The sequence below is a fragment of the Hylaeus anthracinus genome, unplaced genomic scaffold (assembly GCF_026225885.1).
Source record: "Hylaeus anthracinus isolate JK02 unplaced genomic scaffold, UHH_iyHylAnth1.0_haploid 0, whole genome shotgun sequence".
NCBI lineage: Eukaryota > Metazoa > Arthropoda > Insecta > Hymenoptera > Colletidae > Hylaeus > Hylaeus anthracinus.
In genome coordinates this window covers 19,557,621-19,629,709 of record NW_026533254.1, presented here as the reverse complement: position 1 = coordinate 19,629,709, position 72,089 = coordinate 19,557,621, and the positions used below count along the sequence as shown (strand labels likewise).

Here is a 72,089-nt window from a genome sequence, read left to right as displayed (position 1 = left end):
AAAATTAGCGTCTAACTGCCTGTCACTGCCTATTCAACGTGGTTCAACGATAATGTGCAACGGAAAGCAGTTTGAAATTTACAAATTGACTCCGCAACAAATGTTACCAGATATAACCCTCGTTTGTTTTTTAGGCATGCGCTTTGGAAAACAGTGATGTATAGAGCCAGAAATGGAGGCATTAGCTCCGTTGAACAGAAATCCTAATATTCCTACCATGAAGACTGTATAAGGAGTGTTAATTGTGTAGTGTAGAAGTGTTATCAAAATCCCAAGCTATGAATATTTCTACCACTCGCGGCGCATCATATCCGTTCGGATCATATCATAACGGATTTTCATATCAGTTTTCTAGTAACTTTCGTAGAGAGTTGAATCTCCTTATACAGTCTTCATGATTCCTACTATAAGTATCATGCGATGAATTTTAAATTACGATCAATACTACGAGCATTCTGGAAAAATTTTTGTCGAACATTTTAAAGTGTTCTGTAAAAAAGAAATCAGAATTATCTAATGCTAACCATGTCAAAATTCTTATACAATATGTATTGATATAAAAATAAATGACATATATACGTATAATTTGTTCATTAAAAAATGTAATTTTTATCTTATTTTTTAAAATTAATTTTATAAAGCGCCATCTATGATACCAGTTAAATGTAACTAGATTGAGATAAGCAATTTGCCGCCATTTCGTAATAAATACTACAGAATTAAAATACATTAAATTAAGAGTGTTTAACAAGGCTTTAGATGTAAATAGCAGTTTAATAGTCGATATAGAAGGCGTAAGAAAAAGAGTAGTGATAAGTGAACAAAAGTGAGGTTATCTAGCATAAGTTTTTAAATAAAGGACAAGAACAGTATAAAGTAATAAATCCAATAAAAAGAAATAAAATTTTGGTCTAGAAAATTGTTGTGGATAAAAATAATCTTAGCAATCTGACACTCTACCCATGCTTTATTATTAATATATATTAAAATAAATATTATGTACATGTTAACAGACATAAATATATTTTATTTGAACTGTATTGAATGTATTAAGTTCAGGAGAAAAGTAATTTTTTATTGCGAAAATGTAACAGTATTTTCTGTTATAAAAATATCATCAAGTAAAAATAAATTAAACAATATATTTTATGTTTAATATTGAAATTAAATGTTGAATACACAAGATTAATTTATTTATTTGTTAATCTCGTTTACCTGATTTAATACATACAAATTTACATTTCTTCTTACAACTCTATTTGGTAACATCTTTATTTTTATTAATGATTTAACGATTAATATGCATAAAGGGTATACCGCGAAATATCGTATTAATCTAAACTTAAACAACTATTAACATGATCTACCAAAGATTCCATATTTCTGAATGTGCAATCACATTTCGGACACGAAAACGATGATATCACCGGAGGTACTAAGTGATCTTTACTGGACTGAAAATAAAATTTTCATAATGAACAGACATTTAGATGCTTTGTTGCATATTTATAAATTATGAAACCAATAATGAAATTGTACCAGATCCATATGACGACTCAGTTTTTTGATTTCTTCATATAATTTGTTACTATACTCTATTTGATTCTGTAAATCTGTATTTAATTTATCTTTTTCTAGCATTAATGACTCCTTGATTTTTCTTTCCTGTTTAAAATCTTCTTCATAAAGCAGTAACTGTTTCCGTAACAAATTGCGATTTTCCATCTGCATTACAAATAAGAAAATTATATCTACATCAGACAGTGTATATGTATGTATAAATCAGTACTTACATATTGTCTTGTTTCTTTGTATAGTTCTTTTAAATTAGATTCTTGCCTCGTTATAGTTTCATGCAATATACCTATTTCAGTAACTAGTTCATTGTACATCCCTTCAAATTCGTTCTTTTTCGCGTCTAAGCTTTCTTTGTAATGACTTTCGCACAATTTACTCTGGTGATCGAGTGACGATTTTTCTGCTTGTAAACTTAACCTTTCTTGTTGTAATAAATCCATCGCATTATTTAAGTTTTTGTATTCCATTTCGAAATTTCTTTTTTGATTGCTAAATAACCTTTTTTCTTCTTCAAGCCTTTCTCTCTCTTTAATAAGTGATATCCTTCCTTCTTCTAGTAATTGTTTTTCTTCAGTGTTTTGTCCTTTTGTTTCTGTAACTTTCTCAGTAGATTCGGATGTCATATTAGTTTGTGTTTCATTTTCTTCAGTTTTCTTTCCCAACAATGTTTTCAATTCGTATAGAATTGAATTACAATCCAATAAAGCATTTTGGAATTCACTTTGTACCATAATTGAATTTTCTTTCTCTTTGATAAATTTCTGTCGTTCTTTAATTAACTTATCATAACAATCAGTTAGTTGATTTTTATAATGATGGAATTCTGTGCTGTCGGGTAGCCAACTATATTCAAGATCTGTGACTTCTGTATCGGATTTATGTAACGATTTAGCATTTTCTAGTGTTCCAACAAAATTTTTTAAATGGTTTTCTATAAGGGTACAATGATTACTTTGTTTATCAAAGCAAGTTGTTAATTCTTGTAACTTTTTTTTATAATGTTGTATCTTTTGATTATATTGTTGGTTATATTTTTTGGGATTCACAGGACTTTTAATACAAAATTGTATAGGAGCTGTAGCCTAAAAGTATTTTTACAATTATATACTCTAATACATTTTCTTATAAAAATACATTTTCTTATTCTTATCCAAATACTTACATGTTGTAATTTATGTTCAAATAGGGCAACTGATTCTTTTAAAGATTTAATTTCTTTATCTTTTATTAGACATTTATCACATTCTGCACAATTATTTATACCTTCAGAAGAACTAGAAGTACCATAAATAAGGGATTTATCAAAATAATTTGAATCTAGCGACTTTGACATTGCAGCCGACATTTCTAACTTTTTTAAACTCAGCCTTTGCTCTTGTATCGTACAAGTTGCTTGTTTCAATTGAGAACTCATTAAACTCGACATACTAAGTAAATTCTCAACATCAGAAGATAACTTTTTACATTCAAGTTTAGAAGTATTTAACTCATCTGTTAATGAAGTTACTTGTTCCTGAAGTTCAGTTTCAGGAATACATGTCCTTGTTTCCATTTCATTCATTTTTAAAAACTGTAAGTTTTGTTCGTTTCTCTTACTATTATTATAGCATATCTCATATTCGGTTTCTGTATTAATCTGTCCAGTGGAAAGCTTCATTTTTAATTCCGAATTTTCCTTTTTCAGGTGATTTATTAATTCCCTCATATCAGAAAACTTTTTCTTATTATTCTGATGTACTCTCATGATTTCTTCTTGCCAACTGGCTAAGGTATTAAATTGTTGTTTCATAGCGATATTATTTTGTTTCAATGTTTCCTTGAGCTTCTCATTCTCTTGCAATAATTCATTTAGTTTCGTCTCTATCTGGGAATCTGTAGATTCCCATGATGCCAGCATAGAATTGACATCCTACATAGAGAATTTATTGTTAGGCAATAAATTTAAAAAATTTGAAATATTCATTTCTAGTTAAATAATAGATACATACAAGTGACATGCCTTTTTGTTGTATATCAACATATGATGCAAGCGACGAAGCTTGAATGGAATCTAATGAATCTTTGCCTAGCACCACAAAGGACAATGCGTCGCTTTCATCAACGACATTGTAATTTGTTAATGGAGAATGCGAGCATAGAGAAATATCATTGTCTAATATAAATCTAGCCTTTCCATTGTTGGTAGTAAAACCAAGACTCTGTAAATGAGTCTCTGGTTCAAGAGATAATTTCGAATGAATGCTCGATGATTTCTTCGAATCTTCATCTCCTTTGGGTGATATTGTATCCTGTTTGGACTCCATGGCTGAAATATGTTCCTGGTTAATTTGATCTTTGCATTCGAACACCTTGCGTTTATTTGGTCCATTAAAACAAATTGAGATACATTATACCAGTATATGAGAAAAATAAATAAACTCTAAAATTGTTACACGTTTAATGACGTTTATCATTTTTCATTTCAATGAAATTTGGACTTACCAAAATCATTATCCAATAAACCATACAAAAGTCAAGGAAAAATGACAGTTGACCAAATTTCACTTTCAATGTTCTTATAACATGACTGCAAGAATAATGATGGCAGTATGCACTATGATGCACTATCATTCGCAATTATGAGATGAATGAATTAGGACGAGTGGATCGTGAATGAACGATTACAGGAATGCATGTGTGGGGAGTTTGGTAGGATGATGATATTGATAGTTGGCTGTCAGCTGTTATGTGTAACAATGCAAATATACGTAATGGACATAACGTGGAATACTATACAAATAGTAATGTGGAATAACGTTATACATTACCAAATGCAGTTGCTGCATTTAAGTTTCGATAATTGACTTTTAGATTGATATGCACTAATTGTGAAAACCCTAGAATGCACTGGAATGCCTTGAAAGCGCATCAGAAAATGTCAAATGTTTTCTTACCGAATGAGACAACTAGAGGGCCTCAAAATTGAGATGCGTGAAATTTGTTCTCGGCAGTGATTGGCGAGTCATAAGTCATAAATCTGGAGCGTGGTAACTGCTCCCTCTACCTAGAGACCCTCTAATCAGAGTCACGAAATGACGTCAAAGTTAGGTCGGGTTCCGCCATTTTCTACCTAATGGCGCAAAATTCAATTTGAAACGCACAAAGTGTTACATTGTTTGTATGCTGAAGTCTGAATCATTTTTTCGGAGAATAAGACAAAAGCCACGTAAATAATATAATTTTCTTTTTATTTCTTAGATATTGTGCATGGATTTCGTGACTTTGATTAAAGAGTTTCTACCTGTAGCGCTACATCAGCGACATCTATCGGGACGTTTCAAGTGCAAGGGATTACAAATTAGCGCCAACTTTTCGAATGACGCAAAATCAGATCTGGGCTAGTTGAAATGAAAATAAGAAACAACTATTTGGAATTATTTACTTCGTACCGTTATTTTCAATAGATTTATTTGAAAATAAAAATACTATCAACTCATTTGAAATAATATTTAAAAGAATATGGAACAAAAGTAATTTATTTTAAGAAATCTTTACAATTTGCTTTAAGCGATACTCGTTCTCCAAAAACTTCATCCGTAAGACCTTTCAATAAATATTGCGACAAAAGAAAATGATTAGATTATTCCAAACAATGTGTATAAAATTATAAAATAAAATAACGTATCATTTGAAATAACAGTTGAAATAATATTATTATTTGAAATAAGGTTATTTTAAAAATACTCATATCTGGTCAATACGATACATCGACGTGGTTGAATACTTCCATCGATGATTGGTGCAAGTACAAACACATATACTCCACTTGCGGCATGTCCTCCTGTTTATGGGCAGACGCGTGGAGGACGATGAAAGTGCTTTTGACGCGAGAAACGTGCATAATCGACACGTAGGAGAAGAAAGACATCAGAGGACGATTCGGTAAGAACCGATATTCGGTTTTCCGTGTGAAAACGACATTCTGATAGAGACGGAATTCCATCTTTTCTAAGAGAGATCATTCTGGTGTCTCGCAGACCGGTACTAGCCATGAACACCGCCGCACCGCTCGAAGACACCAGAATACGCACCTGTCCCTGGATCCTCCAACCTGAGCTGCCAATCCGGGCATCTGCTAAAAAAAACTGCCAATCTACTCGAAAATCCGGGACTACTGCACCAGGCGGCCAGGAGGCGACTCAAGGTGAATCCCCGACCGAAATCCCGCTGATTCCCTCGGGATTCGTCGTGTTCGTAGAACACCCTCGACGAGGAAGGTAATACTGAAATGCGCGCCTGTTTCACAGGATAACAAGCCTAGCGGAGGTTCGTCGCGAGCCACCCCCTTTGTTGGTTTCGCCAATCGATTTTCAAGTTTTAAATCAAAATGTCCTAAGACGTCGAGAAATAATAGTTCAGGGATTGAACATTTTCTCAATTATATACTTTGTTAGTCTACAAATTATGCGAAACGGTCTGAAATTGTGGTCTGTGAGGTTCTAGAAGGTTCCGTAAGAAAAAAGGATGTCTACTGTATAGGGTGGTGTCCCGCACAAAATCAAAGTCGACCGGTAATTAAGTGTTGAGATTATCGATTGAGGTAATGTTAAAGAATTCAACATTAAACGACCGATAAAATCGTTTCTTTTTAGATGTTTGACTCGGGCCACTTTCGTAATCAGCCACACGCAATTTAGGTGACTAGTACCTAAACCCTCCACTGTGTGTTTTCGAGGATGTCTTCGAAGGAAGAAAAGGAATAGGCGGTAACATACCAGGAGTCCAGGGGTTGCGAAGGTATCCGAGGAAAAGCGGGTGGCAGAGCGCAGGCTTCGCCAGACCACAAAGGTTTTGATGGGGATGACGGTACGGGGGTGGTAGGCGAAGAGTGGATGGCAGATTGTGGAGGGTGGCTCGTGATACATGTCACAGGATGGGAGACCGTAATGCAATCGTTGTATCTTCAGCACAGCTTGACTATGTTTCACCTATGATCATTTTAAATGTCAATTCGCAGCCCCACTGAGTTGACACCCTACGTTTACCACCTCCTCTTTTATGATATCGCTAATCGTCTGCCACAATTCTGGTATTAATGTCAACGCTTTCTATAGTAATAATTTACGGCATATATTAATAATCCATTGAAAGTAGCGAGTGTCCATATATTTATGAACAAGGGTGTATCTAATCAAAGAGCGATCAAGTGAAAAAGTTCTGTTAAAATCCTTTCGATGCGACTACGTATAAAATTTCGTTCTTTCTCTATTCTTTACTCGAAATTTTGATCTAGATCGATAAGAACGTTGGCCGTTCTTTGACGCAGGATTCATGGAGGTCAGGTTTCTTTCGTATGGAACACTCTTAACTTTTGCTGGGCCGAGTGTAAAGTCCAGAATATCCTTACTCGCGATACATTCTAATACCGGCATAACATTCTACATTCGGGGAAACTTTATGTGGTCCACAGACGCACCGATACGAGCACATCGACATAACAACACCTAGGCGCAACTCCAGGGCGATTGTATTCGTATCGGAGGGCGTTCTACTAAACTACCAGCTTTTACGACTTACGTGCCACGCTCCACACTTTACGTTTACGTTCTATACGTAACGTTATGACCTCGTAACTCCGTCCAAGCGTGTTGATTGAACCGTCGAAATTTCCAGGTTCGAGATATCGACGATCTAAGGGAGAAGCCAGAGCCGTTTGGCCAGTCCATAGATAGGAAGAAACAATGCCGGGGAAGAATAATCGAGAGAGCTGGAAAAATTAGTGAGAAATTTGCGTGAATATTAAATTCAGTACACTTATTCGAAATGAACCTGAATCTTCATTGAATATTTTACATCTAGACATCTTTAACAATATCAATTTCAAATTCAATAAATTGATAAATGATCAATTTTGTTGTCTGCTATACACGACAAAAATGAGAATGTACACACGTATTAAATGCAAGTGAGATAACGGAACACTTTTACCAAGCAGAGTAGTCGTCTAGTTGACGTTTACTTGTACCCGACGAAACAATAGCGAAACATTTTGAAGTGGTTTGAACGTTGTGGCATTACATTGTCTCACTTTACGAGTTCGTGCTCGAATCTCTGTGTAGCTTACATCCCTCTGCCACTTTCATCCCTTTCGACTCTATAAACTAGCTCCCTTGAAATTACTCCATTTTCCTGAAGGTGGTTACCAGGTTTCGCGATGCAGTTCGCCTTGTATATCCAATTACTATTAAACTCTCGATGAATATTAATGTTACACACCTGCGTTTCTTGGAGAACAATTGCTTTCTTTACCGTGCCACCCCCCATCATGGAGGCATCGCTGCGATTTTGATGTAATGTTGTTTCTCCTCGAATGCAAATAAACGATCCAACGACAAAGGAATGTCAGATTCTTGGTAACAAAAGATAGTATACGGGGTGCCCCAGAATTAATGTAACAACCGGAAATGCGAAGTAGTCGAGACGATTTTTAACCACAATTTCCTTCGAAATCTGAAACAATCGACTATGTTCTCGCGATTACAAACGGTTCGAAAGTGAAACTGAGAAAAACAATTGGCAAATATTCCATCTGCCTTTATAATAAAATCATTTTCTATAATACACGAGCAACGTTAAATATTTTAGTTTATAAAAGAAAAGCGAATCGAGACGTAGATAACGGTGTTGCATCGATGGAAAATCAAGAAACACCCAGTGGATGTTTACACGCATATGGACTCGGAGGCAGGCAAGACAATAGAAGTAACGGGGTGGTTTTTGAAATGAGCGATGAAAGAAACGGGGGTAGAGAGTAAGGCAGACGAGGGGTTGTGGAAAGACAAAGGAAGAAGGGTACCAGCAGCGAAGTAAAATAGCAATAAGAGAAATAGGAGGAAAGAAACGGCGCGGCGGGGGAGATTGAGGAAGGGCGAGATTCGGGGAATAAGAAAAGAATTCAGGAAGAGGTAAGAGGGTACGATATAGCAGGGGATCCCCTAGGGCGTATTGCAGCCGCGAAGGTACGTACAGCGAAACAAAAGATACAAAAGTTTGAGAATGTGTAACTCACACGTGGTCAGGTGGCACGAGCATGTGCGTGTTCACGAGCAAGGGAGGTTGCTATGGGTGGAAAATAGAGACGCCCGTAAGATGGATATAAAGTTTCTGGCTAATATGGAGAGGAAGGTAAACGAGGAACAAAGAAAGTTATATTTCGTTTACGATGATGAAATCACTCGAATTGATTTGAATCGATAGTCGATAGTTTACTATAAAGAATTTTCGAAAAGGAGCTTTAAAGGCACCATAACTCCTGAAACTCAATTCAATAGCAGTTGGCAGACTTAAAAATTAGTTCAAGTGTAGATTAAAAAGCAAATCAGACTAGGAGTGTTTATTCAGCAAGTTTAAATGGACTGTTTCTTTGTCTGCCAGTGAACGTGTTAAATTTGTTGTCCGAGTCTGGAAAAACATGAATCGTAATCATACGTACTTTCCTTTGAAACGAAGGAACGAGGTATATCGCACATCCTCTCTGCTTTATTAGGAAACAAAATGCTAAAGCACCTTCCGGAAAAATCCTTTGGACGCGATTGCATTCGTGCGAGGAGACTGCTCTACTCGCAAGCCCGAAAATGTTGTGTTCGGGAAGGGTACATTAACCCCGAGGATGTCCACGTGATCATCCTCTCGGCCGTCGAGCTACAGTTCAAGGAGACACCCTTAAAGGGTCAAAAGTTCGTTCTCTTTGCGTGCACTCTGTATGACATCTTCGAGGGTTGCCTGTGCTCCTGTCGCCTGGCAACGCTGGTTGTTCGACCGGAGGACGATGAAGAGAGATGAAAAAAAAAAAAAAGAAAAAAATGGAACGAGGGACGATCTTACCTCTTGCACGCTTTCCCCCTCGCCGTTACCCCTTGGTCGCTCTCTTTTCCCGATGGTGGCTTTATTTCTACGCACTACTCGACTCATCGCCAAGCGCTAGGCGCCACCTTAATTGGGCCGAGCAATCGTCGAGTTTCCCTCCTCCCTTTGAAGGGTGCCAGGCTTGTATCCTGACAAACCAACCCTCTGTCTTTGAGACACCCTCGTGCTTCTTTCGTGGAAGGCCCCTCCTTCCTCCTTTGAGTCTCCAGCGACTTTCAGAAGACTCTGGAGTGCTCGAAAGGGGATGAACTTTAATATCTGCCCGCCGGCGTCGTTTCGGAGTCGTTGATATTCGTTTCTTAACTGTAGCTTCGACGCGTGACCACGAATACTTTTAATTAACGTGATCGAATCGAATGTTTCAACTTTCAACAACCTATCGAGGAATCTGTTACGCCTACCTATCTCTACCAATCTACCTGGAATCTAACGACACGTTGGCACCGTTTGGGAACCGTTTTGCTCTCCTGATCCTTCGAGACTAGGACGCGATTAGAACTCTTAAAGGAAGGACATTGCCCTCAAGGGCTGTAGCTACTTTCGCTCCAAACCGTGTATGTTTATGTATTCATGGCAAATGTAGGAGAATGTACATATGATAAATGCAAAAGTATTCCATAAGCATCCGGAGTATAATCGCTATATATTTCGAGAATTTTAGTCGAATCAGTGGAATCGTTTGTCTTATGCGTCTTCCGTTGTTATTTATTCCAAAACCCTCGATCGTAATTCTTTCATTCTGTCAACGAGTAGAACACGTTTCCAAAGCGTGTGACCACCTGTTTCAGAAACACCTTGTATGCACGAAGCGCGAATCAGAATTGCGAGCTAAAAAGTAGTCAAGAAAGTAAAGCGAAGAGGGAGACAGGTGGGGGGGGGGGAGAAGGGACAGGAAAACGCCGAGGAGGTTGCCGCTGGGATCAATGAGCAGGTGCATCTCTCTCCCAGCACGGACAAAGGACCCGAAATCCTTTCTTGATATTTCGTAAGACAGTAGCGTCGCTAGGGTTAGTGTCGCCCAGTGCGCTAACTCGTGGAATCGTCGTAAACATCCATTCACACAAAACCGTACGGTACCCTTGTCTAAATCACAATTTTTCTTTCTTGGCCTTAACTCCCTCCCCTCCCCACCCCCCCACCCCCCGCAGGGCTCAGAAACTGAAATGTTTAAAAAAGTATTTTCTTTTTTTTTGCATGGTAACACTAGACCCGAAATCTACCGTCTGAGTAGGTTCGGGGTAGTTTTTAGTGGGGGCAGCAATATCGAATACCGTTAACGTAGCTGGAAATTCTCCGAACATGTGTTTATACGATCGATCAAATTCTATAAGTGTAACTGCACTTGTAGCATAATCGATACGTTCTGCATACACCCATCGATAAACTACGTAGTAAATGGAAGATTAGCTTTGTCACTCATTTGCCAATTATTTCATTGCTAAGTTAATCAATACGACCCATTTAGATAACACGAGTCACTCTGGCTTCTGGAAATGACAAGATACTATATTTTCAGAATGTTGAGTTACTCGATTAATAATATATTTTTCGTATTCTAAATATTAACCATTGAGACATGTGCGACCGTGTAAAGTAGTCACTGGTATGCATCGAGATTCCCTTTCTTTTAGCTTTGCTTTTCAAACTTGGCTTATAAAATACTAATAAATATCGTGTGCGATGTTAGGCTCGTTTCGTCCTACGGGTATTACCGTGTGACAATTTCACATTTTCAATGAACATGCTAAAAAATATCCGTTTCTGCAGAATCATCTGTATGGGAGGAAGGCCGTTTCTTTCAGAGCTTTCCTCTTGAGGTCATTTAATGGCGTTCTTCCATCGATCTTGCCGGAAGGTTCACCCCCGCAAAAGCGATTGAATAACTTCCAGTGTAGTTGAGTTTTACTCCGCGTCGTTATACCGTTCAGGAAAGAGAGGTCGCGCAAATCCTTGCTCTCCTTCGGCCTCTAAAAATTTTATGCGCTTCCGTCTACTCTTGAGATCAGCGCAGGTAAATGGACTTTGGCGCGTTAAAGAACCTTTACGATCGAACGGGCCGCGTTTCATGTATACCTTTAATTATCGGCAACGTTCGTGTTATCTCTTTGATCGACGATGGACCCTTTGGGGGAAAGAAATCTTTTGTTTGCTCGAAACAAAGGTACCAAGTGACTTTGCAAACGTGCAACTCCATTTGTGAGATACAAAGCGTTGCCCTGAATTACACCTTTGTTTAAACAAAGTTCTAAACTCCATTTCGCCACGGGCCCCATGAAGGAACAACCTCTGACTACGCGCGTGCACAACCATAAGTATCCCCCGTGCGCATAAATCAACACACGCTCGTCTTTATAGCGCGTTGAATCCGGATCGGGCCCGAGCGGGTCGCAGCTTGCGTCGGAGATGGCGATAAAGGCCGTTATTAACGGGGAGAAACGTGGAAACGAGACAGAAAGAATCGAAGAGGTTCGCCTCTGATTTCGGACACCTAACCCAGACCACACCTTGCGCATTCGTTGCTGAGAGGCCCACGGAAAGGGTGGCCCCTTGTCCACCGGGATACTCTGGAAAGTTTCTGGCAGATGGCCAACAGATGTGTATCGTCTTGCCCTGATTCCAGCTCCAGACGAACTCGCCCGTGAAAGGTTGGTTCGCAGTGCAACGGTCTAGTCGCCTCGCGATCCTTATCCAACGTATCCTTGGGTACATCACCGACGCGACGCCGCGCCGCGCCGCGCCGCGGGATGAGTATCCATCGTGCACGTGATGATACCTCTCCGTCGATGATACTTTTGATTAAAGGCACCACCACGAGCTACGAAATCCAGGCATAAATCCAGAATGAAGATCTCAGCTAGGAAACGAGCTCCAACAGCCTGTTATCGAATGTACCTCTGGCATCTCGGAGGCAAAGTCGGATCCTTTTCAGGATTTAAAAAGCCAAATTTTTGTTCTTTTTATTAATGACAGTAATTAGAACGATAGAAAACTGAACGTCCACGTACGTGGCCAGAGAAGGGCGCGAAGAGGTTAATTAGAAATCTAGCCTCGCCAATTTTCAATCAATCGACTTGAATCTCTGTTTACGCAATCATTATACGTTTTTCTAGCGAGATACGTAGGAACCTTTTGTTGTACTAATATTTGTATTTTTTATGCAATTCCAATGACGAATACGAAGTATATGAAAGAATTGAAGAATGATAGCCAGAAAGACAACGCGACAAGGGATAAGTAGATAAGAAGATGGCGGATCCAAGATGTATCTAGTCCTCGTTCTCATAGTGTTGTGTCAACGTACACATAATTCCCAACAGAGGTGCGTCGCTTTCGGCCGATACAGATAATGCCATTGGTGCACGTTCACGTTTCGTTTACTCGGATTCTCGTGGCTCCGTGTAGGTCTCGCAGTTGCAGCGAGTTTATCGCGAGGCCAACTGGCGTGCTTCCATAAATTACGCTCGTAAAAACTCTGCAGGTTTCCCCCGACGAGCTTAAAGCTACTGCAGCAGCGTAGAGGTAACTCTGAACGGGAGAATTGGAATTAGGTCCTTCGATGTACGCACAGGTTCATTCGACCGGAAGTGAACCCGAACGCCTCTGGTTGCCACCAGTGTGCGGGGAGATTGCCTAAACCGAATCATCTTCGGCATTTCCTTCGTCCTCTACATCTCGAATTACTTTTCACTGTTGGGTAGAGGGTGGATTTTAACCAAAAGGAACTTTAAATTATATTATTTCAGTTGTACAATAAAATTTCGTGGCATTTATGACAAACTTTCCACCCCTGTAATAAGAAATCGTACAACAGTGAAATCTAATTTTAAAAATGTACCTGTAAGAATATATGACTTCGGTATTGCAATCTTTAACAAGTAATACAAACGAAATTGCAAAACGGAGCTTCGTTTGAACCTGTCACGGTGTTGTTCCCTCTCGATCTTATGAAAAATGAAAGAATAGGTTCCTGTACGGATTTTGGATGTTTACGTTGTATCAGAATGAGCCACGCGACTTTTCCGTGAAATTCTCGCAAGATGAGACATGCAAGAGCATAAAGAACACCGTGGATGGTGCAGCGTTGGTCCGCGTCAATGTCCTTTTGAACGCCTACGCCGACAAACGAACAGGAATTTTCTAAACGGTGGCTACGTGTCGACAAAGTGCACGCACTTCGTCGAGCACCGCTGCCGTGACGAACACGTCGTTTGAGATACTTGATCGTTATTTCACCCTAGTGCAGCACGCACAACGAAGGGTAATTGCGCGGATCTGTCGCAGGGGTTGGACGCTACGTAAGCGGTGCACTGAACTTGGTGCACCGAGCATATCAACTGATAGAACCCTCGGAAGATCTTTTATCTTGATCGAAGAGTGACAAACGCTTCGTACAGTGCGTCGAAAATGTCAACTTGTTCACTTTCAAAGGGAACGAGTCGTAGGTCGGTATCGAAATGGAAAAAGTCTCTTTGACGAACGATAAATGATCGAGAGTAATCGATCGCTCTTAGGCGAGATACAAGTTACTCGGTTGCGTTTCTATGGCGCGGCAATCGGACAGATTAATCAGCGGAACGAAAGCTGCATTGCATGCCCGGCCGAAATGCAAATTCGGCCACGGCAAATTAAATTAACCACAGCGACGGCGCCAGTCGTGCAATCCCGTCGCAAAAACGTCAGTCGTCGTAATGCTCGAAACATGTTGTCAGAGGCAATTAAACGTCAAAACGATGAACTATAGGATCAGATTTCAGCCGTCTATTCCTGGCGTATCTACGGGCACTATTTTAATTAATACGTTACAAAACGTCTATAAGTCTACAAGTTTCCTTTTAACACTCTGAAAGAAATTGCATTAATAAATGAAGTAGTCTCAAGACTTTGAAAGAAATTAAATGACTAAATTAAAGGCCGTTAAGCCTTTGAAAGAAATGGTTCCGAGACGTGTTTCCATTTTTGTACTCGCCCTGAGAAACAATTTTCTGTTAAAACATTTCTCTTGTACCTACCATCAACGCTGTTGGAGGCATAGTGGTATTACAATGTCGAAAACAGTCTTGTACGTTTATTCAGTGCGTAAGTAATATTCGTTTCTTGTTGTTACTATAAAAGTTTATCATTCGATATTACTACTTATAACTTGTCAAAGTTAAAAATATCTGCCGCTGTCACTTGCAAACGCTTTAATTAATGTTTCAATGTAATTAGTATTTAATTTGTTTGCGATGGTCAATTGAAGAGATGGAGCAGTACGGGAATTGTCATCGAGACGATTGACATTCTATTCTCATTTTGTTTTCTCAACCTTACGTGATCGTCTTAGCAAGACCGTTTCAGAGAAACAAAAGCAAGTATTCGTGTGACGTTATTCACGGTCTCGTAATAGAACTGCAACACAATTTTGCTCGACGTCATTATTCATCGCCGTTACAAACAACTCAGACGTCGACCAGACGGAATGGCTACCATTTGTTTAGAAGTTTAACGTTGATACGCAATCAATCTCGAAACCTTGCGTTTGGATTTTCGTGTATAACGTAATCGAAGAAGCCAATGAACCGACAAATAATAATACAATTAATAAACAATGATAAACCAGAATCCGTTGGAATGTAGCCACGTCGTCGGAATACCAGATGAAATGAAACGAATGCAGAGGAATGTTCTAATAAAATTAGATACGTACGGAACCAGTAGAGCTATAGTTGAAAATATTATCAGAGTATCAGTAAGGATGTAGAATTAAAGAAAAATTAAACATTAAAAATGATGTGAATTGGAAGTGACGACATTCCGAATAGAATGCACGAACAACAACAAGTAGCACGAGTCTGACTCGTGGTCCGTATACATACATTTCCAATAGAATTGTCCCTTTCTCGACTAATAGCTGACTGCTCGAGTGGCTCCGCTACAATTCCGATCTATTACGAATTTCATCGATGAATTACCTTGGTCAAGCCACGCTTGACGAATTCCACGGATGCCGTAGGAGGCTTCTCGCGTGTGCCAGATCCCGCGTCTGTCGTCGTCTAGTTCGCCAGCACACAGTTAACTCGGACGTGTGTGCGGTGAATAGAGCGCCAGACGATTGGCACCACAAGGAATCCCCGCGTATGTACACCTGAACAGAACCCAGGCTGAGACCTATTGCGTAATATCCCGACGAACGGCCGTCGACGCAGTCTGTAATACTATTTCCGTGACGTTCCGGTTGCGGGGACTCGGCTTCATTCGGCTCGGCCTCCGACCAAGTGGACGATTGAACAAGTGCGGTTGCTCGCTGACGAAATATGTTGTATATCGTTGTTGCTAGAGCTTGTTCGTCTGATCGGGTCCTTTCAAATTCAAATATCCCTAAACAAACACTTTCGTGCACACAGCGACACAAGGCGCGTTCCAATTGAGGGCTGTGCTGCAATAAGGAGGCAGCTTCGTTTTTTTTACGGTTTTGAGAACAAGACAAAACTCTGTCCTTTATTCGAATCTTAATACCGACATTGTTTTCGAATCTTGTGCTATATCGCTGTGCTATTGTTTATTGTAAACAACTTTTTAGTACGTGTTTACGCTGGAATCCCTGGTTAGGCGCAGTTAGCCTACTCTGAACGGCACCACGCCATCGTTCGATACAAGTCGAGCTCTGATTCACGATTCCACGGTGAACGGAAGGCTATGGCATCTCGCGAGATATAATAGCATCGCGTAACCACGGGAATTATGCAAATTTCGATACAGTTAATCGGAGACGAGATCACGATCGGTCTGACGCGATGCACTTCCGCGCTACACTGGGTGGAGTCGCGTCATTTCCAAGAAGTATACAGATTTATCTGTACGCGGAGACGGGCATCCAAGTTTCTGGAATCGTTTTACATAAAACTGACGACGTTACCAACCTGACAACCTGAGATAAGAAACTTGTTACTCGATGGTTTGCGTCATCTATAAAACGGAATTGATTTTACGTCTTGTAAAATGACTATACTTAATCTCGATGGTAATTACTGGACATTTTCTAGCGATTTTGTTGATATGATTGTCGACAGTTTAGTGGAAATGCTGTGTTCTTCATTTTTTGCCAAGCTAAAGGACTTTCGAAAATGGACCTTTAAAATTTTGTTTCTTCAATAAAACACAAATATTTTGGAGTATATTTGATTCGAATAATTTGTATAATATACTAACATATAATATAAAAAGACTCGAATTTGTGTTCTTTTTATTATTGAAAGTACTTGAACGTCCACATATGTGACCGAGAGCGTGAAGAGATTAAACGTTGAAACACGATTGACTTCTAACTGTTAGACAATCGCTCAATGGCATTTTCATCTGAAATGTATGCCGGTACCTTTCTCTACGATATACAGAGTGTGCATGAATAACTTGCACAGTCCTTAAAGAGAAATATATCGGGGGAATATATATGTACATTAAAATATAAGTCCAAGCAAAGTAAAGATCAAAATCCAAGAGAAAATCCGAGTAAAGTAGCTATTATTCTTCATGTGTCCTAAAATTAATAGAAAATTTCGTTTGAAATTACTATGATTCTTTTGAACCTTCGAACACAGGAATTTTGCACGCAACCCATTATTTAAAATTTATTCGACGTCGACACTCCGAGTGTCTCGACCTGCGAGGCTGAGCGGTTTTATGCCGAAGAAATTTGTCACAAGTTTAACATAGGAAATGTGGTCGATTAACGCCTTCGGGAATATTTGCGAGTTATTTTCAACGCGATTAGACGGATAAGGGTCCATCGAGTGGTTTAAATCAGTCAGAAAGGAAGGAGAACAGGTTCTCGAATTAATGTTTACTATGTCGTTGGTGAACTGTGCGTTCTATTTAAATCATGTCACGCAAAGTTATCCAGTCACTACCTTGTCTGGAATGCATCGAGGTTGTTTTCTCTTTCTCCGGCTGTGGAAAAATCATTTAAAATTGTTCGCTCGCGTTGCTTTATTTATCGAACAGATCTGCATGGTGCATGCAATAACGCGACATGTTGTAACCACGGTTGGGAATGTTTAAAAAAAAAAAGGGAAAACTACACTAAGCCGTTGTATATCGCGTTTAACCTGACACGGAAACTTGGAGGAAATAAAAAAATTTGAAGTAGTCGTTCGAGAGAAATCCATATGCACGCGTTATCGTTTCCAGTTCATTTGGGTCCTGCGTTTTAAATTTCTTTAAAAAATTTCTTATAGATTAAAAAAAAGAAGTAAAAATTGACGCTTTAGACTGAAATAACCCCTCGAGTGCGTTTTCTACTATTCTCGTTCCAGCACGAGTTAATCCGCGAAAAATGCAACAATGTAGCCGGAACTTTCGTTTATGGCCACGCTTTCGACGCAGGCCGCCCGATTTGCTGTATAATTTGGTGAATGGAATCGCCGCGATAGCGATCGCCACGGTACCGAAACCATCATTTTTCCCCCTGACGCATGGGGCTCGCATTAATTCACCGTTGTCCAATCGCCTGAATCGGAGAACACCTGCCCCCGACATCCTTACCGCGACGCACCACTTCTACCGGGCCGCGTCTAATTGTAACTACAGAAATCATAATTTGCGGGTAGAACCGGCGCGAGCGCTTGCCATTTATAAATTACAGGCCTCGCGGACGTGGTCCCGCGTAGCATGCTCACCGGAGTCGGTTCTAAGTACCCGAAACGCGTGTCGAAGCCCGTAACTCGCCAATCCGTAGCTCGACATGGGATTTATAACGCGTTGGCAGCAGCCTATCGATGAAGAATGGAGCCTTTCCCTCGGAACAGCAAAAGTGCAATTTCTCAAACGGATAGCAGCTCTTTAACTGTTTCGAGTTAGAACGTTTAAAAACTATCCAACCTTTTGCTTAGCTTTACTATTTTCTTTAAAGTACGCTACAAGTACAACAAGTGAAATTAGAAATGTATACGGGGTGTCCCAAAAGTTGTTGCACTTGTTCGCGTACAAGCGCGGCCGCCAGCGCGTAGCCTTCGCTACCGCGGCCGCTCCAACGGTCTACGCGCGCTCTGATTGGTCGGGGTTTTCGCTTAATATCTCCTTAACGAAGCCTCATCCGACATTTTTGCAAAGGAAATTGTTGTTCAGAATCGTCTCAGCTACCCCCCATTTCCGGCTCCTCTTCAACTTTTGGGACACCCTGTATGTTACGGTGAATATGATAAACTGGAGATTATGCGCGGGGAATAAATTGAAAAGGAACGTCTACGAAAAATCGTTCCTCCCTTCCATTTGTCCCTTTTACGATCTCGGAGGCACGAACATGGCAATGATTAATCGATAACTCTGTAGGTCGATTAAAATAGATCCCGAGGACAGGATTTCTGGGCGATGCGTGAGCGGAATCGCGATTTGGAAGGCCGCCAAAATTTACTGGTTTCAAGCTGCGTGAGCAACAAAAGGCCTTGTGCATCGGCGAAACGCATCAGGGAGGATCGAAATAGGCAATTTGAGGCGGCTAAGAGTTTGGAAAACCCGCCATCTGTTGCAATTAATCAACGCTCAGCCTTTCTCATTTTCTACCGAAATCTTTCTTCTCTATTTTTAACGTAGGGAGTTGATGCAATAGTCTGCTGCATTTGGACAAAATATTCATTAAACACTTTCCTACAATTTCTACTATTTCACTTGTCAACATTTTCCCATTACATAAAATGGTCCAACTTTGGGAACGTGTCTTTTTTGGTATTACTAGACTTGATTATAAATTCTCGTAGCTTTCTTGAAGCGTAAATCCTTCGTGTTTGCAGTGGTGTCACTAGCAAAATTTGTTAGACTCCGAGTGCAAAGGTTTAAATTTATCGTACACGAAGAATGCAGCCTATGGCGAATCCGCGAAGCAATATGGCGGCCAGCTATTGCCAAAAGGTTCCCTGCACCCTGGGATAACGCAACACGCGATATAAGCGATTCGAACGACCATTGGCCAACGTATGGTTGGCAACCCATCCAGAGTCGATTTTTACTTCAAATGCGTTCACAGTTCGCATCTGGACGCTTCTGATGTAAATTCGCGGGGGCGTGAGAGCGAACACGCGGAGTGAAATTATTCATTTTAATGGCGAAAATATGTGTCGGCATCGACGTGTTTTTTCGGTTCAGTCCAAGACGAGTTTGAACAGTTTATAAGAAAATTGATAGCAAGGTAGAATCGAGGGGTGTGTATCAATTAGAAGGCAGCTCCATTTTTTCAAATTTTTCGGAAACTAAAAGAAACGTTCTAAAATTCAGATTTATTAACTGTTCTTTGTAATTATGAAACTACGTCGTTACAGATTGCAAATTTCATTTCTGATTTGCCGTGGCGCCATGTTTCTATTCTAACCCAGTACTTTTTTCACGTGCAGCTAGATTTCCAAGATAATCGCGCCAGTCACTTTATAAGGTTCACTCTCGGCTCGAGTACACGTAGCGTAGGCGTGCACGCTTCGCTAATGATTTTAACTTTAGCCGTACCTACCGTTTCGTAGAAACGAAACGTTTAACCGAGTGCGTAGATTGCAGTGACGCACCAGCGATTGCACGTTTGTCATTCTGCCAAAAATCCGTCGTCCTTTCGCGCGGCAAAAGTTACGCACAGATTTCCGGCGTGGTTGTATGAACATAAATCACAACCGAAGCGAGCAATCGTGCCAAGCCAAGGTGCAACAAACGGAGTTTCATCGAGTTAGTGACGCGAATCGTAGAAACGAAGAATTCAGACGTTGGATGACGAGCACAATGTTACGTTCGAGTTGAAGTACCTGAATGGTTAATTACTTAAATGACAGAAATATTAAAAAAATATGAATAAACACATAGAAATTCAGACTTTCTATTCATAGAAGATACTTGGACCAATCGAAAATAAACCATTGGCTAAGAAGAAGCCAAGAGACGTTAAAAGTTGCGCGTTAAAAGGTGCCGTGCTGTGACACTATAATTGCACGTGTACCTCGGTAGAAAAACGTGTTTACAGCTTGACAAGACTGTTCCTGTCGTACACAGGTTTTTGTATAGCAACCAGATGAATGGAAAATGATTGTTATGTTAGTAGACAGCTTTCGCGAAGTGGGAACTAGTATAATCAACCGTTTTAGAAACAATAGTACTCGTTCTAACGTGTATTCGATCGTTTACATCTGGCTGAGTGCTCGTATTTCTATTGTTTATTGTTACGCGTAGTGCTTTTGGAAGTTCTTCGTTGCGATCGATCGAGGTAGAAATAGGTACAAATAAAATGTTGGTAATTTAATCTTTCATAACTCTCGAAACAAAATTTTAACCTCGTAGAAATTTTTACGAGTGTTAGCCTGGCAACCAACGCGTTAATATTAAATACATTTTACATACTGCACCAAGTACGATAATAGCTGTTTGATACTCGTCATTCTCGCTAGCTTTCAATTACTTCTACAGAACTTGGTAATTTGCAATTAAACAATAATTACGAAGCGTAAAGACATGATGTAATGCAAGCGCGGTGAACGTGAACAATCACAGCAGAATGTGAAAGATGCGAAATTGCGGGAATTAACTTTCCGACGTGTGATGGCACCTTTTCCTGGAAACTTATTACAATGCATTCGAGACTGCTGTCACCCGATGACCGTTAAATCCAGTTAATTCCTTTTCCTTCTCATTGTATGGTAATTTCATTTATTTCATCGCGATACTTATTCCTACTCGAAAGAGACTCTGATTTTCAGAAAAATAATTATTATTTAAACCTACGAAATACTTGATAGAAATGTGGTTTGAATAATTTAATTGAAATCAAACTAAAGATCCTCAGGTTGTCGACCCCTGACCTATATCAATGTCTATCATCCTGAAGAGGGTCCACAATCAACGGAGGAACGTAAATGTCTTTGAATATTTCTTGAATATTTTATATTCTCTGCGGTATCTAATAAACTTATGTAAAAAATACCTTATATCGATCGCTATATAACAGAGAGGAAAGATACAATCTATAAAAGAAAAAAAAAAGGAAAAAAAAAATACCACAGGTAACATTTCTCTGATTAATACATCTCTAAGTTATTGATATATTAAAGAAACGATAAATAATCATTTGTGAAAGTGAATGACAAGAATCTAATAATCTCGTCCGAATGCAATATCTTCTTCTTATGGTTTGGCATTTCGTCGTAGTGCTCAAATAATTTCCAATCACCAGACTCTGCATATGTTTATGCAAAATCACATTTTCACAGATACAGAAAAATGAATTCCATTTGTCATAAATGCATCAACGTCCGCAATTTACCAATTACTCTGCTCTCCCAGCGAGCAGTAATTGAAATGACGCGAATATCTTTAGAACGAAGACGATTCTAACTTGTAACGTATAGTAAACGGAGTTCCCCAATGACGCGAGTAGCAAAATGCGACGTAGACGAAACACGACTATGAATCATTGCCGTCGACATCGTGTGGCTGACAAAGCTGACCGTGACGAGAGCCATATGCGTCCTTAGCCCTCTCAGCGAGAGTCCCAAGCGATAGCTAGCGGACCTAAACTGTAAACTCGCGCGGTTGTCGGGCATTGGGTGGAAATGTTTGGAAAACGTTTGAAAGGATGGCCAGGAGACCCAACGCGTGCTGCTAAAGAATAAAAACTTTGTCCTTGTAGGGTCTGAACACAGAGGGGAGGTAGTGAAGTACCTTCTGGCAAGAGGACAGTCTGACGACTGCGAGGAACCGCTTTGTACTTATTCCAGAACCTTTGAACGCGATATACGTCCGTCGAAAATAATTTCCTGGTCGTGTTCGTTTAGTTATTGAGTGTGCATACCGTGCAATTGGCTACAACACCCATTACACTTGCATAACAATTTTCATACGGAAGCAAAGAGTCAGCGGTCAGTGTTTCTACGGTATTTCAAGTTTAATAGTGTATCGATTCGGAAAGTGAATTATTATTTATGAAATGCGTGATATTGAATCTTAAGAAGTGAGTTTGCACTTCTTCTAGTCAAGTTCTTCCGTGACGTTGTCGATAATAGAATATTAGTGATTATGTACGCGAAGGAGTTAAACATGTATCATCGTCGAGCGCCTCGGGTGTGTATCGACGAGAAGTGCGCCACGAAGGAGAAGAATGAAGGATAATTATATTTCACCGGCAAAACTCATTGGGACCGAATGTAAATACTAGCTATTACGTAATACGATACATTCTCAAACCGTATCGCACTCCATTAGTTCAGTTTTTATCTCAATGTATACACCTTTACGACACTTACGACCTTCAATGAATAATTAACGTATACAGCAAAATTATTAGTATACAAATTTTGTTGCTAAATTCTATATTGGATGTGTATTTACCAACATTTAATAATATTAGATAGTTCGAGTGTCATATTCAATCGTACAGTGGAACTATGGGATCCTTTACACATTTTTATATTTGCTTGATATTTTAAAAATGTTATTCTGTAATTAGGTATAGTATGTACTGGTCGATTTATTTATCACAAGTCTTCAAGAGGTCCTCGGTAGTATAGTGGTCAGTATCCCCGCCTGTCACGCGGGAGACCGGGGTTCGATTCCCCGCCGGGGAGGATTATTTTTTATTACCACATGATTTATTTTTTGTTCCTTTTCGTACCGTCCACCTTTTCTATTTTACTCCAAAATACTCTATGTTACTCCAATACACAGCTGCTCCATCATATAATCTTTTAGTATGATTATAATTGTACATTACAACAATATCGTGCATAAGATTACATTTCTGAGTTTCAAGTTTCGTATCTCTCCTTCTATATTTATACATCTTATCTCGATATTTCTTCTCCCTATCTCATTTATTACCTCAAAACGATTGTATAATATACATATAGTATTTTATTCATATGCAATTTTTCTACAGAAAATTCAACGAATCGTTCGGTATAATCTCAGTATCCCAGTGACATCTTTTCTTTATTATCCTTTCGTACGTCGGGGTGTATAGTATCGACGTTACATCAGGATCTAGAAATTGTAGCAATCATGATTTCGTCCATCTTTTATTCTTGTGACTCGCTTCGTCCAGAATTTGTAGGCGTCGAAACGATGGAACGAGTGGAAGTCGTAGAAAGTTTACAACTTGCAGGCCTGTAAAATGTCTTAAGTGGAACTTGGATTGGGACTATTGTGTCGTATTTTCACCGGATGTCGCTTCGAGGACCACCAAGGGTTTGAAGAACATTTGCCAGTGACCCAAGTTAGACCTCGCGTCGAATTGCACCTCGACGATAGACATAGTATACCCGAACTCGTGCAATTAAACCCTACTGCGGTCTGAGAGTGAATGCTCGTTTCAAATTAATGGCACTTCTCCAATTACGGGTTCGGATAGATTAATAATCTATAAGCGTAGCGATTATTAAAATTACTTTTCAGTTACATTTTCTTATTTCTTTATTGTAGAGCAAAAAGTTTATAAGATAAGATATACTTCCATTTCGATTTCAAGTATTTATCTGAGTTTGCGTAAACTTCCATAGGCTACCCATATACGTATTTTAATAACACGTCCGACACGTAAACGTTTAATAATTAATACAAAAAATATCATAAAAAAGGGCTTCTATTGAGTCTGTCGTAGTGTTGTTCCCCCTTAAAGGACTGTAATAAATTTAAAATTGCGGTACGCAAACAGTCATCGGGTGATAGATCTATTCTACACATTGTCTGTGCCCGTATGCACGTGATCCATCGATAGCTATGATCGATCAAATGGAAAACTTACTTCCGGAGGTGCTGTTCTTTATATACGCTTCGAAGAAAGGAAGCGGATCGTCAACTATGCTCTCCTTCTTCATCAACGGGACTTTATCCTTCCTAGCGTGTAATAAGGTGCGAATAGTAAACAGTTGATCAGAAATAATTTTGTTCTCGGAAGATGATAAAAAATTGATGGAATAGTGGGTTTGAGAAACACTGCGTTAGAGGGTTTGATGTCATGCATTACTCATTGCGAGCGCAGTAGGTGAAACAAGTTCGGCGGAGATACGCGTTGTCATAAACGCTAGATAGACGCTGATGTCATAAATGCAAAGCGGGGAGGGGTGTTCCGTGCGCGAGTATGCGTTTCCTCCTTATTATCCTTGAGGTTTCAGGGAACTGAACCTATTCGTTCATGTTTCTTTCAAACACTCCCTCCCGATCATTTCCAGCGGCCTGAACCAGGCTCCCTCATAAACTCTTCGTTGCAAAAAAGTTAGCAAAATGACTGTCGAGATCGAAACAATGCACCCTTACGCCCCTATCATGGAACTCAATTACCGGCAAATTGGCATGCGACAAGATGTCCAAGGCGTTTCATCGATATGCTTTCCAAAACACTTTGAGAGAGGTTGGATAAGTAACAGATTGGTTCTAGGAGACACGAGGACTCCGCTGGTGCGCCTTTGATCGCGAACACGTTTGCCAGGTGAGGAAGGGTAGCAAAGAGGATATTTCTCGGAGATCGCGGAGTTCCAGGAATGTTTCGGCTTCCTCGTATCCTCGACAGTTCGATCCAGCCTTTGCAAATCTTTCTCTTTCTCCATGGTCACCAATCCGCTTCTCTCCTCTCTTCTCCTTGATTCACTTCCACGAAACTTTCATAATGCCACGGGTAGCGTGTTACTGGAAGTTTCAATCGGGAAAGATTGCGGTGTAAAAGCATTCCTTCGCGACTCGTGTATTTTCTATGAAAGTACATGGATCCTTCGAAACGTCGGCGTCGTAGTTGCGGCAGAAGCATCCTTTACGCGGTCAAATGTAGGAAGGCAAGACTATTCGGAGGAGGACTTCCGGATAATGGAATCCTGACTAAAGACGGGCAAAATTTTATTGCAATAATGGCCAACGAGTAAAACGCACAGGGAAAATATCTTTTCCGCATCTTGACGATGTATTTATCGTAACTTTGGTATATCTCTTTAAAATAATGCTCCTCCCGGCAGTGTACAGCGTGCGAGAAAAACAGTTAAATCGAGATGTTTCGTTTATGAAACGAATTAATATCGGAAAAGCAAGTGTCCTATTCGAAAATTCTCTCGAAAATGAATCGTGTCCAATTGAAGAATTCGACGGTGAAGAAGTCCTATTCGACTTATCTTAATTAATCAACGTAAACAACGATAAAAAGCCGGGTCTCGATAATTGCACGCACTCGAGTTCGGTGACATGCAATAAACGAAACGTGGTAAGATTCGATTCCAGGAGTCGCTCTCAGCTTATGCTAGGCTAGACAGACAGACGAAAGCGATGAAGAATGATAGCAAGTGAAAAAGCAAACCTTCCAGCTGTCCGCGCATGCGGCTAATGAGTCATGTTCGCGATCTATAAAAACTGAAATTTTTATCAGTTTTATCTTATCTCGGCGAGAGGGGCTTTATTAGGTTGTCGAGACCTTCCTGATAAAAATGAGTCCAAACGCGGTCTCAATCGTACTATTTTGAATCAGGCAGTAGTGTGTACTACGTCGGTTCTCAATCTCTCTTCGCTATACTCGCAAAAGTATATTTAAGAAAAAACGTTGGTGTATTTTTTGGCGGTATGCAGAGGCTAATTACTATTATTTTTGTAAAATATAATTCCACGAATAATTAATAATCGACTATTCTTATCTTTTTTTTGTTTTTTTTTTCTTTTTAGAAAAGTTGGAGCGTTTCTGCACGATTTCAAGTCGCGCAGTTGTTCTTCGCTCTGTTGAAGATAAAAGTATTTGTGCCCAGGCGGAAGAGTAAGGTTTACGAAAATATAATTGATTAATGCCCTGCTCCGTTATTTAAAGATCCCCCGAAACTTCTCGTCAACGAGGGGAAACCGTGTAAGTTTTAAAATAGGTCTGAAAAAATATTTCGGTGGTCAGTTGACGCTAAATAAACGACGATTAACGTCAGCTGAAAACGTGCCAGGTCCTTTCGTGCGTTTCTGAAATCAACGACGCGGTATTCCCTGCCACTTATCCTTATTTTCGGAACGTGCCATCCTGCTGAGTTCGCATGTATTTACAAAACCGATGCCGACTTGCCTTCTTTCGTCAGTCATAGCCGAAGAAGACGCGCCAAAACCGTACAACTGCAGAGTACACATTCTAGAGACACCGAAAACGAGGGTTTCCGTGTTAACATGCTCCTTTTCAAAACTCTCAAACACGCGGTTTCGTCGCAATATTTGCCAACTTTACTCTCGATTCTTTCAAATATTTGGATTGGAGTACGGACGATAAAAAAAAGAAGCACAAGAAGTCCATCGAGTCCTTATCTATTTCGATAGTTGACAATGACATGGGAGGAAATTATAACATATAGAATTCATTCATGAATTGCGAGAGTAGGTAGAATCGAATGGGTAGCTGGAAAAAGATGCGACAGAGTGAGACTAGTAATTTCCATGTTTCATGAATTTTGACGATGCAAGAAACAACTATTCCATTCCTTTACATTGCCAGGACGATGTAAACCCTCGAGTTCCATCTCTGATCCTTAACCTCGCAGTGGAAATGTTTAGCGTGTTCTCGCGAAACGTGCGCGTAAAAAGACACGGGGTCGTTTCGTGCAGCTAGGTAAAAGAGAACTCGTTCGTGGAAACCGAAGCCAAGGGCGGGAAAGGTGATTTTGAAGGAACGGGATGATCGGTTCCAAGAAACGCCCGGCGAATTCGGTTGAGCGCCAGGGCGCGAGCGTAGGAGCCGTGTAGAAAAAAGAAAAAGAAATGGGCCACCGCTCCAAATTTGTAAGTCCCGCTTCCGGGGCGGCTGTGCCGACCGCTCCCAAAATAAGGCTCGTAACAATCAGGGAATTCCACTCCCACGCTCTCCCGGCGCTGAGATGCCGCGAGAGGTTATGGCACGCCGCCAGGCTGACTTGAAAATTGCGAAGAACGCGTCTCTTCTTTCGTTATCTTGGCCCTCTTTCGCTGACGTCTCGGAAAGCTCTTTTCCGAAGCTCCTCCGAACGGTGTCTCCTGCCTGATTGCATCTCCACATTTTGCCACTGGTCTTTGTCTGCTTATGGAGGAACAATATTGCGACAGGCCCAAAAAAGCCCTTTTTTACGACTTACTTCCAACGATGTTCTACTCCCTTCTTCCAACTACGTACGTAGCCTTCACCTGATGTTCCTTGAACGCAGTTGAGAATCAACCTTTACACCGCCTCCTTCGTATCGCATAGTTGCCTGCGCCATCGATAAGGAGTTTACCGTACTTGGAAAATGTTCGTAACAGAACCGTTATGGGAAAAGTTGTACGTTTCTGGCGACAGTGTAGCGTACACCTACGCGCGTACGCGCTATCATACTCCTCTGATACTTGTTAGGAAAAACGAACTGCTAGCGAACTGGCAGTTGCAACGATCGAATGAACGAACAGCTAACGGTTCGATAGCAATCATGCCCGCTGCAGCACTCGACTATTCCAAGTCGCAACGACGGTAGAGGCAGGAAATGATAGCACGACAACCTTCGTGTGATCTCTCACCGGGAAGTAACGACATTCCTGAGCAAGCTGTCACTAAACGGATCCATGTTCGACATGCAATCTTCATTAACACGTCGACTGCCGGTGACGGACGCTTTAAACTTGTAACGTTTCTCCATGAGTGAGTGTAGAAGCAAAGTCGCTAATGAACAGATGGAACTTTTAGTTTTTTTTCTGTATCGAGGGTCTGCTTCAACTCGTATTGGCAATTAGGAATGAATGAAACCGGAGTTGTTCCGTCTGTTATACTATTGCGTGAGCAGCTGTCAAGTGTAGGTACGAAAAATGAACACTTTTCAAAATCCTAAGGCTTCTTTTGGCGAACCCTGTACTTTGAAGTTCCTCGAGGCGTTATTCCGAACAGTAGTATTTTGTTCAAAATCGTACCTCCCACGATTCCTGTAACTAGACCGTATTCGAGCAACCAAACAGAACACGTCTTCTATTTGTAGACGGAGTTCCAGTAACCGAGGCGTAGGATCCGACTTAATCGTTCAGAAGAACTACTTAAACGTCGACCAAACGCAATCTACGATGAAGCGGTCGCGACATCGTGGAATCGAACCGAGACCTGCTCTATCTGCGAATTGTACATTCTCCCGATTCGAGAAGCTCCTGGAATAAACCTCAGCGATGGAAATTACTCTGGGGTCGGTACGAAACCACTGGAATGCTCGATAAAACCCGTATAAGGCTCACGATTGATCAGTTGTTAACTATCTTTAACGTAATCGCCATCAGCTCTTTCACGCGGAACATTCTCTAAAAGACGATTCTTCTTCGACGAACTTTAAATAACGAATACAAGGACAACTGTTCATCCGTATCTCATTGAACAAAAGTAGCGAAGGCTACGCGCTGGCGGCCGCGCTTGTACGCGAACAAGTGACTCGACGTGCATCGAAGGACATTGACGCTGCCACCTAGCGCGTAGCCTTCGCTACCGCGGCCGCTCCAACGGTCTACGCGCGCTCTGATTGGTCGGGGTTTTCGCTTAATATCTCCTTAACGAAGCCCCATCCGACATTTTTGCAAAGGAAATTGTTGTTCGGAATCGTTTCAGCTACACCCCATTTCCGGCTCCTCCCCGACTTTTCGGACACCCTGTATACATCATCAGAATATTGTATCTATATGTATATGAACTATACATACTGTATACATACTGTCTTTTCTATGAATTCCTAAAATTATATCAAATAAGTGACAGCATTGCATACTATGACGATGACTGAATTAATAATATCTATAAATTTTATGAAGCCAAAGGTCGTTAATAATATCACGTTAAGAAACGCTGATGTAAAGACGATTACTCCTGTTCAATTAATATTAATGCCCTCTGTTCCCAATCAGATCAATCTCTATCCCAGTTCACCACACGTGCAACTTTCAAGCTTCGATTTCCTACACCGCCACATTCAACTACCTTTTATCCTTCATCGTATTTCCTGACTACTATTAATTATTACACATCTGAAACTTCTTACTTGTCACGTGTCTTTCTCATTTCTATCTTATGCGTTTGTTCTCAGTCTTTAGATATAAACATTTCTCCAGCGCCACACTTGCTTCCCGCCTGCTATGCACAGGTTTACGAACGCTAAAGATAATCGCATCGATCACGTTCTAAGAATCACCTGTGCGCAACATTGCATATTAACGAACGTGTTCGAGTAGGATGATCGATTTTCCGGTGACTGTTCCGTGGGCCATCGTACGATCGGTCGATCCTTGTTGTGCATTTCGTCATTGGAGTGATTACCTGAATCGGTTACCATTCCGGTGGCGTCTGTCGCTTGTCATTTCGCTGTCCAATTATCCTGTACGAGAGGACCGAGAACCGAGTCCAACGAATTCCTCGGAAGAAGTGGAACGGGAAGAACGATGCCAGGACGAAAATAGGACTCATAGGATATTACGTGAATACTTTACCAGTACCTCGATCTGCAAAAGTTCCCTCGACGTTACAGACGCCGAGGGGTTAATGCGAGAGAGCTGCATACAAGTTTACTAGTGACACAAGTAGCGGTTTTCAAGCTTTCTATAACACTTTGAGTACTCTGTCACTCAAACAGGGTATTCAAAGAAACCATTCAATATTTTTTTATATTATATACACAGGGTGTCTCAGGCAACTGAAACAGGCTGTACTTTCTAAACGATTCGGAAATGGTGTAATTCGTAGGAAGGTCCCAGAAACAAGTGTACAAAGTTTCATGAAAATCGTGCTGTAACAGTCACCGGTGTTTCCTTGTACGTGAAATAGTCGCAGACGCTACCTTTGAAGCTTTCAGATACGGAACAGGTGCGCCAAAAAGCAGTCCGATGGGAGTTCCCCCATGGACGAGGCAGTCCTCGACGCAAAAGATCGAGCACGCGTCTCGTGCCTAAAAGTCGTCGAACGATTCACTTTCGTGGAATTTGTTCGATAATAGAGACCTGGGATTCGTGTGCAATACGACGTATCAGGCAGAGATCTCTCAAATTCGACAAGCTTCGAGTGTGTTTGTCTCGTGAATCACTGAAGATAGGAGGTAGGTACACACTCGATCCGCGGACACTCGAATTCGAAAAGAAAAAATTCGGTAGACGTGATTCAAGTCGTGGTATGAGGATTATTTTGCACTGTTCGTGCGTATACTCTATAACTCTATACTCTCGGAAGATTTGGTCTTTAGATTATTTTTGTTTGTCTATCACAGTATGATCTCCTCCTAACCAAACATTTTCCTCCTTCGTATCATTAAAAACACCGGAAATATATTTTCTTTGGTTCGTGAAAAGATTGAATAACGAGGAGTTCCTGTTCAATGTTTGTTTCTAGTGATTTCTAATGATTTCGACTGGAAGCTTGCATAGGTCCGTTGCACTGGCTAGACTCTTCTTTTTATTGATGGACAAATACTTGTGAACGACAGTGTACCTACTCCGAATCGCAGGATGCTAACTTTGCGAGACGGACGAGGAATTCCCTGAAGACGGGCGGGCAGCAGGTGTACAGAAAGCGGTGCACGAGAGGATCCGTTCCACCTGCGGTTTCCACGCTTCAAGGTCCTCTTGAGGAGCATAAGCGGCGATCGTGCGATTTCGCCTGACGTCAACTTACCAGGTTAACGGTAAGGGAGACTAGGGGCAAAAGGAACGAATTTAACCCTTTGTACTCGGATGGCCACTTCGGAGGGGAGTAAGTCTAGCAAATTTAGTTAGCGATTAGAAAGGTTCCCTTTCGTTTGGATAACGATTATGCAGCTTTGCTTTCAAATGGCACAATCAAATCGAAATAAGAGAATATATACCGAAAATGGGAAGTTTTAACGTGCAACTAAAAGATGTACATTACATTAACGTGCCACTTACTTATAGACCCACTGTAGGAGTTCCTGTGAATGAAATTGACGTCGAGTGCGGTAGGACGTAGGAGTTGAAAGAGTTAGTCTTCAGTGGCGTAAAACGGCCGTTTAGGATCCATACCACGGACTAGACAGACTCGAACTTTTAATAAAGAACATTCTTGTGAAACTGAGAATGCCGTGAATGTCTTCATTTCATTTGATTCCGACCGGTTTCCATACTCATTAGGTCACCTATAGTAGGTCAGAATTTTTCACTCGTGCTCCCAAGAGTGTTTTCACGGAGAGCTTCGTAAAAGCGTGCTACGTATTCGGGACGTGACGTGACGAACGACAGCGCGGTTTTAAATCGAAATTCTTATATCGGACACGAGCGGAATACGACTCGAGGAATCTGGTGTCCGTCGAGTTCTTCTCGACGTGGCGTTGAAAGAGAAGTCGCACGGAATAGGACGAAAGCCGTATCACGACCGAGAAGGAAGGGATTCCCGTGATATAGTTATTCAGGATGCCCGAGGATCCGAGCGCTTGCGCTTTGCAGGCGTGTGGTTACCCTGACTCTGACAAATACAGGCCAAGCTTTGGGAATTTTTAACGCGAGAACTATCTAAGCGAGGAGGATTATGTTTGAATGTATGAATGTGTATACTTTGAAGAATGTCATGTAAAATTTGTAGTGGAAAATATTGGAAAATGGCGCCGTACCAATCCGTTTATTGTCGTATAATAAACCTTACCTCACAAAAGCTGGCTAAACTTTGAGAATTTTTAACACGAGGACCATGTGTTGGGAGAGGTTTATTTAACACGCGCATATTTAAATAAATGCAAGCTCTTTTCGTGTATATTTTACCAGGAGAAAACAGACACTGGCGAATAGTCAGAGGAAACTACGAGATTCGGAGGAGAGAAGAAAAGAGAGACTGCCAGGCAAAAATAGAACGAGGAAGACTTCTGGAACGATACAAATAGATAAATTCACGAGAAATGGAAAACGAGGAAAGAGGAGCCGGATGCACAAAGAGGGTCTAACGAAGAAATAGAAGCAGGATAAAGCGACCGCAGTAAAAGAATGAAACGAAAGGACCGAGGGTAGATAAATGCAAAATAAAAACCATTAATATTGTACATAGTTTACATACGTTTTCGTTAGCGATCTAGGTATAGTACAGATATCTGTGGGTCAACGTAAGCTGCATTGTGGCGCACATAAGTTGGGCGAACCTGTATAGGGGAATAACCAACCAACCAACCAACCAACCAACCAACCAACCAACCAGTCAGGCCAGAAGACTCCAGGCCTGTGCTCGATCGGAGTTCTGGAGGAGTCCGACTGTTGTTCGCCAGAGACGATGGGACATTCTACGAAATGCCCAGGCGTTCTACTCCTCCCTGAGCGCGTCCCCTCTTCCTTTACGCTGCTCGATTTCCCCTTGTTGCCCTAACATCCTGAGGGCCTCAGGAGACTCCACGTGTCTAGCGATGGCACCGATCCGCAGAGATTGCCACACTTTTCCTCGAATATGTTTAAAAACGTAAATTTCTATCCTAAATTACAGTTAATTGTAGCTTTACATCGAGTTCGAGTCGGTAATATTGTAATTTCAATACGGTTGGCAATACCAATCTGCTTTTCTGTTTGGTGTGCTACAAATGATTATGAATGTTTTTTAAGTCTTTTATAATATATTTAAGAACAACACAACAAATAAAACTAAACCATGAGAATTTATTCGTGATGTTTATTCGAACGAACAGTTGAATTTTAGTCTCCTTAGATATTTGTTTTCTTTTTTTTATCAAACCACCATTACCACATCCGTTTAATTTTGTGGATTTAGATTTTACAGTTAACAATTTAATAATATTCCGTCGCTGTCCCTAGGTATTATCTATAAATAAATTTTATATCCATCAATTTATAGAACAAATTTACTGGATAAAACCTACACCGAGGTCGAAAGCGTTGCATTATGAATAACTGCTCAATGGCTAGAATCATGAATAGTGTTTATTTTTGCACGAGCATTTCACGAACCGATGCTAGACATTTAGTTATATTTCGAAGACCAACGAATAATTGAAACAATTTATTTGGTTTCTTTTTACTTGGGTGATTACTACGAGATGAGGTTGTCTATTTATGTAAACACTGCCACGCAAAACAACTGAGTGCAACTCCCGAAAGAAACTTATGGAACGACCCAACAGAAATGATCTGAATCGAAGAATTCAACTGGAGAAAAATCGAAGCATTTCTATGAATCTCGATAGCAAATCGATCCCATCGCTATGCGAAGCGTGCATGATCTTCTCGCGTCACATGGCAGTCCCTACGTGCGGATTATCCGTGTATGCGCATAAACGCTGTATATGTAGCTTGTCGCACTTCTCTTCGTGTTTTACTACTACAAACGCGTGCCACTTACTGCTCCTTCTACAGGACCGTGTACGGCGACGTTCGTATGTACAGGAAATTGTCAAGGAGCACCAAGCTACCCTCTGAACGTCTTTAAACAAATAAAACAACTCCATGCCACTTTTGCTGGTCAATTATGAAATTCGTGGATTAATTAAATTTTGCAGACTAGAGGAAACTACACGATCAAACATTTATTACGATATTTATTTTTGTGATATCATCAAAGCTCAAGAATGTCATTCGAATTCATTTTCTTTAACAGTTAACTCTCGAAATAAATTTTGTTAGTTCTTCAACGAAAGTTACGTTCAGTTTTCCTACTTACAGATTTCTAGGCGTTAACTCTCAAGTTCTCTACAAACACCAATCGAAGAGGTACCAATTAAGAGCAGTAAATAGTTGGCACTCGGACGATCGAGTAATCGGTATCGCGCAAAATTGCTAGACGCGACGAACTAATCCTCGAGAACGACGTAACAAAAACTAAATAACACTCAAAGGTAATAATTACCAGTTTATCGGCAGTAATGCGACCGAACCTTATCGAACACTTGTTGCAGGTTAATTATTATCCGAGACGGTTCCGTAACTGGTTGATTTATGTTTTCATGACCACCACGGCGAGGAGATTAAGATTATATCGACTCAAGCAAAATATTGCAAGGGACTGTTCGGCCTCCGGTGCAATTAGCAGCTAATATACCATCATTATCGTGACTTATCATTCAAGGACAATCAGATGAAGCTATAATTAATGATTGTGCCACGTAGAACACGTAAGCTCCCAGTTACGCGAGTTTATCGATCTTATCCGATAACCGACGCCACTCGGCTATATAGTTTTTTCCGTGGCCAATCAACTGTACGGATTGATTTTGTAACGCAACAAGTCGCTTCATTTTATTCAATGATTCCACTCGGTTGAAGTTTACCATTCGATTCCGAAGCTCTCGAATTTCATCGCGTCTTTACTGTCACGCACCGATGCCCAATGATAACGCGAAATTCAGAGAGGGAGTAAATTTGCAAATTATTTAAAAATCCCTAAGTTTTTGAAAGACGTTTGCTCTAAGATCGAGACAAAAATGTGAACTTTTTATATCGATTTATCGTGGAAAAATGATGGAATACCTCTTGAACACTAGCATACGATATATATAGTAAAATCGATATTCGTATTATTCATACGCTAACGCTATTATTTCGTTCACCTCTACGTATAATTTTCTCTGTTTTCGTTCTATTTTTTACTTCTAGTTTCATTTTTTAATCGAAATTGGAAATAGTAACCACAGTTCGTCCTCCTATTTTATTTACGTTTTCAGCTGACACTAACAAATTCCTCCACAAAATTCTACTTCACGAGTACGAAATAATTGATTAGATTCATCGAAAAATTATATACACCTAAGGTATGAATAGCTGCTTTTCAAATCGATACGTTCAACTTGCTGTTTATCACATAATGCATATAGATAACGAGATAGGAGCTCAAGAATAGAATACCTACGACTAACGACAAAACATTACATGCCTAACCTTTTAAATTCTTCGCTCTATTTTGATTCACTAAATTTATCATAATAATAACAAAAAGAAAATTTGCGTAGGAAAATCATCTGATACGTATCGAAGTAAACTACCGAGAACGATATCGATCCAAACATCGCCGTTACTCGTGTCGCCATGATAATTATTCGATCCATTATTGAGTTTATATACCGCTCCTCGTTCCAAGTAAAATCTAATCTCGAGTTGGTGTAAATATTTTGGCACAGCACGCGTGGCAGTAAATAAGTAACACGAACCGCGACAAGAGGCACATACATCGATATCCTCGAGCAACAACACCTCTCCATCTGCTGTTCACTCTCATGATTAGTATTTTCTTCCGATCGTCCTCCCCGAGGAGCGAGCCGTTTCGTAGAGGTCAATTCCCTGAAGGCCGTCCTTCCGGGACTGGCAGACGCGTGAGAAGAAGGTTGTATGTATCTGCCAGATAACAGCGTCCCCCTGCACGAGCCTCGAGCAGGGAAGACGAAGCATAGCCGTGGCGACACCCAGGAAGACTGCGTCTGCCCTTGGCTTTCACAGATCCGGAATAGATAAGGTAGATTATCACCAGGGATTCCTGTTTGTCTACCGCTCCCCCTGCTTTCGTATCAATGTTCATGGCAGAACGCATTTGGTCCACGAAAAATCTCCCGGAATTAAGTTAACCTCTTGGCTCATTCGCGATATAAAGGGTTTCCTGTTTTGTCTTTTAGTAACAAAGTACTCTTGTCAGATCAATACTCGTGTGGTAAAGTAACGAAATAGCGAAAAATAACTAAGACTTGGATAAAAAATCGATTTCAATTGTAAAGCCATTATGCATCTCATTCATAGTGCATGCGATGACGCCAAAGAAAAGTCCATCGAATATCGCGCCAGGAAATCCGCGTGACGTAAGAAGCCGCGGTCGCGAACGGTGGTATTTTCTCGATTTTTCATTTAACATGCTGCAACGGCACAAGGCCACGGTTAAAAGCCTCATTATCGTGTTCAAATATGAGACGTAGACAAGAGAGAGCCGTAGTAGAGTGCGTCCCTGAGGATTCTGGCAGAATGTATCGCTGACTTTGTCTCTCCGCAGGCATGAACTTTCTCGTCTCGTGCAACATTAAAGCCTATCCACACGAACCTGGCTTGTTTAGGTAAAGTTGAAGCGCGTAAAATGCCAACAGCCATAATCTCCGTAAACCAGAAAAACGGTTTGTACAGGTCGGCGCGTCTGGTTCAAATAAAATTACAAAGTTTATTCATCCTAGATCCTCTTCAGGAATTATTAACTCTAACGAGTGTTTTGCAAGCGTGTGAATTATTATTTTGAAAGTAAGGTAAATCACAAATTTTAATATCGAAATTAGTAAGGGCAACGATTAACCCCGTTTCTTCCTGATTAATTCTTCCCTGTTGCAGTGTTTACCGCAACTGTGATAGGTTTCAGAGATTCACGGGAAAGTTACGCCAAATAACAAGCTGCGATGCTTGAACGTTGTTTCTAGTGTCTTGTTTATGTATTCCTGTATGGTGTAAATATTTGCTTCTTCAGGTAGTTTGACTTAATCTCCAAGTTCATTTTCTATGATTTTCAGAAATTTGTTCCACATTCTCTATACCTTAAGCTCTTAGTACACCAGATATAAAAGTCACATGTGAAAATGAGTTTGACAAATTTCATATAATTGAATTTTAAGATTCTTTGCCAGTTTGCTATTGAGACTTGTTGGTAGAAATATGATTCTGAATACTCTGTATGTTTTTTATTCTATTTTATTCCTGTACTTTATATTGATCTTTGAAGAAGATACGCAAAAGATGGTTTCTTTTTTTCCACATTTAATTGTAACTTATAGTTGCCGATACATTTCTGTATTTCTCTAAAGTAGTCATATACGAGTTTAATAGCCTGACCTGATTTTCATGAAGAAGTATTGCCACGTATGCATCCAATTCAAGCCTCATTATTTATACTTTTAAAAGATATTGAATAATATTGGATCTAAGATTAATCCTTGAGTTACTTCTAATTGCATATAAACTAGGGTTGAGGAGGTAACCTGAATATGATATACATTTGTACGATAATCATAAATAATTGTAACAATATATAAAGATGTATCCGGTTGGTATAGTTTCAAAATAAACCTTAATGCTCCACTGTACTAACATGTGTATAATGCGACCATACTAACTTGATTCTTGCTTTATTTATTTCAAATGCTATGCGTACTTCAGTATTTGTAGTTTGTAGCATTGTGGAATGTTATGGCTTAAATCCAAACTGTTTGTTAGAAATGATGTCACGTTTGTTAAGATGCTGTGCTAGCTGAAGTAGTATAATTTTTTAATTAAAGTATTATATACTTCTCAGTATACGCTGTACCTAAATTTTATTGAACATTTGGAAATCACTCATAAAAACAAAGAATAACTAAAAATACGTTTAAGAAATGTACAAGTAGTTAATATTTTATAGTGAATGAATAAAAATGTAACTGTCCAGTCAAATAAACGTCACGAATAAATTGTTTGTGTAGCAATCGCCCGATGTACACGTAAAATCAATATCTTTGAAATATCTTATAAATCGAAAATAAAAACAATTATTTCGAATATAATTTTACTAGTGACACTAACCCTACTTCTCCTCGCGAAACAATTTACGAAATAAAAGTAATCGATGTCTCAGAATTTGACGAACTGTTCTTGAAGTTTGAAAGAGACCAAAGGAATCCATATAAGACTACAGATAGAGACATAAGCGATCTCAAACATATACCTCTTATAATAATGATGCTTTATCTACCACTTGTCGATATAATTTATGATTTTAGATCGGATATAATTTATGGAAAACCGCTCACCCTTTATCGCGTTTTTAACCGTTCAATTCTGCATGGCGCCAAAAGGAAGATCTCGATCGGTTGGCAGCGTAACAAACGGACGATACTAAAAATTGATTGAACAAAAATATACATAGGACAAATTTTCCTTTTCAGAAATTCGTTATATTGAAAAGTTATGTAGAGAGCTAGGAACAACAAGAATACCGTGTAAAGCAACGTAAAGTGTAAAGTGGAGGTTAGATGTCCGTTGGTGTTCGTTACTCTTGTTCTCGAAAGCTCGCGTACTGGTCGCGTACGCGTGAACGGGCCTTTAGGTTCGTCTCAGCGCCGAGTTCCCTTCCCCTGTCGTCCCGGCAGATCCCCCACCCCGCTGGTCCGGCGTCCATCCCTTCAGTGGCTCGGCAGCGCGCGTTCGATACACGGAATCGCCTCGTGGTTCTCGGAAGGCAGTAGACTGTCGTCAGCCACGCCAGACGGCGCACTGCTCGCACACTCACTGCTCTTTCGGAGATACATCGCCCACTGGCTCACCCACGGCTGGCTGTTACCTCGGCTGTCGGTCGACCTCTCTCTCCTCCGGCTGCTGGCAGCAGCACACTCAGGCTTAGCGGGCCGCCAGTTACGCAACAATAACAACGCTGTCAGGAGGTGTAGCATGCGCGTGTTGTGCCACCTATACGCCGACGAACGACCCTGGAACGACGAGCTACCGATTCGTCGTCGCCGCCGCCGCCGCTTCTGCTCTTATTGCTACTGCGATCACTTGTTGAAAACCCGGTAGGAGAGCGCACACATCCGTTTCGCAACACGGCCACGCTACGCGACGCGACACGATCTTCGTTTTGGTGGGAACAGACTGTGCCGCGGTGTTAGCAGTGGTGGTAATTCGAGGAGGAGCATGGAAAGTGCGTGCAGTGCCGTCGAACGGGAATTATGTTGCAGGAAGAGTGATGAGTAGTAACGGAGTAAACGTGGTGGGAAGCCGATTTGAGTCCGTGCGCGGTGCGAGTGGCGCGGATCGAACGCTCGATACGCGACACGCGTTCAGAGATCCGAACTTATGGAGGATCGAGTCGATTCCCTGCCGACCGAGTCGACGATGAATGAGCGAGAAATTGTAACGCTACAGTGTGACACAGCTGTCTGCTCGGGGTGCCGTCTCTGTTGGCTTTAGACCCGACGATCCACCGGACCGACGGAACTGATTTCAGTGTAACTCTATATCGCTTTCGGGAGAGGAAAGTTTTCTACGCAGAGGAAAGAAAAAGTGTGGAATACTTGTTGAAGGCGAGATCACCGAAGTCTAATCTCGTCGTGGTACGGAATCCACGTGACAGAAGATATCGAGAAGGAAGATCGAAGAAAGATCGATCGTTGGAAACAGCCACGAGGTGTACGTCCGACAGAAGTACGCGAACAAGTGTGGTACGCGAAATACGTCGCGATTAGGCGCCAATGACGTCAGGCAAGAGTCGCGAAGACGTGTAAGTCGACAAGGGGAATTCGTTGGTGGAGTTTTGCGGTGCGTTTACCGATACGGGTGTCGGTCTGTGTGTTGGTGGTGTATTACTGCTGGCAGTAGTGATCGTAGTAGTAACGACACCAGTATCTGTCGTCGGTATTGGTGGTGGTAATGGTCGTGTAGTGGGCTTGGTATCGGTGTTGCCGAACAGTAGTGGGGCTAAAAAGGAGACCCCGTGGTGGAATTGCTGCGTGGTCCGTCGTTGGTAGCCAATTATATTTTCTACGTGTGTGCTTCGCGGGCAATGACTAACTGCTCGGCCGTGTTAAAATGTGTTAGTAGGAGATATCGTCGACGGACCCGTTTCTGCGTTGGTGTTGCCCCGTCTACGTCAGCACCGGTCGGACGGGATTTGCATAGCAAACAGATTGACGCGCTGGTAAGTGGATAACGAGAGAGGAGTCGCGACTCTGTGTCCCAACCGCGTACCCAAAGAGAAAAAGATAGTGCGTGTATGCGTCTGCTCGTGTTGCTCTGCAAGAAAAGAAGAAAGAGCGAGGAGGAGAAGCCAAGAGACGCAGACGACGGGGCAAGTGTTGGAGCTTAAAATAGAAGAGTGACTTCGGCTTAAGTACGCGCCAGGGGGACGGGCAAATAAAGAGTAACCGGAGAGGGTGTCTCCTCTGATTTTCTTCCAACAAAATGATTATTGTGCTTCTTCTGTGATACGTTTCTATATCCGGGAGTATTCGTGCTCGTGATCGTCTAGCGAGAAAGCAGCCAACGTTATATACATGTAGAATATATATATACATAGAGAGCGAGCGAGAGAGAGAGAGAGAGAGAGAGAGAGCGAGAGAGAGAGTGATAGAGTTGAAACGAATCTCGGACAAACGAGGATCGGTTATCGTATCGGGAAAATCGGTAGTAAGTGTTCTGTGATAACAACGTGGGTGCACGACGGAGGTAAACCAACCGTGATTCCCCACCTCCGTCACTCTGACATCTTTTGATCTCCGCGGAGACGGGGGATTATTGTAAGAGAGAAGCTTCTGCATCACGGTCTCTCCTACGATGGATCGTGACTCGCGTTCGTATTCCTGCGGAGGCTGCGAGAGGACCGAGGGTCGAGCTACGCCGATGGAGTAACAAGTGAGCGGCGAAGCGGCGTTGCCATGACGACAGGTGAACCATGAGCTACTCCTCTCTCCTCTCTACTCAATCTATCTCTCTTTCTCCCCCACTCCCACTTTTACCCTTTTTATCCTTTCTTTCCTTTTTATCAATTCCTCTCCTCCCGTCTCTTTCCCGCCTATGAATTCCTTCCTCTCTCGGAATCTCCTGCTGCCCGTCCCTTTCCATTCTCTTCTCTTCTCTCTCTTTTCCCCTCTCCGTTATAACCTCTCCTTCCGTCTGTCTTCGGGCCGATTCTCGCGATTCTCCCTCTTCTCGTCTCTGACCTCATATATTTACAAGATACGGTGCGACAACAGTGTGTCGTTCGTCTTTTAACTTCCCGCCATAAACCGCATTTATCTACCTGTCTCCCCGCTCGACCAGCCCTTCTTCCCCTTCGACCAGTGACGCACTCAGTAATTTAACTAGGAGGGTGCAAACTAAAAGCTAACGGAACAAAAGTTTATTTATCGAATACGTTTGAGAAAAAAGTAAAGAAATGTAAGAGGTTGGCATAAAATGTCAATTTTGTAGTTTTTCTCACTTGTGAACCGTACATTACAGGAGATTTATTGATAAAAATACATAATTTTAATAATCAATATTTTCTTCTACTACGTTTTATATGTTCACTTTTATAGTCGTACAGTACTCTTGTCGTATTGAATTGTTTCTTTTCGAAAGATATACGTATACATACATATTTATGAAGAAGGATATCGATAACGATTCTCCCTGTTTGAGAACGAATCTCGGCATTCGGTGTTCTTAGTCGCCATCTATCGTTCCGATAAAATTGTACATATAGGTGATAAAACTGGAACGAGTAAAAAATGGATGTTTCTGGCAAGGGGTGGTGTAATTGCCTTATTGCACCCCGCTTGGGTGCGCCACTGCCTCCGAATGTTTTATCTTTCTCCGTATTCGCGCACTCTGTTTCTTTCTTTTTCCTCAACGGTCTTCCCTCATACGTAGTCATGTCTCCTTCCCCCTCTACCGTGAAGGAGTCGTGTAATCTCTCGCACTCGCTCACGCTTTGGCGAGCGTTCTCGGTGAACGCCGTTGTAGCATGCTTAACGCGTAGGCCGCACGATATTCCAAGTACGCTTGGCTATTTTCATGCTACACCAGAAAGACACCTAGCGACGCGCCAAGCCGAGCCGTGCCGAGCCGAGCCGAGCTTGTAGGTGACACGAACGCCGTATAAATCCGAAATCGGACGATCGGAGACCGACCGACCGGAATTCACGGAATTTCTTCTCGATTTGTCTGTCCCCCGAGTGAACGAGAAGCACGAAACCACTCACAATTTTTCTCGGAGTTAACCTACTTTTCCACCATTTTTACTTTCCGACTCGTAAGAAAGGAACGTCTTTGTAATCATGAAAACTTTGAGGAGAAATATTTCCACCGTAGAAACTCAGCTTTCGAGACCTCGTCACGTTTTGACTGTCGATCGAATTAAGGGGACGGATGGTTCAAGCATTAATTTTTTAAATAATTTGTAATTCCAAGTATTTTTAATTCTGGATTTTCAAGTCGCAAATATCTGTTGTAATTGGTTTTCGTTATTAGGAAAGAGAGAAGTAAGCTTATTCCAATATAGGATTGAAACATATTTTCATAGTTACCAGTATGCACTTTGAAACGCAAAAGCTTCAACCATAGGGAAACGTTTATAGAACAAATTAGCTAATATAACGAAACAGCTCTTTCAATATTAACATTGGCTCTCTGTTTTTTGCATGTTTGCAGACCTTTTTCATGCGGGATACTTTTGCACAATGGGAATCTTTCATATCGAATAACATTAAAAAATTCTACAAAATCATTACTTCCTGCGATTAAAACAAGCGATTCATCATCGCGTTATTCGTATCCTGTTGGCATTATGTAAACCACAGTAGCTGTGGGTCAGTCATAAATTCGGTGCAGGTTTCCTTTACGGAACAAATTTTTTCTTCTCTGTTAACCTTTTCACTGATCTGTAAATAATAGAAATTTCCGTAATCATCCACAGTTTTCTAATAACTATACTTACAAATATATGTGGAAATTCGATAAAGTAGTCGAAATTTTACTTGTAATAGAACTCTTCTCATCCTGAATAGCAAAACTTGCGCACACGGAAAGCGAAAGAAGAGTACCCTTTCAAAAGTTTAACGCGTTAAATCGTGCATATGTAGTAAAGCAGAGGAGTTTTCCCAAGTTCCATTCGACGCAAATACACGTGTCATAGATCTTCTAAGAACAAATTCCTTTGATATTTATAGGCTCGGGGAGCAAGCTCAAATTTTTCTGCGCGTTGAATCGCTTAATCTATTTTTCCGAGTGTATATTTCAGCAGAAATTATATTAACTGGGTATTTACATACAGGTTATAAACACTTAGTATGACATTGTTTATATCGAAACATTTATTATAATTTCAGTTTCAAAGTTAAAAATATAGTTAAAATATGTGTTCAAGTATCGGTCCAATTTGTTGCGCTGTTCAAATAGTGGGTATTTTACTTTTGTAGAACCAAGCAAAGAAAGTCGATTGAAATCGCGATATTGTTCTTCTCGATCATTCTGAATGAATGTGATTTGTCGACGGATCGTTCATTGAGTACCAGGAACGCGTGTATGGCGTGCATAAAATTCCTCGCCTTTTTTTTCTTTTTTTTTTTTTTGTTCTTCAATCTATCAAAGGAATTCGATAAATGTGTGCTGTGATAATTATCACCAGTTGCGTGGAATCGAGCGAGTTCTCGTTAATGATTAGCAACTTCCGCGAAGTTGTTTTCAACGTGACGCGTTTTTATAAAGAAGTTTTGGAAAAGAATTCGTGGAAATTGCTAAGGCAAATGCGAAACGTTTGCCGAGATAAGAATACTACGAGGATTTCGCGTATCATTGCCTACTTTGAGGAATGTCACTTTCACGATATATTATTCAACATAAACGTTTCGGAATTATTCATGAATCCAATCCAAAAACTCTATACAGTTATACAGAGCCCGTTATAATATTTGTTTTCCGAGCCTTTCTCCAAAATACCAAACAAATAACTCATACACGGCACGCATTAATCGTAACTTCAATTTTAAATTGGTAAACGTTGTCAAAAATGTTTAGTCGAAGGTAACACAGGTCAATGTAACAATTTCGGAGTTATTCGTTGATTTTAGTTCCAGAGCAGTCTTTTTTTCTAGTTCCTTCATTTCAAAACACAGTCAACGATAACTGGACAACAGAACGGAACCAAGTTTTCTATTCTTAGAAATAAGTAAACGTCGAGCAATTACAATCATCCAGTAGTACAGACGTTTAATTCGTAAACTATGTACGAACTGTTCATTCGGAAGCGCAATAATAGTGATTCAATCAAAGTCTGCTGCAAGCAAGGCAGATCATAATACGTCATAATTTTAAACCGATTAGATTATTACACAATGCTAAGAAGAAATACCAGAGAGTAAATGTCTCGTTATAAATTCCCCGGTTAAGACGCAAAATTATCTTTGACGTTGACGAAGCAATCGAATTTATTTGACCTGCTGTACAAATTTACTGGAATGGCCGAGGGGCTCCCTGTGTCATAAATCTAGAGAACTTCATTACATTCGTTCAGTGATACCATAAAGCGGTTACGGCCTTGTAATAAGCTTAAAAGGATTGAATGCACTCGCTTTTCTCGTCGAAACTACTTTCGATCTTGTAACTTTGGCGGCTTCAACGGACCGGCACAATTCTCATTTTGCTACATGTGTGTAGTTCAGCACTAACGATAAGCGATATTACGCGCGTTGCGTAGAAAGGTAAATTACAGCTACGTCTACCACATCGGCTCTTATCTTTCGTTTTCTCGTTTCGACGAGAACGCTATCGTTTCAGCTCCGTACTATTTTGATTGTCATCAACAGCGCCAAACTGAATTACCCCTCGAACGAATCAATCTGCTGGCTGATATTTGATCGATATTATTACGCGTAGAAATCAATTTACAGGTAAACCTTTTTGGTGTTACATTGTCCCAAAAGTTTCTTTCGTTTGATTGACAAATCTAAAATTTGAAAAAAAATGACACACGAGATACAGCGAAAGCTCATTCATTTATCATTTCATAAGAGACTCGTATTGTTATTATTATAGCCGATCCCCTTATAGCACAGTAAAAAACAGCCGCGAATTTAAAAACACTCGGGTATTCCCAGTTATCGATACACTTCGATACGTGTATCTAAACGTGTTACCGCGGTTTTGTGGCATTGTGTAATTTCTGTTGTTTCTAGGAAGAATTGAACGAGTTGTTCTTCTTTACGTCAAAGTAACCTATCTTTGCATTTCGCAACCGTTGCGAGACTCTTATAACGCGGTTTTCTAATACCGAGAAACATATTTCCCCGCGTTATACGGAGAATCTATTGTAAACATGTTGCATTCCCGAGGTGACGACGTGTTCCGTGATGTACGACACTTTGGTGCAAGTCGAGATCAGATTAACGGCCATTGGTTTGATACTACATGATTTGCAGTGCGTTAGATATAAATAAACACGCGCGTAGCGTCAAATTCATGTTTCGGTTAAGATCAATGTAGGATAGTGTAAATTTTAAATTCTGTGACAAAATGGCTATTGTGCGGCAGTCCAACCTCAAAACCTCGATAGATAAAAATATTAGCATAATGTCCTATGTATTTTGTTTGTTCAGGTAGCCAGATTGGGCCTGTGGATTACAGTTTGAGAACTGCTGATTTAAACGAAAGAGGAACAAAGTGTTCCCGTTGAAATGTCACGGTATTTCCCATAACGTATTTCAAGCGATAATGGCGTTGCACGTATTGAGAGAAAGGCAAATGAAAGATGCCTTTCATTTACGACGATAACGAGTAAATTACTCGTAAACAATGAACGATTCTCGGACGGTGAATGTCCTGCGATATTCTGCGCGCGGGACTCGTGACCTAATCACCCATTCACAAGTAGTACCTACTTCGTCATTACCGTGCATTGAATGCTATTAAGCCGCGAACAAACCGGAGATTTATCGTGAAAATCGTTAATGATTATCCACGACCCGCTATAGTCGGAGCGAATTCATTTGTTCGCTCAAGGCCGTGATTGTGAGTCATGACAAACTCAAGTTTAACTTATAAACTCGTCGCAGTTTTCCTCGTACATTGTTCTCTTTTTAAATAACTTTTCGTTAACTGAAAACATGCGTCTGTTTCACTTCTGTACTACCACTCTGCTGCCGTACATTTATTTGGAAGTAAAATAATAAATATAAATTTTGAATTACCAATTGTCCAATATGAAATATTTCAATCTATAATTAAAATTGTGATCTTTATTTAACGAAATAATAATTAGAAAATTTGAATAACAGAATGCTGTACAAATGACCCAGAACGTTTGGTGAGAATAAAATGTTTTTGTAAATTCCTCGAATCAATTCCTCGCAGAAATTAATAATCAAGAATGGGATTTTGGGTAAATTCCATAATATTCCGTTGAAATGTTTCGTTCCTCTGCAATTTTGAATGTCGGAAACACTGCGCCACTTCTAGGATGTAATTTTATAACGGTTAACTTTTTAGGATGTATTATATCTTTGGAGTATCTCTCTAACGTTTAGCAGTAATCTGCCAGCGTACTTCAGTTTATCCATCGTACTTCAGTTTATCCATCGTGGAAATTTCCGGGTAAAATCGCTCTCCGTGCTCGTCGCTAACGGCGCTTGCTTTTGCAGCAAAATACAGGTCCATGAAAATACTAGATACTGTGCTTTCATGCAATGTCGTATCGCAGGATTTCCTGAAAGAAAGTATTCATACTTAAAAAATCGTAGAAATTCTCAAAATTTCATTTCTCGTTAAATTGCCAACCTTCTAAGCTCTCGAATTGATTTCCATTACAATAAGTCTCAACCTGATGACCATTACAAATCATCTACATGTACCAAAGTTCGGTAGCCAACAAATTTTGCTTAATATTGTTCTCCTAACGGATTACAAATGTATGATAATTATTTGATGTAGAAATTAATTCTCTGACCCTATAGATTTCATTATTTATAACTAGACTGCGGAGTTTTTGCATTTATGACGTACAGTAATATGTAAAACATACAAAAAATAAACATATTGTACGTTGAATAGATTTCACCGTTATTTACAAATGCACCATGTACGTAGACTATACGTATATGTCATTTCGTTTTGAGTAAGTGCACATACCTTTTGGTTATGTTTAGCATGCATTTACTCTATTTGTTTTGATCAGAAATAAATAAAATGTTAATTGAAATATCGTCAGGGGCCAGTAAATGTTTTCAGTATCGCCGGGTTACGCGATCGCCCACGTTTCGCGCCGTGGATAAAGGTATTCCAACGCGATGTTGCGAAAGTCGCGCATACCGAGTCGGCGCTAGGTTAGAAACTGCTGGGTAGAGAGAGAATGCTTGTAATAATAGGTAGCGAGGCGATCAGTGCCTCTCAAAAACAACAGGGGATTCCGTGGATACACGGCCGTGAACGGCCTAGGGCACGTAGACGCACGGGGTGCGTGACTTAATCACCCGTTCACCGCTCCATCGGAGCGGCGCAAGTCGATCGACGCGAATCTGCGTCGAGTTTACTGCTTCTGGATGGTGGAGGGAGATGACTAGATGAGACAGGCTCTGGCGCGAGAAAGGCGGGGAGGACAAAGAGAAGAGAAGGAGGCAAGCCGTGGCATGGAGCGACGAGGAGCGACGAGGAGGGAGAGCTTCGGGGTTTCCTCGTGGCCTGGCGAGGCGAGCCGAGCCAAGCCGTGTTGACTCGTGGAGACGCAGCGGGGAATCGACGACCGTCTCCGTGTTCGCTTTTCCTTGGGGAAGACGCTCGCGGGGAGGGTGTTGGCACTTGGTCAGACGGGTGAGGATGAGAGAGGCGCTTCGTCAGACGCGCGAGCCTAGCTGCACGCGTGACTCACTTGCCTATCGCGGGAATCTCCCGTTTCCCTACCGGTGGCAGCACTGACCGAAACGACACTGCCGGTGCCGATGCCAACTCGGAACCTCCAACCGAAACTTTCCCTATTCTTCCCAGATAACGATTTGAGATTATTCCAATAATTTCACGATAGAATATTTGATTGTCGTTAGAATATACAGAGTGCCCCAAAAATGTTGTAACACCTTGAAAGAGGTGATTCAGGAGGTGATTTGAAACAACTTTTTCCTTAGCGAAAATGTTGTCCGAGGGTTCGTTGAGGAGATATTAACGGAAAACGTCGACCAATCAGAACGCGCGTATACCGTTGGAGCGGCCGCGGTAGCGAAGGCTACGAGCTAAGCGGCCGCGTCCAATGTCCTTTGATGCACGTCGAGTCACTTGTTCGCGTACAAGCGCGGCTACTTAGCACATAGGCTTCGCTACCGCGGCCGCTCCAACGGTATCCGCGCTCTGATTGGTCAGTGTTTTCCTTTAATACCTTCTTAACGAAGTCTCAGACGACATTTTCGCTAAGGAAAAAGTTGTTTTAAATCACCTCCCTAACCACCCCTTTCAAGGTGTTACAACATTTTTGGGACACCCTGTTTCGCTAATGATCCTCCAAGATCGGTATTCGAGCATTATTGATGGACTACAGTGAAACGTCTGATTAAAAGATCATTGTTTTTCGCGCGACACATTTTAGAAGTTTTCTTGTTTCGATACGTTGGGAACTTTAAAGATTTCCAAACGTTATAGTACTGGAAGTTTTGCAAAAAAGAGAATGAGTGTCCATCACCAGTTGGCGAGGTTCGTTCCAAGCCCAGCGCTTCTCGTCCAGAAATAGGCTGCAGACCGATGCAGCTTGTACATCTTTCTTTTACCACGGTGCAGTGGACCAAAAATGTTCTCGGCACTCTCTAAGCCCTCTGGGTGTAGTGAAGTGTACACAAGTGTTTGGCGGGGAATTAGAACTCGTTCGTGTCGAATGATAGTGTCGTCGTCGTTACAACCCACGTCTACTATGCTTTCGTAATGATATTGTATCTGTTAAAATCTGAATACCATTTCTATTACCTTTTTCTTTAAAATTTGAGTTGAACAGGATTACAGAAAATACAGAATGAAATGGAATCACTGAGGTCGTTCGTTACTTATTGCTCTTTTTTTTTTCACTGAACCGTTTCAGCTTAACAATGTCGTCCCTGCGTCCCTATTTATCATTCTTGTGTCCCGCTTTTTTAACCTCTAACCCCTTAACGGTTTAACGTCGAGAGTGACCAAGGAGATTTCGGTATTGTGATTGTGGCCTTCTTTATCGTGCTGTACATATTGAATACTCCACACGTGTGTACATTAAATATTGTAAACATATTCGTACAGGCGAAAAAATATTCTCAAATAAGCCCCAATTTTTGGCCTTGCTAGCTACGTACAAGCTTAGGTTATAAACATTTCTAAGTATTCGATAACATTTAGTTATTTTTAGACGCGGATTAAAGTTTAAAAATATTTCAAACTATCAGAGACTAAAATAATCGTGTAATTAAAACCTTTGTGGTCATGCCAAGAAAAATGTGGAGAATTATACCATTCCAGTTTTTTTAATAATAAATTGCTTTATTTACAACGAGTATGTGCTTAATACGGAGGCTCGATGAATCATACCGCGATAAATTTTCCTCCATTCAAGCATCTTGTAAATAAATGTTCTTATTGTACAACTTTAGCGTTAATCTACAACACCATTGGAATATTTATTACTTGTTTTGTCGGTTTTAAATATATATTTCATTCGTAATTCAACTTCCATCTGTGACACGATTATTATTGTCCTCTGAATAACCTCTTAAGTCGAGATACGGACTTGTAACTTGACACACACATTTTTTTTTTCCTTTATTTTTTTCATTTGCGGATCCGTGAAAATCATATAGATTCAGTGACTCAACATGTCAAAGCTGTAATACCAGCGCATTGACGTATAAAACAATATTACACTTCTTATTGCCTTTACATTTTGTATGACAGAGAATTCCTACCTCCCTCGATTATTTAATTTAATTAATTCGAAATTAAATAACGACTAAACGCTAAATAGCTATTATTGCAAATAGTGCGATACAAAGTAGAAACTTCTAAACGTACGAGTAACGTATCTTGTATAATTTTCTTCAACTGTAATTAAAGAAGTGGTGCATTCATTAAATGGGATCAGCAATATGCACGACATCCTCGAGTATACTAACATTCAGGTGCACTACAATTATAAATAAATATTCTATATGTACTTGCACTCTGATTCGCTAATTGTTCGATACTCTCGCGATTTGAATATTCAAACCAGTTGCGTAGTAACTCGCATCTGTTCCGAACAAGAGAAAACACTGTATATTTACGTGTCGAGAATTCGCGAATGAATGATTCATACACGCAACACTGGAGTTATACAATAAGAAGACCGTCTGCCATTAAGGTGTTAATAATCCGTTCGTTTTTCGTTGCGTAATGCTTGTCCTTTTTTCTCCACTGATTGCAAGACTTCTTGCAAAACGACATGTTTGGAAATACTTTACAGAATGGTAGGAAGGAAGTATTTCGTTTCTAATCATTTGTATTTTTAGATGAATTGAGATTAAATGTAAGAAGTTGTTTATCATCCTTACGAGGATCATCCAAAACTTTGTAGAATATGTACACGAAATAGTGTAACGTTTAATTAAGAGTAAAACGTTAGGTTCGGGAATATTTTATCAAATAAGTCGTATAGACGGTTGATAGTAATAATAGTAATCTCTTTATTTCACTCACTAGCCCCTGTGATAAAAAGTGAATCGAGTTACTTTCATCAGATGAAGATCTGGTTGAATGGACCAGGACTCTAATAACGGAAAGATTGGTCGAATCCATAAAATCTTTCCATTATTAAAACACCTGATACTTTTATTCATAGAATGACAGGAAGAATCGATCCGTCTGAAAACATATTTGGTTCCATGCAAAAACCACGCGCTGCTGTACGTTTCAAGCACGTTGGTGCTCTTATGAAGCAAATGATGTCAGAAGAGTATAGTCCTCGTTATATCATTCAGTTCTTTTGCCCCTTCGGTATAATAAGTTTCTTTTATACACTTGTCAGCTCGATAAATGGCTTCGAGTTCGCTTAAACGCGCGAAAAATTACTGCCATCTTCTTCCTGGGTTTTCTGTACGAGTCTCGAGGGGGATTCCCATTAGGAAGCCGGTTATTCAAGTAATAATTGAAATTTTTTCGACGAAAAGTTTAAGCAGTAGAAACAATTTTGTAGGGATATTCAGTCTAAGTATACTTTCTACATTTCTTTAATGCTTCGCAATCAATATTTTATGTGTTTCCAGCTGCGAGACGACCACTACCATAAGGTGTTTTTACTGTCGACTTTATTGGCGTCGTTCCATAAATAGAGAGCAGATGAAACAAACAAATTATTCAAGTATTCAAGTACGTGGGTATCGATCTTGCCAAAATGAAAAATATAATTTAATAAATTGAGTTGTTCTAGATAGGGTTGTCGATATTAATTTCTTTGTTTCATCGTTGAAAGAGCTAATAAATCATACTTGGCATTTATATGTTGGGAATATATATGATAATGGTGGATAGATCTTCAATAGAATTCTTGGAGGACCTTGCCGGTAAAAACTGTTAGTTCTGCTAAAGGCATTCCTAACTCTCCTTGATATTTCTGTAGCGTTTCAAGGTGTTCGTACGTTAAATTGAAGTAAAGTTCGAGGACCGTTGAACCAACGTTTAACACAGCTAACGCGTCCGGCAGAAAACGGTTAACAAATTACAAGGCCTGACCAGTGGCCGGTCGCGCGATGCACAATACTCTGAACGGACTATTCATGGCTCGTAATTGATCGTTTGTCGCGCGAGTTACGCTTCATTTCTTGGACTCTAACGTTATCTTGACTCGCAGCCTTCGTTTGTCACTGGTACACTCGCTGCCCGATATGACGTTTGTACTTTTTCGTTTTCTTATCAGCACCATGTTAAGTTTGGCACGGAGATTCCTTGCCGTCGCCTACGGAATTATTAGACTAGAATAATTGCAAGTTGAATGACACCGACGACGAACGGAACGGCTCTATTATTAACGCAACAATCGAACGTTGCTAATTGATCGAGCTTTCATTGTTACAGAAACGATTGTTTCTATCGACGGAACGGTACCCTTGGATAATGCTCTGGATGCAGTCCGTGGCCGTTAATGCGAGCACTGCGATTTTAATTACTGAATGGTTTCGGTTCGAACGCAAACGAATGATTTATTTCTTGGTTCGTTCCATTTTTTGTTCGTTTCTTTCTCTAATTTCCACGGTATATCCAAACTCTGGCTTCTGATGATGGATCAGGAGTCGGCAACATCTCCTTCGCGTGGCCAGTTTGGAAGTTTTTAGCACGAGACCCGATTAATAAAATCGTCGAGTCACACTCGAGGAACCCCTTTTGTAAAATTGACGTCGAGCGTGACTAGACATGGGAGTCGAACGGGTTAAGAGAGCGCAATATGTACGCGTAATGCGTGCACGTTCTGCTCCACTCGACAATTTCGATTTTCAACATACGACTGTTGGTTCGAGGTCCGCGCGGCATTGATTTTATTGGTCTAACAATAACCACAGTTGTCTGTCCGATAACGCGACAGGCATGCGCGACGAAAGCATTGAAACAAACAGCGCGAAGAAAGTAGACAATTTTTCGAAATCCTCCCTGAGAACAAAGCACGATGGCGCGAATTGCTGTTTAGAATTAATCGACAGACTACAGAAAGAGTCGAGGAATTTTTTGTTTACTTTTATGCGTTTACCTGCATTACGGTTTTGCGTCAAATATTCGTTTAGATCGCCAGGATCTCAGTTGTATGCGAGGTTGAAACAAATTTTTACAAAGACGTATCGTACACAACCTGACGAGTAGAAGGAAAAGAGAGGGAGAGGCACGAGGTCACGGAGCGAGCTATCGAGATAGAGAGCAAACAATAATAACACCAATGCGTCAAGAAAACGCTGCATCAGACCTTTATTCGGTTCGGTGGCCAGCCAACGATGACTACGTATAGTCGGAAAATAAGGCGCGTTTCGTTACTTACTAAAGCTCAACGAGACCAATTCTTTTCTGAATTTGCAGTAGGGTAGAGAGTTGCCAAAATCGTACCACTTCCATATTCTGTCTTACATCTACTATGCAATTTGCACGTAAATTAATATTTGAAATTACAGTTTGATTTTTCACACACTTATTTATACATGTACAAATATACATAAATTGTCAAATAAGCAGTCAAACAGTCCATGTTTTATTCGTCATTCCGAATGTTCATCTGGATACAAGTATTTCCCATTCCTCAAGCTTCGGAACGGATTAAATCATGAACTTATTGTACCGTGAAAACTCACTCCGCCTGAATAATGTTCGGATGAAAATTTATTCATTCGAAATGGCATGGTTTTGAAATTGCTGCTCTTGACAAATAAAAAAGTACTTGAATGTTTTACGCTATGAATTATAACCCGTTGAAGCTTGGAGCAGTGCGTATTTTAAATAAAAATAAAACGAATCTAGAATCGTTTCCGTGTCTCGCAGGTGCAACTGCATTCGAGTACACGGGAATTGAAATTGAAAAAGCGCGATATTTATAAACGTGGAATGGTAAATTGACTGGATTTCCATACGACCATTGAAACAGACACAGAAAATTGATGAAAATATAAAAAGAGGTTCCGATATACAGTATGGATTTCAATAGCTTTTCTGTTAACGTTATCAATTATTGGCTCGGTTTGGAACACGCAAATTTCGTAATGGATTAGACGGTCGTTTTTGGCGTAAAAATACTTTTCTTTCTCGTACTTATCGAAAAATCGTACCCGATAATTCGCCTCACGGATGGGAAGTAATTATAATCTCACGGCAGCGATCTTCCGCGGTAACGAGAGAAGATTACGAAAGTGGAATCGAGAGGCGAGCAAGGAATACGCAGAAACCGATAAACCGATACGAAACAGGTCGCGTAAAACCGTATCGTGCCAATTAAAAACGGAAGTAAGCGACGAGGTTAATGCAATTTCGCAACCCTTGTGTATAACAGATTCATTGAATACGAGGAGGCCCCTTTGTAAACAGATAACCAGTCTCTGAAGTTATGTGGAACAAACGGCGCTTCATGACTTTATTGGATCCTCGAACAGGAAATCCACAAAAATGAATGGAACGACAGAAACGGCGGACTCTTCGATGGATTCGTTTTCTATGAATTCTACCGTTCCGCGAATCCGCGATATCAATGAAGAATTGTCACAGGATACTTAATTTTCTACCCACGCACACCGCGTTAAAAATGTCACTAATGGACGAATGGTTGACTGCCAGAGGGAGATACACTGCGAAGCATAACTACAGCGTCATCCATATTCTTAAACATTTCGGATGTTTAAAGGAGCGTCAATTTTTAGTTCTTTTTTTTTTTTTTGGTAAACTTTGAAAAGCACCGATCTAGAATGCTCAAGTACTCGCTGGTAGTATTACAACCATTCGATATAATGAAAGGGTCATCTAAATGCAAAGCTACGATTGTCAGAATAGTCCAAAAATCACTTGTGCATTCAAGTCAGATAATCCAGCCTGTTGCCGTTAACATTATTTTACCTAATCGCTTTACCTATAGTTGTATAGTTCGAACTGGTAATCCTTTACGTTAAGAAATGCCAAGCTCGTCGATCGATTTATCTCTTCGTTGTTCTTCGGCACTCGTTTTCTCCCGGTATTCACATTATTTTCGACACGATGATTTCACTTCCAGGTGAATAATCTTCCCTTTACAATATCCAATTAAAGAAGGTAAATCCTGCAGTAATGGAAATCCTCTTTTCCTGTTGCGTGTCGGATTACCCCGCGGCATATTAATGCTTGCCCTGCGCGCTTAGGATCAAACAGGAATATTATCTGTTTAAACGCAGATGTCGACGTTGGATTAACTGTTCGTTATTTTTAAGACTTCGATCTACGGACTTGACGAAAGTAACTTGATTTCGTCGATTGTTCGCGACTGCAATTCAGATTCGATCAATTATAATTGTCAAAATAAACAACGTGTATCGATTGCAGTATTAAATTCTCGATGATAACTGCTATTGACAACTGTTCAATCGTAATTGCAATTAGAATTGATGATCAATCGTCGATCGAATACACATTTAGTCCAACGCTGTCTCCGAAGGAATGCTTCCGTCGACAAAGCAGGTTGGTTCTCGTTCTGCCAGTCTCCCGTCCTCTTTCTCTTTCCTTTCCCCTTAGCGTCTTTCCGGCATCTCTGTCGCCACGTATAAATAGCGTGGTCCAAAATTACCAACAGTTCTGAGAGCAGCGCAGCAGAAGACGACGTCACCGAAGGAAATTCCCGCCACAGAAAGCAACGACTTGCAAAAGGGAAACGCGCAGGGGTCACTGAAATTTTGCACGCTTTCGCAGCGAGACCAACGTCGAGCACCAACGATAGCTGCGTTCTTCGTGAACCGTTATCACGTTCCGCGCGATACCTTGTGTCTCTTCTATTCCCGGTTAGGAATTTATAGCGGACGAAAGTAACACGAAAACTAAATAAACTAATAATTTATAGAATAGAAGAGACAGTACTCTCGCTATCGGTACCATCTTGTATGTGCATCCTAGAGATTTTGAAACGAACATAACGTCAACAGTAGTACGCGACGCAAAAATATTAACGATGGTAAACAAGTGTGTTTCTCGGAATAATGCATCATCTTATCAACGCGAAGCGTACACGTTGAAGAAATATCGCGAAGCAATGCTTTCGTGTATCGCAGAATCGATCACAGACAATTATATAAATTTAAAATTTAAGTAACCTGAAACTGCTGGTTTGTATCGAGAACCGTGCCGCGTGCACGAAGGGGTTAAATTAATTTCGAATCGATAAACGATTACGCCAAGAACCACAGAATTCATACCACTTCATGCGTCACGTATTGATACCAGTTGGCCATATTACTAACTCGACATGGAAGTCGTTGAATATTTAAAACAGCCCTCGTTAAATTGCGAATAATTCCAAATCGAGTGGACGGTTCGTTTAAAAAGTGGCGATTCGCTAGCTTCGTTGGCTGCCAATGTTAAAAATCCAATTGAAGGAAAGTTCTGATCTACGCACAAATCGGCGACCGAGTGATCTGAACTGTTGAACTTGCCTCCTTCCGCTTTCGTAATATAATTCTCGCATAAAACCGTAGGAATGACCTTCTAGGCCTTGAATATTAAGCGATCTGATAAATGCGCGTCGAACGTGCTCGTCTAGCATGTCGTTCGATCACATTTTATCCATAAATGGTGCTACTTCGATCGAGTATCGCATTTTACAGTTTTTTCTTTCCTTTATTGCATAAACTGTACGGAGTCTAGCCGTCAAGTTTTGTAACCATTTTTTACGTATTTACGGTAGTGCAATTTAAAAATGTTTTAGACAAAAGTTTATCGGTACATGGTAAGCAACATTTTCGCATATTCATAAATCTAACGAAATGCTTTTTACGTAAAAAAGTAAAGGTCATCTTGACTTTGTAAAACGTCAGAAATTGCACAAAGAAAAAGTAAGGTTGGGAACGTACTATCGAGCTAGACAAGCAACAAGTAAGGCTGGAACTGATGGCAGAGATGTGCTATATTATTGGAGGAATCATCAACGATAATCAAGGTTCTATTAAAAATTGCCTAATAAAATAGTATCTAATCCACCGTCACTCGAGAAATTAAAATTTATTCAAAGTCTTATCGTACAAGTGACGGAGCATTTTCATATCTGTCTATAAATTAATGTAGTAACTGATAAGGAGCTTTATGTGTAATATATTTCTGATATTCACTTTCTGTAGTAAAGATCTTTGAGTGATCCATTGTGTGTGGTATTATTTAACACGTTGGTCGCCAAGCAAAATTTTAACGTGGTAGAAAATTTCATAAGCTTGCCAGTCAACGTTCTTTGATCACTGATACAACGTTGCTTTGCATACCTTTCGTATGGTCGTGTATCCTTGCTTTTGTTTTTCTTTTTAAATAAATCCTCTCAGGATCCTTGAAGACAATTTTATAGTCAATGTTTTCCTTTCCCCGCGTAGTTCTTCTTATCTTTACCTAGTATAACGATGTTATCTAGCTCGTTAGTAGAACTGTGCGCTACTAAATTCTAAGGAATCCAAGTGATTAGTCATCTAGCATTAGTTCTGCATAAGTCACAGTGGAGGAAATAGGTTAACCACGTTTTCCTTTTCATCGCATAGGTATTTTGTCGCTTGTTTTATGAAAATTCAGTCGTTCCTTAATGCATCTCTCCGCGAAGACACTCGGATTGTTATTCCTCGCCAAAATTAATTTCATCTATTTCATAAACTATTCGATGCTAACAGATAAATCGTCAGTTGTATTCCAATATCGTTGCTGTATTCGAATACGATAGTCGACAAAAGGATGTATCAGATTAAAATTAAATGAACGACTCTCGCGTTTCATACATGCAACGGTGCAGTTGAATAATCGAATGAATATTCTTATCGTGCGTCGAGACTGCCTATGACGTTATGCACTTGTTTACTCGATCATATTTGCGACATGCAATGAGAACGTTATGAAGATGTAATGAGTTGTGATCGTCTTTTTGCGTATACTTTTTTCTGACCATTCCCTCCGTGGACATCGATTTCCCTATTAATTTGATACATTTATTTATTTCGTTACGAAACCTCCTTGCTAGGTGTGGTTGGTTTATTCTCCAATGGAACGTTATATCTTCGCTGGTTAAAAGTTTATTTGCAACGTTTCTTTGGTAGACAAGACTATTTAAATGTCGAGTTAAAGATTGTTAGATAGTAAAGGGAAAATAACAAAATGAAAATTGTAGGGGACCAATTATAAAAACGTAGAATAAAACATGAACAATATTTCGAAAATATTCTATGTAAAGCGAGCTGTAAAAATCATTTGAATATCTACATACATTAAGTTACAAAAAAGATCCGCGGCGCCAATATAATCGTTAGTTAGTACGCTATATCTTTGCTGACGAATGAGAAATTGTAAAATCCCATTTATAAAAAGCGTGTCTCGTCCAGCATTGTACAAGAGAGTAGTCAGACTTCTAAACATACACATGGAAAGAAGCTTGACGATAAAATGATTGCTCAACTCCGTCTGTGTAAAGCTGCCAATTCTCTTTTCATTTTCTTAAAATATCGAAGAATACAATTTTTTCTAGCGGGCAGTTCCCACAAAAAGTGAAATGTTCAGCGTGCATTGTTGAGATCGTCGAACAGCATGATTCATGAACAGATTGAAACTGTTTTCCGATACTACACGCGAGTCAAGAGATTTCCAGGAATCTTCTTTCCTGCCACGAGGATTGTATTGTCATGATTCACGTGTCATTAACAGGATGCAGGCTGCGCGGTAAGCTAACGACCATGAACTTCGGAAACTCCTCGATGGTAATGAGAGAATCAACTGTCGAAAAGATTTCTTGAAAAATAATTACGTGTCTCGTGCTTTGCACGTAATTCCTCGAGCAGTTCTTTATAGTTTCGATAGTTCAAATCACCTCTGTATGCGCACGTACCACAGATTCGCGCACTTGAAATTGTTCACCAAAAATCTTGTCCCTCCGAACAACATTATTCCTAACATTAAATTAATGAAACTATTTCAAAGTTCGTTACTGTCGACACCAACTAAACTCCAATATGTTTCGTTTTGCAGAGACTCACACTGTGGCGATGACAGATCCACAGTTATCGAACAATAACAATAACAACAACAACAACAACAACAATAACGATGGCGAGCCAAAGTACCTGCACAAAAAGTTCAAGAAGATGGCGACGACGGAGGTCGCGCCTAAGCTGGAGCCAAAGAAGGAATCCCCTGGCAACAACAGTTCTCCAGAGACACCGAAGAAAAAGGATACGGCCAAGGACTCCAGAGAGTCGATCAAGGATCCGATCAAGGTCGAGGCCTCTCCGGAACCGGGGGACGGGGAACCGACAGAGTCTAGGAAAAGCGGCTACGTGTGTCCTTATTGCAGGCTCTCCTGCGCAAAGCCAAGTGTCCTGCAGAAACACATCCGTGCCCACACGAACGAAAGGCCGTATCCTTGCGTGCCCTGCGGTTTCGCGTTTAAGACCAAGTCGAATCTCTACAAGCACTGCAGGTCTCGTGCTCACGCGCTGAAGATGGAAGGAGGTGATGCCAGCAAGGTACATCGATACATCTCAATTATTAAGTGTTTTCCAAATGGTACTTGAGGATTTCGTTCTTTACAAAATTAATTGATTAAAACAAAATTTATCTCGTAGAAAGTTAATAGAATAACGCAGTCCTATTATCAATAAAATACTATATCTGTAACATGGATTTCTTAATAACAATTGCCTCACAGAACCCAGTGATTCAAGAAGTAAGTAACCGTAACTCGAATGCACAACATGTTCACAGGTATCAGAAGACTCGGACATAAGCTTATCGGACAGCGCGAGCAACGGTACCGGGACACCGCCGCCTCCGCCGTCGTCGACGCCTACGTCCACCATGTCTAGCATGAAAACGATCAGGACGGGGAAAATTTACAAGCCAAAATTCCACACGGCGCTCCAGTGCGTCAGCCACGACACCGAAACGTCTTCCCTTTCATCCGTTTCTTCCAATAACAGTTCTTCCCCGACGACAACCGCCGCCGGCGCCGGTTCGAAGCCGAATCCAGAGCAAGTACAAGAGCACATCGACAAGATCATCACCGACAATCAAGCGATCGTGGACGCGGTGGATCCGCGGCTACACAAGCTGATGCAAAGGCAGCAAAGTCTCGTCGAAACGAAGCAGTGCGATCAGCCGTTGAATCTCTCTTCCGTCGAGGAATCCGCCTCGAGGAAACGCTGCTACAGCGAGAGCTTCGTTCGAGAAAGCAAAGATTGCCAGAACAGTTCCGAGAGCTCGTTGATCAAGGACCTCCTCCTGAGCAATCCAAATCCGTGTCAAGATGGACCAGCGGATAACGAAAATTACCTTTGTCCGTCTTGCAATATCCCTTACTCGAGCATCGACAATCTCGACGCTCATCGAAGGTACTACTGCAAGGGCAGCGTGAGCCCCCGCATGGAGTGTAAGCTGGAAATAGAGAAAAGAGAGCCCGACTTGGAATCAAAGTCTTCCGATTATTACAATACGCTGCAACCTCTGCCTTCCCCAGGGCCGCTCTTAGGCAACACGAGACTCGTCGACGCGTACGCACCACCAGCGAAGAAGCAACGCTCGGAATCCGTGCCTACCACGCTGCGATCCCTCGAGGAGCTCAGCAAGTATCCGCGACCCAACTCGTTGCAGATGTTCGGCGGTGAGGTTAGGATCCTGGACAATACAGGCGAAACGAAAACGATGAGGATCGAGCCGCGACAAACCAACTCCCCTACCAGCGAGCATACGGTGAGCAGCAAATGCGTGACGTCGGAGACCGCGTCGATCGTGGTCAGGTCGGGTCTTCACTCGGGAGGCACGATGATGCACAAACCGTCAGGCACGCCAGCCAGCACGCCGAACACCTCCATATCTTTGCCCAACACGCCACAGATGTTGGCGCCGATCATGCCGAACATATCAACTCCGAACATAGCCCCGAGCATGTCGTGCTACAATTACCTCGAGCCCCACCTGAACCCACTGACCAGCATCACTGCCTACAATCCGCTGACACTGCCCCAGGCGGGCATCACCAGTATCCTTCACGGCGGCAAAGTCATACCGTACGTTCCTGGCATGCCTGGACCCCACACCCTCACCCCGGCCATAGACATATCTTCGAGTATAGCGACAGGCAACGCCGGATACAAAGTGATACCAGGCTTGCCCGGCCTCCACATGGTCCCACAGCCGTTGGATCTCGCCAGTCCGGTGAAGATACAAACACCGATCGTACCTGGTATCCCGGGACCGATGTCCACCGGGCACGCGATGGGCCAGCCGCTGGATCTCGCCAGCCCGGCGAAGGACTCGAAGCTTGGCTTCAAGACACCCGCTAGCGAAGCCTCGAAGCCCGAGTTCACGAGCCCGAAAGTTCCTAGCATTAAGATTGAACCCTCTACGGACAAGTACCGCAGGGTACCGTCCACCGGCGATATCGTCAAGGTGGAGCTCGACCGTCATATCAAGAATAGCGTGGCTATCAAGTACAAGGGAATGGAGAGTCCTAGGGAGAGGCGAGAATTCTCGTACGACAGAAGTCCCAAGGTCGAGAAGACTTTCGGTTACGCAAACGGCGTTGATTCTAACGTATCCCTGGCGAATTCCTACAGCAAGCTCAGATATTCGCCAAAGGAGTCCACCGAGAGCAGGAAGAGGGTGTCAACGTGGAACGTGAGCGAATTGGAAGCCAGTAAGACGCCTGATCCGTTAGGTCCCAATACGTCGTCGAGCTCCAAGTACGATTCACCTCCTCCTTTGGAGAACGGGCGTCTGAAAACGAGCTTCGTCGAGAGCAGAGGAAAGTCGATGGAGAACTGCGCTACTTTCAACGGGGCGAAAATAAAGCCTGAACCCGCGACGTCGATGGTGCTCGTTAATCTGGACGCACCGAAGACAGATGTGCCAAGCAAAGCTTCCGTAGATGTAGTCGTTAAGATAGACAAGCCGGAGGAGGCTAGGTCTCCGAAGAACGGCGACGCCACCAAAGAGGAGATCAACTCGAGCAAATTCCTGAGGCCCACTTCCTTGCCGTTGAAGCCTGGCACGTTCACGCCGAAGAAGCATCACGGTATCACCCCCACCGCGAACACGCTACCTCTGATCAGCCCCGAGACTCCAAGGCCCAAGAAATCGTACGGGCAGCTCTACTTGAACGGACACGCCTACACATATCTAGGCCTCAAGTGCTCTACCAGGGTGTTTTACTGCACTCTGAACCGACCACAACCGATGTACGTCACTCAACAACACGGTTTGTCCATGTACTCCAACTGGAAGATATGCAAGGAAGCTCCACCCGACGTCGACATGGCGCACTACGATTCGAGGCATAGACCTCTCAATTATACCACCGCCTCGAAGAAGCAGGAGGATATCTTAACGCATTCCTCGCAAAGACCGACCACGCCGACCAACCTGGACAGCGGTTTGGATGGCGACATGCAGGAGAAAGCGAAGAGAGTCAAGATCTTTGATGGTGGTTTCGAGAGCAACGAGGACTACACGTATGTTAGGGGCAGAGGTAAGTAATACGTCTTTCGCTGTGCGCGCTGCATGTCTGGACTTCGAATCACACGGTGTATTTGTTCCAATGAACTTACATCTGGTCCATACCTTCGCTTTGTAATATGAAATGTGTATTATTATAGTGGTGTAAGGTCGTTTATCTTTGCGCGTATCCTTTGGGTAAGATATCCAACGTTTCGTTAACATTGCAGTCTCTTTCTTCAAGGGTCAAATGATACACTGATACGATTGGTAGCCAGTGAACCGTAACATGAGCACGGATACCTTGCAATGATCTAAGCTACGCGACGCACGTCGATATCAGTGACTCATTTGACCCTTGAAGAAGCTAGCTGAAATGTTGGCGGAACGGCGGAGTATCTTATCCAAAAGACACAGCTTACAACCCGGTAGCCTCAATTAGTATCAGCTGTGAAGAACCGGGCCGTGAAAGATTCGAATATCTTATAACAAGTTTTGTATTTCATTACAACGAGAAACGTTGATAAACCCTAATTGGCTAGTTGTAGTTATATCAGGCGATTAAAGAATATAGGTCGGTTCTGACCCTTGTAATACGAACAAGCCTTCCATAAAAACTTAATTAACTTCACATTTACGCTTTAGTGTTTCCATTCTTGGATTTCTAACTTTAAACTTCATCCAAGATTATGTTGAAAAAAGAAAGACACAGAGGACTTGCAAATTTCTCCTTTTTTTTTTTTTTTTAAACGTCCTTGAAGCACACAAAATTTCTTTAAAAAATCCAAAAATGTTATTCAAAAGTTCCGTTTCTCATGACTCACCGTGTATTTCGGAACGAGAAGTATTTAGTGATTTTTTCCAATTATTGAAATATAATATGCATCGCACGTGTACGCATTTTCCATATCGCGCGGTTTATAAGTAGTTTTCCTTTAAACAGTATGTCATCGTTTTGCATAGTTAAAAATTACAACTTCTCTGTTATGTAAGGTCGAGGTCGATACGTTTGCGAGGAATGCGGCATTCGCTGTAAAAAGCCATCCATGTTAAAGAAACATATCAGAACGCACACAGACGTAAGACCGTACACATGCAAGCACTGTGCTTTTAGGTAAGTTGCTTCTGCAGCGTCTTAACGTATCTCATGCCACTTTGTTGATAGTAAGCTTTACTCGGTCCATAGATTAGTATAGTTTTCCCAATCTGGATTACAATTTTTTCTTATCGTACGATTCACAGAATTAGTCTGAATCGTCTCGTTCCTTTTCAATTTCAGTAATATGAAACTGAAAAAGTCGTATTTCGTAATTAATGTTTAAGCAACAATTTTATAAATAATACAAGATATCTAACAGAGGTATTTTACTTGATATCTTAGCGCGTTTATGAAATTGTTTTATAATTATTATTTTCGTTTTAACATCACCTTTGAAACCTACAAATGTTATAACGTAAATAACAATTAAATAATAGAAAATTGATTTGAGCAAACTTTCATTTAAATTATTATTCCTAAACTACATTTAATCTTCGTACGTAGTTTCAAAACCAAAGGCAACCTTACAAAGCACATGAAGTCCAAAGCTCATTACAAGAAGTGTGTCGAGCTGGGTGTCGTTCCTGTACCCACGTCGGTCTGCGATGAGAACATCGACAAAGACGCCATAGCTCGGTTAGCTGCCGGTGGCAACACGGAAGAGTCCTCGGAAGAGGAGGAAGAGAGCGACGGGGAAGATAGCGAGGAGTCCGGAAGCGAAGAACAGGAAGCAGCCCAGAGCTTATTGAGCCTCTCGCAACGCAACACAAACAGATTCCCAGGTCTTCTGCCATCCGGAAGACCCACGACTTATCCGTACACTTTGACTTTCCCAACGACCTCCACATCAGCAACCGTCTCGGTCGCTGTGAGCAACTCTCCTTTGAGCGGTCAAGGTGTTAGCACTCAAGCAACCACCCTCGTTCGGAACGAGCTGCCTTATCGCTACTACTTTCCATCGAACCGTACCGCCCCCGAAGAATCCAGAACAACCGTGATCCAGTCATCGAAGAAGGATAGCTCCGACGTGGAAGTGGATGAAGTGGACGCAGACTCGCGAAACAGTTTGCCTCAGCCCATGGATCTCACAACGAAGCCAGCCATGCAATCCTTGTCATCTCCCATCTTGCAGAGGGCCAAACCTGCGGATATTCTGACCCCCGTCTCGGAGCCAGTTCTTCTGCAAACGATCGTCCAAACGATGGAGAGACTACCGATCCAAGGCAGAGAATGGAAACCAGACGCCGAGGGTCATATGCTGCAGGCCTATCTCACGGAAAGACACATGATGGACAGCAAAATGAAACAACAGTATCGCGTAGGGAACACGAAGATAGAGAAGCATCCTAAAGAAAGGGACTTTTATCTGAGGCAGCTCTCTCCGAAATCCAGGACCATGGAATCGAACAATGCACCCACGGTAACGTACACCGATCCCAGCAAGATGCAGCAAACAGTGTTGGATTCCAGGATCAAGCACGTGTCGAAACACACCACGGATGAGATCAAGATGGAGATCAGAGAGAAGATCTATCAGAACAACGTTGCGGTGGAACGACGATCCTTCGATATGGAGTCCATTCACAGGGATAAGGAGCAAGGAAGTCGAACGATTCCCGAGAGAGAGAATTTTGAGCATGGTTTGATCAATTCCGTTCCAAAAACGAGCGTGGAATACGGTATAGCTAAAAGTAACAATTGCGTGGAGAGGTCCAGTTACTCCGGGGAGTCCCCTAACAGGAGCACACCGCAGAGTGTGGATTGTCACTCACCCAAGTCTTTCAACTCTGAGGCCAACAATCGACTCTTGGCAATACCGCACTTGAACAATGACATGGAAAGGAATTCGGTGTTCGGTTCGATGAAAGCGATGAACGAATTGGAAAGAGCTCGGGAATGCCACACGGCCAATCAAGAGATCAGACCAATGAGTCACGAAATTAGGGTCTCGACGACGGACCATCGAATGCAGAGTCAGAGTCCACGGAATTTGGACATGAGGCCACCCAGCCGCGAAATGCGAACGCCGAACCAGGACTACAGAGGTCAGATGCAAGAACTGCGACCACCCGCGCAGGACTACAAATTGTGCAGGCAAGAATTGAGACCTCCTAGTCGCGAATTCAAGCCTCTGGGTCACGACATACGCCCAAGTCAAGATATGACGGCTTTGAACAGCATAGAGATCAGACAGAGCAACGTGGACAACCGACCACCGAGCAGAGACATGATTCTGTTGTCGGAGTACAGACACCCTCAGCCTCAAGAACCTAGGGTTAATTTTGACATGATCCCATTGGCCATACACGACGCCACCAAGATGCAAGATGTTCCAAGACCACCGCCAACCGTGGACATGAGAAACGTGGAACGCGTTGAAATGAAACATACAGAGATGACGAAGCAGAGCATAGCGGAAAGTATCAAGCACACGGTTGCACGGAAGATGGTCGTCGGAGGACCTGGGTTCAGATCACCTTCGCCTACTGGAGGAAGTACCAAGCCGCAAGCTGAGTTCTTACAGCCTTCCAGTGGACCTGCGCCCAATTATGTCAGGTGAGTCTTTTATGGATACGTTGACTATCTGCTTTTTGCAGTATTTAACTGTACGTGTCTGCCATGAAATCTTGATTGTTTCTATCATCGGAATATAGATTTAATTTTCTATGAAAGAACTGAATCTACCGATTGTAGTTACAGTGTAACCGAAGATGGGAGAAGTGTTTGTGGAATTTGTAACAAAGTGTTCAGCAAACCTAGTCAGTTGCGGTTGCATATCAACATTCATTACTTTGAGAGACCATTTAGATGCGAAAGCTGCGCAGTTTCTTTTCGAACCAAGGGTCATTTGACAAAACATGAAAGATCTGTTTCTCATCACAATAAGGTAAACAGCTAAAAAATTTAATTTTTAATCTTTAATTATCTTAAATTATCCCAATAAAGGTCTAAATCTTTAAATATTAATTAAATGTTACATATTACAGGTCAGTATGACTTCCACGTTCGGAGCTGCGACTACCAGCAATCCTAGACCGTTTAAGTGCACTGACTGTAAAATAGCATTCAGAATACACGGTCATTTGGCGAAACATCTTCGCAGCAAGATGCATATTATGAAATTAGAATGTTTAGGTAAATTGCCATTCGGAACGTATGCTGAGATGGAAAGGTCTGGCGTCAATTTGAACGACATTGATACTACCGACTGTGATAATAGTCTTACTAGTCTCCAGGTACGTAAAATGCGTTTCATTATTTTCTAACGTATTAGAACATTTCCATGTTAATAATAAGTTCAAATATTTTCGCAAAAGAATACAGTGAATTCAATTTGATATTTCATAGAGTTTCCTAATAAAATGACAAGTTAATTTCTTCCACAAGCTTTAAAAATATAAAAGTCTTAGCATGATATCATCTCAAAAACTAATCTTCTATGTGATCGATCTTTCTTGGTAGATGCTGGCTCAAAGACTTTGCGAGAAAGATCCTAGTAAAATAGGGCAATGGGATTCTGAGCCTATTCCAAGCCAAGTTATCAGTGGAGGCGAGACGTCCTCGGACGAGGGTGAGCCTATACCACAGCATGCGATCCATCCGTGCTCTATAAAAGTAACAACAGACACGGATATGTCTCGATCATATCATGTGCCAATCACCAACGAAGATCCAAAGTCTGATGTTCAACTTGGGAATCCTCAGTTTAAGCAGCAGGGGCGCGAGTACAGCGCGAAAGAGAGGCCAAATCAGCCTACATTTCCCGTGGAGGATGTAAGGCCGGATGAAAACATGCAATCATACAAGTGCCAAATTTGCACGGTGTCTATGCGTACTATGAACGAATTGCAAGTACATTGTTTTGTTGAACATAATATCGAATCGGAGTCTAGTACAAATATACATTTGGGGGATAGGGGCGTGGACAAGTGTAGAGGGAAAGAGAATACTCAGAAAAAGGTAACAGACGAGTCTGTAGTCAAGGAAGATCACAATAAACAGAAAGTTGAAGACACATAGTGCCAAAATAATACAGTGAACCAAGAAATCAACGGTGAAGTTATTTGACTGAATTCGTTGCCGTGCCGATAAAATAGTTATAGTACGTATAGATGTCCCCTATAAAGTGTTACAATCTGTTTTCTCAGAAAGTAATGAAAATATCGACTTTATTTATGTTGTAAAGTAAAATGTTGTTGTAAAGTAAAATAGCACAGAGTGGTTATGTTTCAAGAAACATAACTGTTAAATGAAAAAAAGATATTTAGATAACTCTTATCTTCTAGAACTGATTTTTTTGTTTACATTGTATTTCGTCTGGTGGTTTATATTAAGAGGACGCTGCTATCTTTGGCGTCTCTCCAACACTTGTGTAATGTACTCCTTATTCGTAATAGTTTGTAGGAAAAATAAAGTCGATATGTTCATTAGTTTCTAAGAAAATAACCACACTTTTCACGGGACACTCTGAATACCATCACATTTCGAAGGAAAGCTCTAGAACCAAGAATATTTTCATCAGTTATGAAAAGTTTGTTACCGCGATTGTGAATTGCAAAAATCTTCCATGTATTGAAAAGGTAATTATAAGAAACTCTATTAAAGGAAGTTCTGTGTTACAGTGGTATACATATAGTAAATATTAGTAACGAGAAGAAGACTTGTTACTTTTAATATAAAAATCTGTTATATTTAATACTTGGTTTTCGAACCAATATGATGATCCATGTCGATACATGTGTGCATACAGGTAAATTTAGTACACAATGAAAATCAATGATTTCATGTTTTAAAAATATAAGAATCGATAAAATAACATCTGGTTAACTTAGTTTTTTTAAATCAGAATTTCTTCCTATATGAAACTTGAAAATTAAGTCATCAAAGCAGTGATAGTTGATATTTTGAACATATTTTTTTAATAATAGCTATGACCTTATTACAGAAAGAGAGTCAAAACTCTATTTTTTGTAACAATATGTATAAGTATTTTTCAATTTCATTTAATAACATTTAATAAAATGCAAGTTGTTCTTATGTCTTAATTAGTCAATTAGTTAATCTTAATATGAAGTCATGAAATTTTATAACAAAAGGCTCTATCTTCCTTATTAAAGTTTCTTTGATTCTATTTTTAGTGTTGTTCAAAATAAATGAGGACGTTCCCACATCATGAATAATTTTAGTCTTTTCAATAGACCTAAGATTTTCTGAAAATTTTCTTTCTTATTATTCCTGTAGAAAAATTCAATAGTCAGACTATAAAGTAGGACTTTTAAATTCAGTGTAGTATGTACAATATTTTAATAATGAAAATTGATATCAATTTGTAATAGTAAAACCTACAGGATAATAGAGGAGATAATATTTAAAATGAGTAAATGCTGGAATATGCAGCACATTTTAAATCAAATTAAATCCTTAAAAATTTGTTCAATCTTACTTCCTTTGTTTTATTATTATTACTTCATTCTTTATTTTCTATTTGAAAGATTTACAAAATAAACAACGATCAAATTTAGTCTTTCAAAATTACGAAATGAAATGTGGAAATGTTTTTATTTAATGCTTCTTTAGTTTTGTGAAAATAATGATTTTTGATTTGTTTATAAATGATCATAAATGTTCTATTTCACCACCTAGAAATTTTTATTTATCAATTAAACAATCAACTTTTTTATTTTATGTTACATTTGGATTCTATTTTGTATAAAAATATTTATTTAATAAATAGTTTGAACAATAATTATACTAATGACTTCAAACGAGCAAAATTCAATTACATATCTATTTTACTACATACTACTACCTGAACTATTCTACATTGCGTGGAATAAAAAATATTATTTGAATGCAAACATTAGTTAAACACTTCTGGATATATAGTTTTTGTTTAATCGTCCTGAGGCATAAGCAAACAGCTTTACCCTCTGGAATATTAAAAACAGGAAGTGTTGGGTTAATATTTTGTTTACTATCAATTCTATTAAGGATTTGCATACACCAAATGAAAGTTTCAAATTTAATCTGGAACAACATTCATCATATGTATTTTTACTCTAAAAGGAACAATAAGTAAGATATTGTATAATTCATAGTTGGTACCTCAAACAACTTCCCCTCTTAACAAGAAGTTAGTGATGCCATATGTTTGTAATTTCATCACAATTAGACAGAATTGCATTTTATTTATATGAAAGATAATACTGAGTTTATATAGTTGTATAGCTGTTAGATAACATCACTTTGTTAGGGGCTGAAAGCTACATTATCTGTTCTGCAAAGCAGGTAATCATAATTTACATAAATATAGTAAAAGAAGTAATACATTATTTGAAAGAGTTTTGAACTTCCGATTGTTGTTGTACTTGAAGGCCAAAAGACAATGTTGAAAGTTTTAATTTAAAACTTGTTAAGCTTTTCTTCGAAAAATGGTGGAATGTAACTTATAAGAACATAGTTCTCATATGTAGTAAAAAATATGATATTTATATACAATAGTCTTGTATCAGCATGAGGTGCAATGAACTGGCATGTGATTCTGTATTTAAAGTGCAACTGTTGCGTTCAACATTGAAGAGTATTCTAACATTAAAAATTAATATTATATCTTAATTATCGGTACATGAAGTATACACGGAACACGCACACATGTACACATACACACAAACATTGAGCGAGAGAGGGGGTGAGTTAGCCGTGACTAAAGTTGTAAATATCTGTTGTTTTTGGTAATATGAAAAAAATTCAAAGAGGAAAATTAATTTACAAAATCGCATGATATGACAATATTCAAGAGAATCTAAATACACCTTGAATTATTGGCAAATTGCAACAGTAAGAGAAAAGTAATTTTTACAATTATTGTATGCTCCTTCGAGTCAAAAATTTTCTTCTTTGAACTATGTATCATGAAAAACAATGAAAAGATTTACAATTCCAGTATAGTAGGTAACTCATCCTGTATATATTTGTATGATATTAGTATGAACAATTACGAGAATTATTGTTGATATAAGAGAAGATGTGTTTGTATATATTTATGTGTAATATAATGAAATCATGTTAGTCTTTATTATAATTTTAAGTGATCCATAATGAGGAACAGAATCGGTTATTCGGTCATTATTGTACATTTTGTTAATTCCAATGTATCATCTTTGTATCCTCCATTCTCCCGTTCGTCTTTCTGGAATACGTATGTATTTCAAATCTTTGGAAACAGAGTTAGGCAAGGCTTCTTGGTTTTCTTAAAAAATGAAACAATTACAAATTAATTAAAATAACCTTTTATTCATTATTTGCATCATCGAACAGAACCAAACGTTTGTAATTACAAATATAATTCCTAGGTTATGTAGACAAATTTAGTTTTCCAGTGCAAAAACAATATTTTATAACCTTATATACTAATGCCAATAAGTAGAAGATAGAAGCAGAATGAAATGAATCACTGGGATTTGTTTGTTATATACATATTAAAGGAAATCAGAAACTTAAATATGAATATATACATAAAATGATAAGATACATGAATAACAAATGAAATCATAGTAATGATTAAACGATGATTTAAATAATGTTACGTTAACTATAAATATGATCGTTCCCTAGCTCTGTTTAATGGATGGTATAAAACATTATACTTTCCAGTAAATTAAATTGAACTCGATCGTTAGGTCTATGATCGTTATCAACGAGCTGGATAACCGATTTTCTGATCTTTCTTACAACGTTTAAGAAGCTACATACCTTCCACGAGAGACAGCTATTCTATCTTATAATTATCTATCTAATATACAGCACCCAGTTTTTAACATCTCATCGAAGCACGACTTGTCTTTCCTACTGCATAATCAGATTTAGATTATCATAATTTGTACCTAGATGTGCTTGAGACAAAGTAGTAGACGAATAGACAGACCGCACAATCGTATACATTGAGGTCCAGTTAAAGTGATTGTCGCCAAACAATATCAATGTAGTATAATTTAATATAGCATTTGGTGTATGTCCATTCTAATGCTATCAACTCCGATTACAAAACCATGTATGAATTTCCAAAGCGTGCACGTGTGTATGTTTACAATGGCCAAGCCAACGATGTTTGTATTTTAGAAGAAACGACGAGATAAAAAAAAAAGTAACTTTTGCATTGAAATTAATATTTGATAAGATATATTAGAAGGAAAGATTCCACGGATGAAGAATATTTTGGAATGCAGCTGAAGCCAAATTTCATATGATATGTAATATTTATCTCTTTACTATCTTATATGTGATTGCTAAAGTAGTTCTTTCAGATTATGATTCTGGATATATTTTCGAAACAATTGTTTTGTCTAGAGGTATTTTGCATACTTTCACGAGCATACATAACGAACCATCATTTACATATCAAATCTATTGATTTAGACTAAGGGACAATGAATACGATCATTTTTCATCATTTGTATCCTACAGTAGAGAACAAACAATTCGATATAAAATAAATTTATATTACATTATTGGAAAGCCAACTTAATTTAATCTAAGACGTTACAAGTATGTCAAACGTCATATTTGAGAATATTTTTAGATAGTTCACACAAATATTTGTGTAAACATATTTTCAGTTAAAACACAAATAGAAAGTTTTTATGAACAACTGAATTTGTTGAAATTTAAGTTTATTCGTATATTTCATTAGATAACTAATAATTGAAAAATAGTTCCAAATGTTATTTTAAAATTAAATAGTGTGTAAAGTTTAGTAGACAAAAACTATGAACAAATTTTAAAGTACTTGATACATGCAACACTAAAAACTATGCAAAGCATTTATCATCTAGAATAAATCATGTTCGCAAAGAAATCCTTTGTCACATTTTCCGATATTTTAAGATGTTTATCTAAAATATCTATAAATATACTATTTCACAAAATCTGCTATTTTGAAAGAATTTCTCTATAAGACGAATGCACAATTGTCTTCCATTAGTATTCTAAGTAGTAATCGATAGATTTTCATAAATAAAGATATTCAGAAATTTCTTAAAAATGTTTTACATGCTTAATTATATATTGTTATTCA

At 40.3% G+C, this 72,089-nt stretch overlaps 3 protein-coding genes, 2 long non-coding RNA genes and 1 other non-coding gene across 11 annotated transcripts in view; 3 read left to right on the top strand and 3 right to left on the bottom strand.

Moving 5' to 3' along the window:
• LOC128894268 (guanylate kinase-associated protein mars-like) overlaps positions 1–591 on the bottom strand; it is a gene marked incomplete at its 3' end in the record, with an annotated part of 2,399 nt that extends 1,808 nt beyond the window's left edge. The window contains exon 1 of the mRNA XM_054155925.1: positions 1–591. This exon is cut by the window's left edge and continues 201 nt beyond it.
• Positions 592–1,171: 580 nt separating this feature from the next.
• Positions 1,172–4,617, bottom strand: LOC128896298 (cytadherence high molecular weight protein 2-like). Of its 3 annotated transcripts, XM_054159580.1 has the most exons (7): positions 4,386–4,416; positions 4,060–4,144; positions 3,567–3,883; positions 2,741–3,487; positions 1,794–2,660; positions 1,540–1,725; positions 1,172–1,454 (listed from the first exon to the last, which is right to left on the bottom strand). In XM_054159580.1, exons 3-7 carry the CDS (start codon positions 3,879–3,881, stop codon positions 1,332–1,334), a joined length of 2,238 nt encoding a protein of 745 aa, XP_054015555.1. In that variant the 5' UTR covers positions 3,882–3,883; positions 4,060–4,144; positions 4,386–4,416; the 3' UTR covers positions 1,172–1,331. The 3 variants fall into 3 exon arrangements, with proteins under 3 accessions (XP_054015555.1, XP_054015556.1, XP_054015554.1); XM_054159581.1 differs by lacking the exons at positions 4,060–4,144; positions 4,386–4,416 and adding an exon at positions 4,512–4,617; XM_054159579.1 differs by lacking the exon at positions 4,060–4,144 and having other exon boundaries at positions 4,386–4,528.
• Positions 4,618–22,976: 18,359 nt separating this feature from the next.
• Positions 22,977–23,048, top strand: Trnad-guc (transfer RNA aspartic acid (anticodon GUC)). The gene has a single exon. It is a non-coding gene; the product is annotated as a tRNA-Asp (tRNA).
• Positions 23,049–29,211: 6,163 nt separating this feature from the next.
• LOC128896320 (uncharacterized) lies at positions 29,212–37,484 on the top strand. 3 transcript variants are annotated; one of them, XR_008461961.1, is made up of 3 exons: positions 29,212–31,064; positions 32,155–35,830; positions 36,356–37,484. It is a non-coding gene; the product is annotated as an uncharacterized LOC128896320 (long non-coding RNA). The 3 variants fall into 3 exon arrangements; XR_008461959.1 differs by having other exon boundaries at positions 29,212–32,390; positions 32,452–35,830; XR_008461960.1 differs by having other exon boundaries at positions 29,212–34,220; positions 34,281–35,830.
• A 154-nt stretch (positions 37,485–37,638) lies between these two features.
• Positions 37,639–40,409, bottom strand: LOC128896319 (uncharacterized). The gene is made up of 2 exons (XR_008461958.1): positions 38,305–40,409; positions 37,639–38,214 (listed from the first exon to the last, which is right to left on the bottom strand). It is a non-coding gene; the product is annotated as an uncharacterized LOC128896319 (long non-coding RNA).
• Positions 40,410–40,612: 203 nt separating this feature from the next.
• On the top strand, positions 40,613–67,344 carry LOC128896293 (uncharacterized). Of its 2 annotated transcripts, none has more exons than XM_054159563.1 (8): positions 40,613–40,758; positions 58,516–59,012; positions 59,251–62,011; positions 62,971–63,091; positions 63,521–65,572; positions 65,717–65,903; positions 66,004–66,252; positions 66,479–67,344. In XM_054159563.1, exons 1-8 carry the CDS (start codon positions 40,749–40,751, stop codon positions 67,034–67,036), a joined length of 6,435 nt encoding a protein of 2,144 aa, XP_054015538.1. In that variant the 5' UTR covers positions 40,613–40,748; the 3' UTR covers positions 67,037–67,344. The 2 variants fall into 2 exon arrangements, with proteins under 2 accessions (XP_054015538.1, XP_054015537.1); XM_054159562.1 differs by having other exon boundaries at positions 65,711–65,903.
• Positions 67,345–72,089: the final 4,745 nt, after the last annotated feature.

What these genes read in the sequence shown, in the direction of transcription:
- LOC128896298 (XM_054159581.1), bottom strand. Translation starts at nt 3,881, where the DNA reads ATGGAGTCCAAACAGGATACAATATCACCCAAAGGAGATGAAGATTCG. An exon ending in AACAAAAAGGCATGTCACTT is followed by an intron (nt 3,488 to 3,566) that starts GTATGTATCTAT and finishes TTCTCTATGTAG; the next exon opens with GATGTCAATTCTATGCTGGC. An exon ending in TTGAACATAAATTACAACAT is followed by an intron (nt 2,661 to 2,740) that starts GTAAGTATTTGG and finishes AAATACTTTTAG; the next exon opens with GCTACAGCTCCTATACAATT.
- LOC128896293 (XM_054159562.1), top strand. An exon ending in TGCAAGCACTGTGCTTTTAG is followed by an intron (nt 63,092 to 63,520) that starts GTAAGTTGCTTC and finishes CTTCGTACGTAG; the next exon opens with TTTCAAAACCAAAGGCAACC. An exon ending in ATAGTCTTACTAGTCTCCAG is followed by an intron (nt 66,253 to 66,478) that starts GTACGTAAAATG and finishes CTTTCTTGGTAG; the next exon opens with ATGCTGGCTCAAAGACTTTG.